The sequence below is a fragment of the Aegilops tauschii genome, chromosome 7 (genome assembly GCF_002575655.3).
Source record: "Aegilops tauschii subsp. strangulata cultivar AL8/78 chromosome 7, Aet v6.0, whole genome shotgun sequence".
Taxonomy (NCBI): Eukaryota; Viridiplantae; Streptophyta; class Magnoliopsida; order Poales; family Poaceae; genus Aegilops; species Aegilops tauschii.
The window spans coordinates 277,070,958-277,142,773 of record NC_053041.3 but is presented as its reverse complement, the minus strand read 5'-3'; the positions used below and the strand labels follow the sequence as shown (position 1 = coordinate 277,142,773).

General features: G+C 47.3%; 2 protein-coding genes and 1 long non-coding RNA gene across 3 annotated transcripts; 2 read left to right on the top strand and 1 right to left on the bottom strand.

The window, feature by feature from the left end:
* The first annotated feature begins 38,082 nt into the window (after positions 1 to 38,082).
* On the top strand, positions 38,083 to 46,985 carry LOC109765557 (peptidyl-prolyl cis-trans isomerase CYP18-2). Its single transcript, XM_020324340.3, has 6 exons — positions 38,083 to 38,366; positions 38,464 to 38,559; positions 38,666 to 38,727; positions 39,060 to 39,193; positions 46,437 to 46,521; positions 46,759 to 46,985. The coding sequence occupies exons 1-6, from the start codon at positions 38,295 to 38,297 to the stop codon at positions 46,802 to 46,804; spliced, it is 495 nt and encodes a 164-aa protein (XP_020179929.1). The 5' UTR covers positions 38,083 to 38,294; the 3' UTR covers positions 46,805 to 46,985.
* Positions 46,986 to 50,757: 3,772 nt separating this feature from the next.
* On the bottom strand, positions 50,758 to 54,046 carry LOC109765556 (uncharacterized). Its single transcript, XM_020324339.4, has 3 exons — positions 53,807 to 54,046; positions 53,597 to 53,689; positions 50,758 to 50,988 (listed from the first exon to the last, which is right to left on the bottom strand). Exons 1-3 carry the CDS (start codon positions 53,951 to 53,953, stop codon positions 50,968 to 50,970), a joined length of 261 nt encoding a protein of 86 aa, XP_020179928.1. The 5' UTR covers positions 53,954 to 54,046; the 3' UTR covers positions 50,758 to 50,967.
* A 207-nt stretch (positions 54,047 to 54,253) lies between these two features.
* LOC120968342 (uncharacterized) lies at positions 54,254 to 55,675 on the top strand. The gene is made up of 2 exons (XR_005762766.3): positions 54,254 to 54,928; positions 55,019 to 55,675. It is a non-coding gene; the product is annotated as an uncharacterized lncRNA (long non-coding RNA).
* Positions 55,676 to 71,816: the final 16,141 nt, after the last annotated feature.

Genomic DNA, 71,816 nt, shown 5'->3' with positions numbered 1-71,816 from the left:
GACAGCCTGGGTCTTCAATTCTTCATTTTCATTTTCTTCAGCACTAGTGGCTGGAATTTCTTCATGGACAGACGGTGTGGCATGTGGTTCATCAGATCCCATTTGAACTGTAGTTACTGGGGACTGAGGAATTTGTTGCAATGGTGTGAAGAGTGGAGAGTTGGGGTGCTGACTTTCCCAAAAGTCATCATTTAGCACGAGTGTGGTACAACCAATGTCCACATCTTCATCTTCCATTTCTTCAACGCCGGCCTCTTCAGCAGTAAACTGAGGCATAGGCGAGGAAACAGCTGGAGTTGAAGGGATTTCATCCACTTCAATTTCTTCATCCATCTGCTCTGATGTAGCAGCAGAAGGATTTTCTTCATCAGATCTGCTAGGGATCACATATTCTTCATCAAAAGGGACGATTTCCTTTGATGGCATGGTGGAAACAGGAACAACATCAATTGGATTTTCAAATGAGCTGGTCAATTTCTTCATCTTCTTCGGAGCTGAAGAATCTGATGAAGCTGATGATTTCCTTTTCTTCACTGCGGCATGTTCTGCAGCCTTGGTCTTCTTCACATCTAATGCAGATGGAAGGATCGAAGTTGGGGTAGGCGCAGGAGGAGTAGAGGAATGAGGTTGATTTTCTTCAGGCACAACTGATGCAGTTGCCCTGACCTCTTCATTTTCTTCAGGCGCACCACTAGTGGATGCCCTGGCAATTTCATCAGCGGCTGGAATGCAGTCATCAGCCCTGGAACTCACATTTTCTTCAGCAGCCTGAATGTCATCAGCGGTGCTGGCATGTTCTTCAGTCGGCTGAGCAGATGCTTCAGCCTGAGGAATTTCTTTTTGCGATGGAGCTGCAACATTTGGAGTGAATTTTTTAGTCAGTTTTACAAACCTGACCTTGGCTCCTTGCCAATCAGCATAGTAAGCATTGAAATCATCGCCGAGGACTTTGATTTCAGACTGGATCTTCACAAGTTCATCAGTTGTCATAGAGACAATGTTGTTCTTCAGGAATTTCTCCTTCCTGTACTGCGCTTTCTTGATCTGCCTGGCCTTCTCATACTTCCATTTTTCTTCTTGGATGAAGGCAGTCAGCATATGACTTTGGCCAGGAGTCAACTTGAAATCAGGCATAGGAGTGTTTGGGTCCTTGTGCCAGAGGTCAATGTAGTCGAGGATCAACTTTGGATCCAAAAGCAGTGGCACATTTGTGCCCTTGGCTCTAGCGGCCCTGACTTGCCTATCTCTGATGATTTCTGCAAATTCATCATCATCAGCTTTGTCTTCTTCAGACGGCACTTGGAAGGCGACCTGCTTCTTGTGAGGACTTGGGCGAGAACCTCGTCCAGCAGTGGCCTTTGTCTTCAGCAGAGAGGGTCCCATTGAAGAATTTGGTGCAGCTAAGGAACTAGCAGAAGCTCCTGAGGCAATAGAGATGCCTGTAGTCCTTTGGCACGTGGCAAGATGCACAGGTGCTGAGGACTTGGTCAGAGCAGTTGAGGACTTTGGAGGAGGAGCTGAGGACTTTGGAGCGGGAGCATTATGAGGAGTTGGCCGTGAGGGCTTTGAGGATTCTGGCCGTCAGGGCATTGCTGAGGAACTTGGCCTTGAGGGCATTGAAGGTGAAGCACTTGACTTGTGCGCAGGCTTCTTTGCCATGGATTTCTTCGGCTTGACAGAGGCCTCAGCGGCAGCAGTAGCAGCAGAGTCTTCATTGAATTTCCTCACTGCTTCTCTGGCTTGTCTAGCCACCTTGGCCTGGCGCTTGGCCCATTCATCAGGATAATCCTCACCACGCTTGAGGCTGGTGGGATCAGCTATTTGGCCAGGTGCCAATGGAGGTCTTGGGCATGGAGGATTGAGTGCGAATTTCTTCATGTATTTGGGAGTAACATATCTGTACTCCCTCCACTCTCTTGCCCATCTCCTCTCTACCCTCTGGATGCGCACCTTGCGCTGATTCTTGTCCTCCTTACCAAACTTGGCCTCATCAGGAGTGCAATAGTCTTTGTATGTCATCTGGGATCTCAATGGCAGTATTGATTTCAGGCCTCTTTCCTCCTTTCCGTGGCTTCTTACCGTCAGCCATTTTCTTCAGTTGAGGAATTTGAACAATTGAATTCTCTGAAGATGTATGCAACTTTTCTTCGAGGAACGCTGCAAATGAGTTAAGTTGATGAGAACCTAGTGATTCAGCAGCGTACATGAGTACCTGTGAATAGAGTATAGTTGTGAGGAATTTGGAGAGGTCATATGCGTTCTCAGAAGGTTTTGTAAAAAGAACAAGTTTGAGGAATTTGACCAGATGAGTCTTGAAGAATTTCACTAAGCGTTCTTTGTCTTAGGTTCTAGAGTTGTACAGATCAGAAATCCACACAATTGAGGAATCTTGAAGAAAAATATAGCTTCGAGAAATGTATCAAGATCAGATGACATGTGAGGTGTTTAGTGTGTGAAGAATTTGAAGAATAAACACCTTTGAGGATTTTGTAGAAATCATTTGAATCATAGAGGGCAGTAAAAGTAACTTTTAATTACCCTGAACGAAGAACACGACGAACTATGAGGTAGAGATGAGAAGTTCGTCTGTGCAGATCTTCCACGCCCTAACTCGGCAGAGGAAGACAGCTACGGCGGTGGCGGAGGGAAGATTTACACGGCCGGCGCGAGTACGGCGGCGACGAGGTCGAGGCAGTGAAGCTCTTCTTCACCGGCGACGATGAAGTAGCGGCAGCGCTAGGGTTTGAGAAGCTCTAGCTGGAGAGAGGTCGAGCGGAGTAAAGGAAGTGAGGAAGGAGAGGGGGTATTTATAGCCACGGTGAAAAACTGTTCGCCCGAAGATTTTGGACGAACGTGCCCCTGACCCTTCTCATTCGCTTGACATGTGTCACCCACGTACTGAGAAGTGGAGATCGTGTGCGATCGTGGGTGAATTGATAAGTATTTCGTGGGATGCGGAACGGTTTGAGCGGCAAAACGAAAATTTTGGATAAGATAAGTTTTAATGTTCCGTTCGCAAGTTCTTCAGCTGACAAGGACACAGTGAAGATTTTGAACGAGTTTCAAATAGAACGCACATGAAGAATTTGTGAATAGATTGGATTGAGTTTAGCATAGAGGGGGAAGGGTCCGATTACATTCACTTAGCAAAAAAAGCAACCTAAAGAATTAGCCATAAGTGAATGTTGTAGAGGACATAAACTCATATATATATATATATATATATATATATATATATATATATATATATATATATATATATATATATATATATATATAGCCATTGAAGAAAAACGACGGAAACAGTGAAGACAATGCAAAGTTGAAGAAAATGAACAACTAAGGAATTTCAAACTGAGGAAAAACTCAAATTGAAGATTTTCAACTTTGGTGGTGGCGTGACCCACCGTATAAGAATGATGATTTCAGACACCGCGTACAATTGTCGTAGGGTTCTGAGAATCAAATTCTTCGTTAATTTCTTCACACTTAGAGTGTTATTCTTCATTGATTGAAGAAAAATGTTTCTTCATGTGTTGCACATCTAAGTCATCAATTTTGCATAAGTGTTAGGATGAGTGTCCTTTTCAAAGAACATTTATGCAAAATTGCCAAATCTCTTCTCATCCAAGGGCTTTGTGAAGATATCGGCTAGCTGTTCTTCAGTCTTCACATGCTCAATAGAAATGTCGCCCTTCAACACATGATCGTGAAGAAAATGATGACGAATCTAAATGTGCTTTGTCTTCGAGTGCTAAACTGGGTTGTGAGCAATCTTGATGGCACTCTCATTGTCACAGAAGAGAGGCACATTCTTCACGTTGACGCCGTAGTCCTTGAGAGTTTGCTTCATCCACAGCAATTGAGCACAACAAGAACCAGCAGCAATGTACTCAGCTTCAGCAGTAGACAGTGATACGCAGTTCTGTTTCTTCGAGGACCAACAGACCAAAGATCTTCCGAGGAAATGGCATGTGCCAGATGTTGACTTGCGGTCCACACGATCACCAGCATAGTCAGAGTCAGAATATCCAATGAGATCAAAAGTCGAGCCCTTGGGGTACCATAATCCAAGTGTTGGTGTGTGAGCTAGATATCGAAGAATATGCTTCACAGCCTTATGGTGTGATTCCTTCGGTGTAGCTTGAAATCGGGCACACATGCAAACACTAAGCATAATATCTGGCCTAGATGCATATAAATACAATAAAGAACCAATCATGGAGCGGTATACCTTATGATCGAAGTCAATACCATTTTCATCAGTGCACAGATGGCCATTTGTGGGCATAGGAATTTTGACGCCTTTGCAATCTTGCATGCCGAATTTCCTCAGGACATCCTTGAGGTATTTCTCCTGAGATATGACTATGCCATTGCGTTGTTGACGAATTTGAAGACCTAAGAAGAATTTCAACTCTCCCATCGTAGACATTTGATATTCTTCACTCATCATATAGGAAAATTCATCACTATAATGTTGGTCAGTACAGCCAAAGATAATATCATCAACATATATTTGGCACACAAACAGTTCACCATCATAAGATTTAGTGAAAAGAGTAGGGTCGAGTGAAAGAACATGCGGTGCCCCCATGTTTGGTTTTGGTAATTGATGACAATCTCTATGGACTAATGGTTGCCTTGAGTTATATTTGAAGGGTTTGTCCATAGGCTTTTCTTGGAATACGTGTGTTGGCTTCAAGGAGAGTTTGTGTCGACCAAGGTGCTATTCAAGGAATTACCTTAAGATTGGTCTTGTGAGAGGTTGATCAAGACTAATTCAAAGAGTGAATCAAGTTGATCAACACACAAAGCGTAGAAGATGTACCGAGAGGGATCAAGCGATCCCATGGTATGGTAAGCATTGTCAATTACGCTTTGCGTACTAACCCATGGTCTTCGTGAGAGTTCTTTGTGGGGTTAGGTTGCGGTGTGCAAGTTCAAGTGAAGCATCACGAAGAGATCAAATGCTTGAAGCTTGCCGTCCATTGTGGTGACAATGGACTTGTGAAGATGTGCGGAAGAGTGGCTCACCCATAGTGGAGTATGGGGGAGCAATCAACTAGTCTTCATCGAGCCAACGCAATCAAGAAAGGTGGTCCAACTTGAGGGAGTCAAGATCGTCATCATCTAGCTCAAGTGGACCATGTGCAAGGCAAAGGTTTGCCCTTGATAGGTTTTCTATTTTACCGGTCTCATGATGGTAGTTGGGAGACCGAGTTATAGGATCGATTGCCGTACTATCAACGGGGGCCCTCGATGAGTAGCTTGATCGTATCATTCGTAGAGAGCTCAAACCATTGCATCCTTGCATCATCTTTCTTGGTTCTTGTTTGCTTCTCTTTGTGAGATTTGGAGTTTATGTTCATCTTGATGACAAGCTCGAGTTCATCGAAAACGGAGTTCACTCATGCATCTTCTATGATGTTTTCGATGTTGGAGGCTATGTCGGTTCTTCTCTGTTTTGATGCTACTCGTCTTCCTCTATCCAACAAGCTTGAGTTTGCTCAATTCGGAGCTCATTTGCAGAAGTTTTGGCAGTTCTGGTTTTCCTTGGAGTACTTGTTTTCATGGAAGTGGCATAAGGATGGCGCCAGCGGTAGTACCGCTGGGCCGGAGCGGCAGTACCGCGTATCGCCACAAGCGGTAGTACCGCCCATGGCCATAAGCGGTAGTACGGCTCCGGTTCTGCGCTGGTACCGCCTCGACTCGAGACGTGGTTTTCTCGTGTCGGGTTCAGCGGCAGTAGGAGCGGTAGTACCGCTCATGTGCGGTAGTACCGCGGCTACCACCACCCCTAGTGCCGCTCAATGGTCCTCCTCCCTGTTGCTTCTCCCTGTGCTCGTGGTAGGCGCTGTGCGCGGTCCCAGCGGTAGTACCTCTGGGCCAAGCGGCAGCACTGCTGCGGCCAATGGTAGTACCGCTGGTTCCAGCGGTAGTGCCGCTCATATGGCTCTGCCTCGCCCTCTGTTTTGCTCCGCTCTCTGTGTTCTACCGCCCGGGCGGTAGTACCGCTCCCCTGAGCGGTAGTACCACTCGTGCGCGGACTGAGCACTTAACGGTTGGATTCGGGAGCCCCTATAAAAGGGGGTCTTCTTCCCCATTCAATCTTATCCTTTGAGCTCGTGTTCTTCCCCCATTGTTGACCTTCTTCGAGCTTGCTAACTCTCAATCCCTCCATGGATTCTTGCTAGTTTTTAAGGGAAAAGAGAGAGGACATCTAGATCCACATTTTCACCAATCACTTTCTCCTCTATGTGAGGGGAACCCCTTGGATCTAGATCTTGGAGTTCTTGGTGTTCTCCTTCTTGTTCTTCCTCTCATTTTCCTCCCTAGCATTAGTTGCTTCGGTGGGATTTGAGAGAGAAGGACTTGGGCACTCCGTGTGCCCTTGTCATTGCATTTGGTGCATCGGTTTGAGTTCTCCACGGTGATACGTGGAAGTTACAAGTTGAGAAGCTTATTACTCTTGGGTGCTTGGTACCCTTGAGCTTGTTCCTCTTGGGTGCTTGGACGCCCTAGACGGTTGGTGGTGTTCGGAGCTCAATCATTGTGGTGCAAAGCTCCGGGCAAGCGTCGGGGTCTCCAATTAGGTTGTGGAGATCGCCCCGAGCAATTTGACGGGTACCGATGACCGCCCCCAAGGGTTGCCAAAGTGTACGGGTTCGGTGACCGCTCCCAAGGGTTGCCATTTGTACGGGTTCGGTGGCCGCCCTCAAGGGTCCCTTAGTGGAATCACGGCATCTTGCATTGTGCGAGGGCGTGAGGAGATTACGGTGGCCCTAGTGGCTTCTTGGGGAGCATTGTGCCTCCACACCGCTCCAAACGGAGATTAGTATCCGCAAGGGTGTGAACTTCGGGATACATCGTCGTCTCCGCGTGCCTCGGTTATCTCTTACCCGAGCTCTTTACTTATGCACTTTACTTTGTGATAGCCATATTGTTTCTTGTCATATATCTTGCTATCACCTAGTAGTTTGTCTTGCTTAGCATAAGTTGTTGGTGCACATAGGTGAGCCTAGTTGTTGTAGGTTTTGTGCTTGACAAATTAACCGCTAGGTTTATTCCGCATTTGTTCAAGCCTAAACCGTAATTATTTTAAAGTGCCTATTCACCCCCCCCCCCTCTAGGCGACATCCTCGATCTTTCATCGAGTGGACCGGGTTTGAAGCCTTTCTTCATGAGGAATTCCTTCAAAGTATCATACCACGCCCGAGGGGCCTGCTTGAGGCCATAGAGGGCCTTATTGAGTCTGAAGACTTTGTCGGGATTCTTTGGATCTTCAAAACCTGGGGGTTGAGCAACATATACTTCTTCCTCAAGCTTACCATTGAGGAATGCACTTTTCACATCCATTTGATATAAAGTGATATCATGATGGTTAGCATAAGCAAGTAATATGCGAATAGCCTCAAGTCTAGCTACAGGTGCAAAAGTTTCATCGAAATCAATTCCTTCAACCTATGTGTAGCCTTGAGCTACAAGCCGTGCCTTATTCCTCACCACAAGGCCATTTTCATCTTGCTTGTTGCGGTAGATCCACTTTGTGCCAATGATATTGTGCTTGCGAGGATCTGGACATTTGACCAGTTCCCAGACGTTGTTGAGCTCGAACTGATGTAGTTCTTCTTGCATGGCCTGAATCCACTCAAGCTCCAGAAATGCTTCATCTATCTTAGTGGGCTCTGTAATAGAGACAAAAGCATAGTGCCCACAAAAGTTAGATAAATGTGAAGCTTTTGAGCGTGTGAGAGGACCTGGTGCTTCAATGTCATCGATGATCTTTTCAACTTGCACTTCTTTTGCAACGCGAGGATAAGCTGGTTGTCGTCGAGGAATTTGATCAGAATTTTCTTCAGCACCATTTTCTTCAGGTGCATTGGCTCGACGTTCTTCATGTTCTGGAATGAATTCTTCAGCAGATTCTTCAGTAGGAATGACATCCTCAGTTGCCTTGAACTTGGTAGAATCCTCAGGTGCTGGTTCATCTATCACAGAAGGTAGGTGCTCTCTTTGCGAGCCATTAGTTTCATCGAACCGCACATCTACAGTTTCAACAATCTTGTGAAGAACATTGTTGAAGACTCTGTAGGTGTGCGAGTCCTTTCCGTAACCAAGCATGAAACCTTCATGTGCTTTTGGTGCAAATTTAGCATTGTGATGAGGATCTCTAATCCAACATTTAGCACCGAAGACTTTGAAATAACTCACATTGGGTTTCTTGTCAGTGAGGAGTTCATAGGCAGTCTTCTTGAAGAATTTGTGAAGATATACCATGTTGATGATGTGGCACGCAGTATAAATTGCCTCAATCCAGAAGTGACGAGGCATTTTGTATTCATCGAGCATAGTGCGAGCCATTTCAACAAGAGTCCTGTTCTTGCGCTCCACGACGCCATTCTGCTGAGGAGTATAAGGAGCAGATAACTCATGAGTAATACCAAGTTCATCAAGATAGTCATCAAGACCAGAATTCTTGAACTCAGTTCCATTGTCACTTCTGATGTGCTTGATCTTCACACCAAAGTTGGTTGAGGCCCTCGAGGAAAATTGTTTGAAGACTTCCTGCACTTCATGTTTGTAAGTAACAATGTGTACCCATGTGTATCGAGAGTAATCATCAACAATAACAAAGCCATAGAGAGATGCATCATTTGTGACTGCAGAATAATGGTTAGGACCGAAGAGATCCATGTGAAGCAATTCAAATGGTCGAGTAGTGGTCATGATAGTCTTCGCTGGATGCTTAGCCTTTGTCATCTTCCCAGCTTCACAGGCTCCGCATAAGTGATCCTTGAGAAATTTGACATTCTCAATGCCAATGACATGCTTCTTCTTTGCAAGCGTGTGCAAATTCCTCATGCCTGCATGACCAAGTCGTCAATGCCATAGCCAGCCTTCTGAAGCTTTTGCAAGTAGGCACACGGCTGGTTGTGGTCCTGTAGAGAAATCAACAATATACAAGTCTTCTCTCCTAAAGCCTTCGAAGACTTTGGAATTGTCAGCTTCCATAACCACAACACAACGGTACTTGCCAAAGACAACAACCATATCAAGATCACAAAGCATTGAGACAAACATGAGGTTGTATCCTAAGGACTCGACAAGCATGACTTTGTCCATGTGTCGATCCTTTGTGATCTCAACCTTACCTAGACCCAATACCTGACTTTTGCCTTTGTCAGCGAAGATGATATGCTTCAGATGAGATGGAGATAAGGGAGCATCCATCAATAGATTCTTGTCACCAGTCATGTGATTTGTACATCCACTATCGAGGACCCACTCAGTGGCTTTGGGTTGATCATCCTGCAAATGAATTAGTGCAGCTTACGAACTCATATACTTCATCAGTGAAGAATATGACATCAATTCATCAGATCAATTTCATCAAGTAATAGAACAGATAAAGCAGTATGAGGACGTGAGAAATGAAAGTTCATTTCTTCATGATTAGCCTGCGTCCTTTCAGGCATTTTTCAGGTCTCCAGCAAATTCTTCAGACGTTTGAGCACGTCTGGAGACCTGACCCTACAAAAGAGATTAGTTCTTTTTCTTCACCACCCACATCTGAAGGGGTGGCAAAGAGTTCATCACTCTGCGAGCTCCATACGAGAAAGGTGGCATAGAAGCCAATCCATTTCGTTTCACATAAGAGGAGTTAGGATAAGCATATGAATAAGCAGAGAAATTCTTCGAGGACTTATGAACATAATGGTTAGAAGAATAATGCTCATATTCATAGCCCTTAGCTCTTCCCTGCGAGACAGAGCTGTTAGCACGATGATAATCATATGAGGACTTTGATCCTTTTGAGGAATTTGATCCATGTGAGGAATTTGGTCCGTATGAGGACTTGGATCCATATGAAGAATTTGGTCCATATGAAGAATTTGATCTGGGGTTCCTATTCTTCACAGGTGGTGTCATGAGGACATTCACCTGAAGACTTTCAAGGCACCTTTTGGGAACCCAGATTTTCTTCATAGGGGAACCGTTCCTGCAGTTAGTGCCAACATATCTAGCAAATAATTCACCATTCTGATTTTTGAACAGTTTATAGTTGGAGTCAAATGACTCATCAGAAGAATGAGAAGATTCACATGTAAAGCAAGATAGATTAGATGGATCAACTGGAGGTCCCTTTGCAGCAACCCATGAGGTTTTGGGGTACTGCTCGGGCTTCCAATATGTACCATCAGCATTGAGTTTCCTCTCAAAGGCAATACCCTCTTTCCTAGGGTTCCTGTTGAGGATCTGCTTTTTAAGCACATCACAAAGAGTCTGATGCACTTTGAGGCTTTTGCACATGCCTTTCATGTACAATTCCTTCAGCCCTGCATCGTCAGTGATACTAGCAATGTCCTCAGATGAGGAATTAGTGATAGCAGAGTCAGGTGAAGAATTTGTAACATTAGAAGCATTTGAACATTCTGGTGAAGAATTAGCAGATTCACGTTCAATGCATTTCAAACATGGAGGAACAAATTCTTCCTGGGCAGTGCTGATTTGTTGAGAAAGTAATGAATCGCGCTCCTTCTGAAGATCTTCATAACTCACTCTTAGCTTCTCAAGATTTTGCTTTCTTTGAAGAAATTCATAAGAAAGCTTCTCATGATCAGATAAGAGAGTGTTATGTTGATCTTGAAGGGTGTCATACTTAGTATGAAGTCTCTGAAGACTTTCAGCCAAAGCTTTTGACTGATCCATTTCTTCCCCCAACATATCATCGCTCCTATTTAGCATGTATTGAACTTTTTCCAAAGCTCTTTGTTGTTTAGTGGCAAGGGAAGCAAGTTTGACATAGCTGGGTCCAAATTCATCACCAGATTCATCATCACTAGACTCGGATAGGTAGCATTCAGTTACCTCAACACTTTTTGCCATAAGGCATGATGAAGAGGATGATGATTCTGGTTCGAATGTCATCGCTTTGAGAGATTCCTTGAAGTCCTCAAACCAAGGATCATGACGGGTTCGATGACCTTCATAGACCTCAGAGAGACGGTCCTAGATAAGCTTCGCATGATCGAGATGCATGATGTTCCTGAACTAATTTTGAGACAGACAGGAGCAGATGACGTCCTTCGCCGTGAGATTGAGAAGAGTGTACTTGCGAATGTCATCAGCTTCCGCCATCTTGCATAGATCGGTCAGACCAATCTCAGTGATGGTCCACAGCTCGCTGCTCATCGCCATGAGGCGCTTCTTCATCATGGCCTTCCACTTGGGATACTCGTGACCGTCAAAGATGGGGCATGATACAGTCTTCATTCATGTGGTCGACATAACTAAAACTCCAGGCGGTTAAACCAAAATCACACAGAACAAGGGAGTACCTCGCTCTGATACCAATTGAAAGTGCATTATATCGACTAGAGGGGGTGAATAGGAGATTTTTACGAATTCTTCACTGAGGAATTTGCCGGTGAGGAAATTCCATAGCGAAGAACTACTAGCAGCGGAATAAGTACTCAGAAGTAAACATAGCAGAACACAAGCATGGTCATCATGATGAAATGAAGACAACCACAGAGTACAGAAAGCGTAAACACATGATAGCACAGGATGAAGACAAACAGACTGAAGAAATTGAACTGAGGAAATAGAGAAAGTCTTCAGTCAAAGTCTTCAAACACAGATATGAACAAGCACACAACACAGTTATGAGGAAATGAAAGAGTTGAGGAAATATAACCGGTTGGCTTGGTGAAGACAATGATTTGGTAGACCAGTTCCAACTGCTGTCTCAGTTGTACATCTGGTTGGAGCGGCTAGGTATTTAAACCTGAGGACACACAGTCCTCGCCATATTCTCCTTGAACTAAGGTCACACAGACCACGTCCAATTACTCGTGGTAAGTCTTCAGGGGACTTCCGAACCTTCACAAACTCGGTCAGTCGGTGATCCACAATTCCTCTTGGACGCTCTAGACCATGACGCCTAACCGTCTGGAAGAAGCACAGTCTTCAAAGGTAACAAGCGTCGGATCCACGCAGGATCAATCTCTTCAGTGATGCTCAATTCCTATAACCCTGCATCGTTAGTGATACTAGCAATGTCCTCAGATGAGGAATTAGTGATAGCAGAGGTAGGTGAAGAATTTGTAACATTAGAAGCATTTGAACATTCTGGTGAAGAATTAGCAGATTCACGTTCAATGCATTTCAAACATGGAGGAACAAATTCTTCCTGAGCAGTGCTGATTTGTTGAGCAAGTAAGAATCGCGCTCCTTCCGAAGATCTTCATAACTCACTCTTAGCTTCTCAATATCTTGCTTTCTTTGAAGAAATTCATAAGAAAGCTTCTCATGATCAGATAAGAGAGTGTTATGTTGATCTTGAAGGGTGTCATACTTAGTATGAAGTCTCTGAAGAGTTTCAGCCAAAGCTTTTGACTGATCCATTTCTTCACCCAACATATCATCGCTCCTATTTAGCATGTATTGAACTTTTTCCAAAGCTCTTTGTTGTTTAGTGGCAAGGGAAGCAAGTTTGACATAGCTGGGTCCAATTTCATCACCAGATTCATCATCACTAGACTCGGATAGGTAGCATTCAGTTACCTCAGCACTTTTTGCCATAAGGCATGATGAAGAGGATGATGATTCTGGTTCGAATGTCATCGCTTTGAGAGATTCCTTGAAGTCCTCAAACCAAGGATCATGATGGTTCGATGACCTTCATAGACCTCAGAGAGACGGTCCCAAATAAGCTTCGCATGATCGAGATGCATGATGTTCCTGAACTGATTTTAAGACAGACAGGAGCAGATAACGTCCTTCGCCGTGAGATTGAGAAGAGTGTACTTGCGAATGTCATCAACTTCCGCCATCTTGCATAGATCGGTCAGACCAATCTCAGTGACGGTCCACAGCTCGCTGTTCATCGCCATGAGGTGCTTCTTCATCATGGCCTTCCACTTGGGATACTCGTGACCGTCAAAGATGGGGCATGACACAGTCTTCATATCTGTGGTCGACATAACTAAAACTCCAAGCGGTTAAACCAAAATCACATAGAAAAAGGGAGTACCTCGCTCTGATACCAATTGAAAGTGCGTTATATCGACTAGAGGGGGGTGAATAGGCGGTTTTTATGAATTCTTCACTGAGGAATTTTCCGGTGAGGAAATTCCTTAGCGAAGAACTACTAGCAGCGGAATAAGTACCCAAAAGTAAACATAGCAGAACACAAGCATGGTCATCATGATGAAATGAATACAAGCACAGAGTACAGAAAGCATAAACACAGGATAGCACAGGATGAAGACAAACAGACTGAAGAAATTGAACTGAGGAAATAGAGAAAGTCTTCAGTCAAAGTCTTCAAACACAGATATGAACAAGCACACAACACAGTTATGAGGAAATGAAAGAGTTGAGGAAATATAACCAGTTGGCTTGGTGAAGACAATGATTTGGTAGACCAGTTCCAACTGTTGTCTCAGTTGTACATCTGGTTGGAGCGGCTAGGTATTTAAACCTGAGGACACACAGTCCTCACCGTATTCTCCTTGAACTAAGGTCACACAGACCTCGTCCAATTACTCGTGCTAAGTCTTCAGGTGACTTCCGAACCTTCACAAACTCGGTCACTCGGCGATCCACAATTCCTCTTGGATGCTCTAGACCATGACACCTAACCGTCTGGAAGAAGCACAGTCTTCAAAGGTAACAAGCGTCGGATCCACGCAGGATCAATCTCTTCAGTGATGCTCAATTCCTTCAGCCCTGCATCGTTAGTGATACTAGCAATGTCCTCAGATGAGGAATTAGTGATAGCAGAGGTAGGTGAAGAATTTGTAACATTAGAAGCATTTGAACATTCTGGTGAAGAATTAGCATATTCACGTTCAATGCATTTCAAGCATGGAGGAACAAATTCTTCCTGAGCAGTGCTGATTTGTTGAGCAAGTAATGAATCGCGCTCCTTCTGAAGATCTTCATAACTCACTCTTAGCTTCTCAAGATCTTGCTTTCTTTGAAGAAATTCATAAGAAAGCTTCTCATGATCAGATAAGAGAGTGTTATGTTGATCTTGAAGGGTGTCATACTTAGTATGAAGTCTCTGAAGACTTTCAGCCAAAGCTTTTGACTGATCCATTTCTTCACCCAACATATCATCGCTCCTATTTAGCATGTATTGAACTTTTTTCAAAGCTCTTTGTTGTTTAGTGGCAAGGGAAGCAAGTTTGACATAGCTGGGTCCAAATTCATCACCAGATTCATCATCACTAGACTCGGATTGGTAGCATTCAGTTACCTCAGCACTTTTTGCCATAAGGCATGATGAAGAGGATGATGATTCTGGTTCGAATGTCATCGCTTTGAGAGATTCCTTGAAGTCCTCAAACCAAGGATCATGACGGGTTCGATGACCTTCATAGACCTCAAAGAGACGGTCCCAGATAAGCTTCGCATGATCGAGATGCATGATGTTCCTGAACTAATTTTGAGACAGAAAGGAGCAGATGACGTCCTTCGCCGTGAGATTGAGAAGAGTGTACTTGCGAATGTCATCAGCTTCCGCCATCTTGCATAGATCGGTCAGACCAATCTCAGTGATGGTCCACAGCTCGCTGTACATCGCCATGAGGCGCTTCTTCATCATGGCCTTCCACTTGGGATACTCGTGACCGTCAAAGATGGGGCATGACACAGTCTTCATTCCTGTGGTCGACATAACTAAAACTCCAGGCGGTTAAACCAAAATCACACAGAACAAGGGAGTACCTCGCTCTGATACCAATTGAAAGTGCGTTATATCGACTAGAGGGGGGTGAATAAGCGATTTTTATGAATTCTTCACTGAGGAATTTGCCGGTGAGGAAATTCCTTAGCGAAGAACTACTAGCAGCGGAATAAGTACTCAAAAGTAAACATAGCAGAACACAAGCATGGTCATCATGATGAAATGAAGACAAGCACAGAGTACAGAAAGCGTAAACACAGGATAGCACAGGATGAAGACAAACAGACTGAAGAAATTGAACTGAGGAAATAGAGAAAGTCTTCAGTCAAAGTCTTCAAACACATATATGAACAAGCACACAACACAGTTATGAGGAAATGAAAGAGTTGAGGAAATAGAACCAGTTGGCTTGGTGAAGACAATGATTTGGTAGACCAGTTCCAATTGCTGTCTCAGTTGTACATCTGGTTGGAGCGGCTAGGTATTTAAACCTGAGGACACACAGTCCTCACCGTATTCTCCTTGAACTAAGGTCACACAGACCTCGTCCAATTACTCGTGGTAAGTCTTCAGGTGACTTCTGAACCTTCACAAACTCGGTCACTCGGCGATCCACAATTCCTCTTGGATGCTCTAGACCATGACACCTAACTGTCTGGAAGAAGCACAGTCTACAAAGGTAACAAGTGTCGGATCCACGCAGGATCAATCTCTTCAGTGATGCTCAATTCCTTCAGCCATGCATCGTCAGCGATACTAGCAATGTCCTTAGATGAGGAATTAGTGATAGCAGAGGCAGGTGAAGAATTTGTAACATTAGAAGCATTTGAACATTCTGGTGAAGAATTAGCAGATTCACGTTCAATGCATTTCAAGCATGGATGAACAAATTCTTCCGGAGCAGTGCTGATTTGTTGAGCAAGTAATGAATCGCGCTCCTTCTGAAGATCTTCATAACTCACTCTTAGCTTCTCAAGATCTTGCTTTCTTTGAAGAAATTCATAAGAAAGCTTCTCATGATCAGATAAGAGAGTGTTATGTTGATCTTGAAGGGTGTCATACTTAGTATGAAGTCTCTGAAGACTTTCAGCCAAAGCTTTTGACTGATCCATTTCTTCACCCAACATATCATCGCTCCTATTTAGCATGTATTGAACTTTTTTCAAAGCTCTTTGTTGTTTAGTGGCAAGGGAAGCAAGTTTGACATAGCTGGGTCCAAATTCATCACCAGATTCATCATCACTAGACTCGGATTGGTAGCATTCAGTTACCTCAGCACTTTTTGCCATAAGGCATGATGAAGAGGATGATGATTCTGGTTCGAATGTCATCGCTTTGAGAGATTCCTTGAAGTCCTCAAACCAAGGATCATGACGGGTTCGATGACCTTCATAGACCTCAAAGAGACGGTCCCAGATAAGCTTCGCATGATCGAGATGCATGATGTTCCTGAACTAATTTTGAGACAGAAAGGAGCAGATGACGTCCTTCGCCGTGAGATTGAGAAGAGTGTACTTGCGAATGTCATCAGCTTCCGCCATCTTGCATAGATCGGTCAGACCAATCTCAGTGATGGTCCACAGCTCGCTGTACATCGCCATGAGGCGCTTCTTCATCATGGCCTTCCACTTGGGATACTCGTGACCGTCAAAGATGGGGCATGACACAGTCTTCATTCCTGTGGTCGACATAACTAAAACTCCAGGCGGTTAAACCAAAATCACACAGAACAAGGGAGTACCTCACTCTGATACCAATTGAAAGTGCGTTATATCGACTAGAGGGGGGTGAATAAGCGATTTTTATGAATTCTTCACTGAGGAATTTGCCGGTGAGGAAATTCCTTAGCGAAGAACTACTAGCAGCGGAATAAGTACTCAAAAGTAAACATAGCAGAACACAAGCATGGTCATCATGATGAAATGAAGACAAGCACAGAGTACAGAAAGCGTAAACACAGGATAGCACAGGATGAAGACAAACAGACTGAAGAAATTGAACTGAGGAAATAGAGAAAGTCTTCAGTCAAAGTCTTCAAACACATATATGAACAAGCACACAACACAGTTATGAGGAAATGAAAGAGTTGAGGAAATAGAACCAGTTGGCTTGGTGAAGACAATGATTTGGTAGACCAGTTCCAATTGCTGTCTCAGTTGTACATCTGGTTGGAGCGGCTAGGTATTTAAACCTGAGGACACACAGTCCTCACCGTATTCTCCTTGAACTAAGGTCACACAGACCTCGTCCAATTACTCGTGGTAAGTCTTCAGGTGACTTCTGAACCTTCACAAACTCGGTCACTCGGCGATCCACAATTCCTCTTGGATGCTCTAGACCATGACACCTAACTGTCTGGAAGAAGCACAGTCTACAAAGGTAACAAGTGTCGGATCCACGCAGGATCAATCTCTTCAGTGATGCTCAATTCCTTCAGCCATGCATCGTCAGCGATACTAGCAATGTCCTTAGATGAGGAATTAGTGATAGCAGAGGCAGGTGAAGAATTTGTAACATTAGAAGCATTTGAACATTCTGGTGAAGAATTAGCAGATTCACGTTCAATGCATTTCAAGCATGGATGAACAAATTCTTCCGGAGCAGTGCTGATTTGTTGAGCAAGTAATGAATCGCGCTCCTTCTGAAGATCTTCATAACTCACTCTTAGCTTCTCAAGATCTTGCTTTCTTTGAAGAAATTCATAAGAAAGCTTCTCATGATCAGATAAGAGAGTGTTATGTTGATCTTGAAGGGTGTCATACTTAGTATGAAGTCTCTGAAGACTTTCAGCCAAAGCTTTTGACTGATCCATTTCTTCACCCAACATATCATCGCTCCTATTTAGCATGTATTGAACTTTTTTCAAAGCTCTTTGTTGTTTAGTGGCAAGGGAAGCAAGTTTGACATAGCTGGGTCCAAATTCATCACCAGATTCATCATCACTAGACTCGGATTGGTAGCATTCAGTTACCTCAGCACTTTTTGCCATAAGGCATGATGAAGAGGATGATGATTCTGGTTCGAATGTCATCGCTTTGAGAGATTCCTTGAAGTCCTCAAACCAAGGATCATGACGGGTTCGATGACCTTCATAGACCTCAAAGAGACGGTCCCAGATAAGCTTCGCATGATCGAGATGCATGATGTTCCTGAACTAATTTTGAGACAGAAAGGAGCAGATGACGTCCTTCGCCGTGAGATTGAGAAGAGTGTACTTGCGAATGTCATCAGCTTCCGCCATCTTGCATAGATCGGTCAGACCAATCTCAGTGATGGTCCACAGCTCGCTGTACATCGCCATGAGGCGCTTCTTCATCATGGCCTTCCACTTGGGATACTCGTGACCGTCAAAGATGGGGCATGACACAGTCTTCATTCCTGTGGTCGACATAACTAAAACTCCAGGCGGTTAAACCAAAATCACACAGAACAAGGGAGTACCTCGCTCTGATACCAATTGAAAGTGCGTTATATCGACTAGAGGGGGGTGAATAAGCGATTTTTATGAATTCTTCACTGAGGAATTTGCCGGTGAGGAAATTCCTTAGCGAAGAACTACTAGCAGCGGAATAAGTACTCAAAAGTAAACATAGCAGAACACAAGCATGGTCATCATGATGAAATGAAGACAAGCACAGAGTACAGAAAGCGTAAACACAGGATAGCACAGGATGAAGACAAACAGACTGAAGAAATTGAACTGAGGAAATAGAGAAAGTCTTCAGTCAAAGTCTTCAAACACATATATGAACAAGCACACAACACAGTTATGAGGAAATGAAAGAGTTGAGGAAATAGAACCAGTTGGCTTGGTGAAGACAATGATTTGGTAGACCAGTTCCAATTGCTGTCTCAGTTGTACATCTGGTTGGAGCGGCTAGGTATTTAAACCTGAGGACACACAGTCCTCACCGTATTCTCCTTGAACTAAGGTCACACAGACCTCGTCCAATTACTCGTGGTAAGTCTTCAGGTGACTTCTGAACCTTCACAAACTCGGTCACTCGGCGATCCACAATTCCTCTTGGATGCTCTAGACCATGACACCTAACTGTCTGGAAGAAGCACAGTCTACAAAGGTAACAAGTGTCGGATCCACGCAGGATCAATCTCTTCAGTGATGCTCAATTCCTTCAGCCATGCATCGTCAGCGATACTAGCAATGTCCTTAGATGAGGAATTAGTGATAGCAGAGGCAGGTGAAGAATTTGTAACATTAGAAGCATTTGAACATTCTGGTGAAGAATTAGCAGATTCACGTTCAATGCATTTCAAACATGGATGAACAAATTCTTCCGGAGCAGTGCTGATTTGTTGAGCAAGTAATGAATCGCGCTCCTTCTGAAGATCTTCATAACTCACTCTTAGCTTCTCAAGATCTTGCTTTCTTTGAAGAAATTCATAAGAAAGCTTCTCATGATCAGATAAGAGAGTGTTATGTTGATCTTGAAGGGTGTCATACTTAGTATGAAGTCTCTGAAGACTTTCAGCCAAAGCTTTTGACTGATCCATTTCATCACCCAACATATCATCGCTCCTATTTAGCATGTATTGAACTTTTTTCAAAGCTCTTTGTTGTTTAGTGGCAAGGGAAGCAAGTTTGACATAGCTGGGTCCAAATTCATCACCAGATTCATCATCACTAGACTCGGATAGGTAGCATTCAGTTACCTCAGCACTTTTTGCCATAAGGCATGATGAAGAGGATGATTATTCTGGTTCGAATGTCATCGCTTTGAGAGATTCCTTGAAGTCCTCAAACCAAGGATCATGACGGGTTCGATGACCTTCATAGACCTCAGAGAGACGGTCCCAGATAAGCTTCGCATGATGGAGATGCATGATGTTCCTGAACTGATTTTGAGACAGACAGGAGCAGATGACGTCCTTCGCCGTGATATTGAGAAGAGTGTACTTGCGAATGTCATCAGCTTCCGCCATCTTGCATAGATCGGTCAGACCAATCTCAGTGATGGTCCACAGCTCGTTGTTCATCGCCATGAGGCGCTTCTTCATCATGGCATTCCACTTGGGATACTCGTGACCGTCAAAGATGGAGCATGACACAGTCTTCATTCCTGTGGTCGACATAACAAAAACTCCAGGCAGTTAAACCAAAATCACACAGAACGAGGTGTAAGGGCATTTTTATCCCTAAGATGTTTTGGTGATTGATGACAATGCTTTTGCGGACTAATCGTGTGCAGTGAGTTTTTCAGAGATTCATCCTTTGGCACGAGACGATTCCCTCCCCTCGGAGTTTGAAGCGAAGACGGTGTAGTCCTTTCTAATTAGTTTGGTGGACTAGTTTCGTAGGGATCACCGTACTATCAAGAGCAGGTCCGCTTTGGAAAGGCTAGGGTGGAATCATCACGTACACTTCCTTTGCATACCGTCCGAGCCTTTACGCTTCGATGATGAGCTCGTTCCCCTCTCTCAGTGTGCCCTCTCTGGTCCCAGCGGTAGTACCGCGGGCCGGAGCGGTAGTACCGCTTGGGTGCTACAAGTGGCAGTACCGCTCCACAGCGGTAGTACCGCTGTAGCCCCCAGCCGTAGTACCGCTGCGGCTTCGTGCTAGTACCGTCTCGATTCGAGGGGTCTTTTTCCGTGTCGGGTTTTACGGTACTAGCCGCGGCAGTGGGGGCGGCAGTACCGCTCGTGTGCGGTAGTGCCGCTCTGGGCCCAGCGGCGGTACCACGAGGGGGAGCGGTAGTACCGCTGATAGGGCCAAGCGGTAGTACCGCTCTCTGCGGGGCTGAAGTGGGGGTAACGGTTGGATTGCTCCCCCACTATAAAAGGGGGTCTTCTTCCCCAAAGTTGACCTACCTCTTCCCCCAAAAGCTCCATTGTTGCTCCAAGCTCCATTTTCGCCCGATCTCTCTCCCTAGCCAATCAAACTTGTTGATTTGCTCGAGATTGGTTGAGAAGGCCCCGATCTACACTTCCACCAAGAGAAATTTGGTTCCCCCCCCCCACTAATCCCTAGCGGATCTTGTTACTCTTGGGTGTGTGAGCACCCTAGACAGTTGAGGTCACCGTGGAGCCATAGTCCATTGTGGTGAAGCTTTGTGGTGTTGTTGGGAGCCTCCAATTAAGTTGTGGATATTGCCCCAACCTTGTTTGTAAAGGTTCGGTCGCCGCCTTCAAGGGCACCAATAGTGGAATCACGGCATCTCGCATTGTGTGAGGACGTGAGGAGAATACGGTGGCCCTAGTGGCTTCTTGGGGAGCATTGTGCCTCCACACCGCTCTAACGGAAACGTACTTCCCCTCAAAAGGAAGGAACTTCGGTAACACATCCTTGTCTCCACCGGCTCCACTCTTGGTTATCTCTTACCTTTACTTGTACACGCTTATATTGTGTTGTATCCCTTTCTTGCTTGTGCGCTTGTTGCTGTTGCATCATATAGGTTGCTCACCTAGTTGCATATCTAGACAACCTACTTTGATCCAAAGTTTAAATTGGTAAAGAAAAGCTAAAAATTGTTAGTTGCCTATTCACCCCCCTAGTCAACTATATCGATCCTTTCAATTGGTATTAGAGCCTCGTCTCTTTATTAAGGACTTTACCGTCCGAAGAGTATGGTTGACGTCGTAGACGGTGTGGAGGAGCACTCCGGTGTGAATCCGGTCTCGTCTACGGGAGATGGGGGAACCGCGGTCTCTCGTGAGGAATTCAATGTGGCGTTGGACACATTGAAAACCTCCATGACGACCGAGGTCGAAAGCATGTTTAATAAATTCTTAGAAGGGCTTAAACTTTCCACCGCACCGTTGAAAGTGGGTGATCCCGCTAACAAGGTGACGGATGCTACCTCCGACAAGGGGGGAGCTACTAGTGAGAAAGCTCCTTCTTCTAGTGGTAAAAATGGGATCGGCATCTTTGCCCATGTGGAACCTCCACCTGTCTATGGTGGACCGCTCCCTTCCACTCATTTGAATCATGCCGGCCCGGCCCCTAAGATTGAGAAGAATGTAGATTTTGATTCTTGGGTCTATCGTTTTAAGCGTCATTTAAATCATGTGAACACTAACCTTTGGAGAATCATTGAAGAAGGTTTTTATCCGCATGACCGAAGTAACTTCACTCCTAGAGAAGTTGTGGATCATCAATTCAATGAGAATGCTCTCTTCATCATCCAAGAAGCAATCCCACCCGAAGATCTTCCTCATCTCTGGCCCTACACCGTGGCCAAAGATGCTTGGCTCCAAGTTGTTTCCCTCTATCGGGGAAGCGCAAGCATTCAACGCTCCAACTATGAAGTGGTGCAAGATGAAGCCGATGAGTTTGCAATGAAAGAAGATGAAGAACCTCGTGAGCTTTTTCGGAGAGTAACCAAACTCGCGGTCTCTCTCCGAGATCATGGAAGTAAAGACACGGATGACAATTGGATCAAGCGCAAATTCCTCAAGGCAATGATGCCCTACCACAAAGCCATGTCCTCCGTCATTCGTCAAAGGCCGGACTTCCACACCTTGTCCTCAAGTGAAGTGTTGGATGAGTTCGTTGCTATGAGCATCTTGGACAAGACCGCCGACAATGCGGTTCTTCGCTCTCGAGTAAAGAAGCCCAACCTTGATCTAAAGGCCAAGGTTAGTATGGAGGAAGAGGATGAAGAGGAAGAAGAGGAGGGCAACCTCGAAGATACGAAGTATGCCTATCATGAACACATGGCTCTTGCTTCAAGGCAATTTTGGAGCAAGAAGAACTCAAGGCCAAACTTCAACAAGAACAATTCAAGTGGCGCAAAGGGCAAGCAACGGGTGAGGACTTGCTTCAATTGTGGCAATGTGAGCCACTTTGTTGCGGAGTGCCCTTACGAGAAGAGGGAAGACAATGGTGGCAAGCTCATCCGAAAGGACAAGGCCAAATCGTTCCCCAACAAGAGCAACTTCACCAAGAAGACTCATCCCAAGGCATTAGTCGTACAAGAAGAGTACAACGAGGATGATGACGATGATGAAGATGGTGAGTCGGTTGTCATGGCCTCTGTGGCCATTGCGATGACTCCACGGATGTCTCTCTTCGACTCACCCAATGAGAACATCGCCGCCAAGTGCCTCATGGCTAAAGCCACCAACAAGGTAACCCCCAACATCAAAACTACCATCATTAATCATCCTTCTTCGACGGGTAGCATTGATGAACATGAGGGGACAAATGTGGAGGAAAATGAGTTTGAGACCTTTATGGGTAAACTCAAGGGTAAATCCAAGAAGCACTTCGTTGCTCTCTTGGAACAACTTGGTGAAGCCAATGACATGATCGAGGCTCACGAAGACACCATCTCTAAGATGGAAGGGCATAGTCGTGACTATGCCGATGAGATTTCAGATCTTTCCAATGCTCTTGACGAAGAGCGTGGTCTTCGTTTGGCTCTTGAGGAGTCATACAACGATGATCATGCTAAGTTAAAGAAAGATCTCGATCATGCTCTTGTTGTGTCTCGTGTGCTAAACTCCAAGAAGGCAAAGCTTGGGGTTGATCTTGCTAGACTCAAAGAGGAGTTTGACATTCTTGACAAGGCTCACAAAGTCTTGAAGGGTGTTCATGCTAGCCTCAAGGAGTCTCATGATCAACTCCAAGTGAAGCTAACTAAGGAGAAAGCCACCTTTCCTCATATGGTGTTAGTTGATGATGCAAGTGCTACTAATCCTTGTTGTGAGCATGTGCATCTTGTTGAGGATAATGCTAAGTTGAAGGAGCAGCTTAAGAAAGGCCTTGTGTCATGCATACAAGGTGAGAAGAACCTCAACGACCTTTTGAGCAATCAAAAGGAAGTTGTGGCCAAGGAGGGGATTGGGTTTGCACCCAAGCCCAAGAACAAGAAGAAGAATGACAAGACCAAACGACCTCCTCCTCTCAAGCAAACTTTTGTGAAGGAGGGAGAGGGTGCTTCCAAGGAGAAGAAGAACAATGCGAAGGGCGGCGGTGTCAAGAAGGGCAATGCCACCCCTTCCAACAAAGCCGACGACTTTAATCCTTCTTATGTGCTATGTCGTGCTAGTGATGGGCATGTTTATGCCAAATTTGTTGGTTCTCCTCATGAGTATATTGAATGGTCTATTTGGGTTCCTAAGACCCTTGTTACTAACATCAAAGGACCCATTAAAAAATGGGTACCTAAAACCAAGCATTGATCTCTTGTAGGTGTTTGCTTCCGGTGAGGGATCATGGTTGCTCGATAGTGGAGCTACAAATCATATGACCGGAAGCAAGGACTTGGTGGTGGACGTGCACAAGATTCCATCTATGCCCACCAATGTCGAGTGGGGTGATGCCTCGTCTTCTAAGGTATTGGGACTCGGCAAAGTTGTCATTTCTCATGATCTCACGATCGAGAAGGTCATGCTAGTTGAGTCCCTTGCATACAATTTACTTTCCGTTCGTTAACTTGCTATCATGGGCTTTGCCACTTTCTTTGATATTGATACCGTGGCCCTCTTGTGGAGCAAGACTCTTAAAGTAGCCTTTGTTGGGCATGTCGAAAACGGTCTCTATGTGATTAACTTTTCGAAGCGACCCACTAGGACCGCGACATGCCTAATGGCTAAAGTTGACGTGGGATGGCTTTGGCATCGCCGGTTAGCCCATGTCAATATGAGATCTTTGCAAAGTCTTCTCAAGGGGGACCATGTCCGTGGACTAACAAATGTTAGTTTTGCTAAAGATCATGCTTGCAGTGCTTGTATCGAAGGAAAGCTACATGAGACGGCTCACCCTCCCACAACTATCATTTACTCGAAAAGGCCTTTGGAGCTCCTTCATTTGGATCTCTTTGGGCCTCCATCCTTTGATAGTCTGGGGGGTAGGAAGTATTGCTTGGTGATTGTGGATGACTATTCAAGATACACTTGGGTGTAATTCTTCAAGAGGAAGAGCGAGACCCAACAAACCGTAATTGACTTTGCGAATGAAGCCCAACGTCAACACAATACAAAGATCTCGACAATAAGGAGTGACAACGGCACCGAGTTCAAGAACTACACCTTGGATGAGTTCCTTAGTGATGAAGGGATCAAGCATCAATATTCCGCACCTTACACCCCTCAACAAAATGGTGTTGCGGAGAGGAAGAACCGGACGTTGATGGATGCGGCAAGGACCATGATGGCAGAGTTCAAGTCTTCATACAACTTTTGGGCCAAAGCCATCAACACTGCGTGTCATGCTTCAAATCGGCTCTATCTCCGCAAAGGCTTGAACAAGACTCCATATGAGATACTCACCGGTAACAAGCCCAACCTCAAGTACTTTCGGGTGTTCGGGTGTAAGTGTTTCATTCTCAAGAAAGGTGTTCATTTGTCTAAATTTGAGGCTAGAGCTCATGAGGGCATATTTGTTGGTTATGCTACAAACTCCCATGCTTACCGTGTTCTCAATAAGTCCACTGGACTTATTGAGGAGACGTGTAACGTGGAGTTTGATGAGAATAACAGCTCCCAAGTGGAGCAAAGTGGTACTTGTGATGTAGGTGATGAAATTCCTCCCCAAGCTATAAGAAGAATGGGTGTTGGTTATATCCTACCCATTGAGGAACCCCTTGTGGCCGAAGGAGAAGGACAATGCTCCACTCAAGTGGAGCCATCATCAACCCAAGACCCACACGCTTCCGAAGAACAAAGTGAAGGCCCTCAACCCCATGAACAAGATCGAGGGCAAGATCAACCTCAAGACGGTGGTGATCCACCAAATGATGCCCAAGGTCGAGTTCTCCCCCTCGAGCATGTTCAAGATCACGAGCAAGCTCTAGATCAAGAACAAGCTCAAGACGACGCTCAAGATGATCAAGTAACCCCTCCTCGTTTCACTTCCGAGGAGGAATTGGAGCGTCGTGCAGCTAAGATCGCTTCCAAGCTCTCCACCAAAGGTCATCTCATGGAGAATGTGGTTGGAAGCCTAAGAAAGGGGGTAAGCACTCGTAGACAATTAGCAAACTATTGTGAACATCATGCGTTTGTTTCTTGTGTCGAACCCCAAAAGGTGTATGAAGTGCTCGAGGACCCGGATTGGCTCAATGCCATGCATGAAGGACTCAACAACTTCGAGCATAACCAAGTGTGGAAATTAGTGCCAAGGCCAACCGGGAACCATAATGTCATTGGAACCAAGTGGATATTCAAGAACAAGCAAGATGCTCATGGGATCATTGTTCGCAACAAGGCTCGTTTAGTGGCACAAGGCTACTCCCAAGTCGAGGGTATCGACTACGGTGAAACCTTTGCTCCCGCGCCTTGAATCTATTCGTTTGTTGATTGTTTATGCTTCTCATCATAATTTCACATTGCAACAAATGGATGTGAAGAGTGCTTTTCTTAATGGTCCCATAAATGAGTTGGTGTATGTCAAACAACCCCCCGGGTTCGAAGATCCCTATTTCCCCGATCATGTGTATCAACTCCATAAGGCGCTCTATGGCCTTAAACAAGCCCCACGTGCGTGGTATGAGCATCTTACGGAGTTGTTACAAGATCGTGGATTCGAAATTCGGAAAATCGACCCCACTCTTTTTACTAAGAAGGTCAAAGGGGAGTTGTTTGTATGCCAACTATATGTTGATGATATTATTTTTGGTTCCCCTAACAAAGCTTTCAATGAAGAATTTGCCGCTCTCATGACCTCAAAGTTCAAGATGTCTATGATGGGAGAGTTGAAGTTCTTTCTCGGGTTCGAAATCAAACAAAGAAGAGAAGGAATCTTCATCAACCAAGCCAAATACACTCAAGACATGCTAAAGAGATTCAAGCTAAGTGATGTCAAGCCAGCTTCCACTCCAATGCCCACCAAGTGCCAACTTGACATCGATCCCAATGGTAAAGTGGTGGATCTAAAGGTATATCGCTCCATGATTGGATCCTTGCTTTACCTTTGTGCATCTAGACCGGATATCATGTTGAGTGTGGGAATTTGTGCACGGTTTCAAGCCGCACCTAAGGAAAGCCACTTTGTGGCGGTCAAGCGAATCTTTCAATATTTGGCTCATACCCCAAACTTTGGCTTATGGTACCCAAGAGGAGCAAACTTCAAGCTTGTAGGTTATTCGGACTCCGATTGGGCGGGAGACAAAGTGGATAGGAAGTCCACTTCCGGAGGGTGCCAATTTCTTGGTTGCTCTTTGGTAAGTTGGTCTTCTAAAAAGCAAAGTTATGTGTCTCTCTCGTCCACGGAAGCGGAGTATGTGGCGGTCGGGAGTTGTTGTGCACAACTCTTATGGATGAGGCAAACTTTAAAGGATTACGGTGTCATTTTTGACAAAGTGCCTCTTTGGTGTGACAATGAAAGTGCCATCAAGATTTCTCTCAACCCGGTGCAACACTTCAAGACGAAGCATATTGAGATTCGGTATCACTTCATCCGGGATCATATTAGGCGAGGGGAGATCGAGCTCAACTATGTCAACACTCATGATAACCTTGCAGATATTTTCACGAAGCCATTGGATGAAGCAAGATTTCGCGAGTTAAGGCATGAGCTAAATATCATTGATTCGAGCAATGTGGTTTGAACCTTTGCACACCCCTCACATTCATCATGCATTCTTGTCTAGGTGTAGGCATGGACATAGGGGGAGTGTTGTTCTCTAAATGAACTCTTCCTCCCCCCATAATGCATAAACTAATCTCGCTCTTTCACATTAGCCATTTTTATGGTACTTGTGCTTCAAAGACGAGTTTTGGTCATGGGCCCAAGGATAATTCTTCGCGGTGCCATACCAATTGACTCAAACATAGGTGGCCTCGGCCACCGCCCCTTTCTTGAAGGGGTGTGTCTTCTGACCTCTTGCTAGTGTTCTTTGGGTGTCTCTTGGTTTTCTCTTCTTGCCATCGTTTTCTTTTCTTTTGTGCCGTGCTTGTTGAGTCTAGTTTTGAGTTGCGCTGGGCGGTACTACCGCTGTTGCTGCGCGGTACTACCGCTTAGGTGCATAAGCGGTACTACCGCCCATCACCGCGGTACTACCGCTGAGGGGCGGGACCAGGGGGTTAAGTCATGGGCTGGGGTGGTTTCCTCCCCCCATACCCATTTGCTTCGTCCCCTCGTTCTTCTTCATCTCTCCAGCGCCATCTCACCGCGGGAGGGCTCCGGCGGCCCTCCATCTCCGGACCGTTTCTCTCCTTTTCCCTCGGTGGAGTCGATCCCCACCTCGTCCTCTTGCCATGGATGCCGGTATTGCCCCCGTTCCTCTTCTCTTCTTGTCTAGTTTTCAGATCTCATGTTTTAGGGGCAATAGTGGTTGCATCTCCAGATTTTTGGCCAAATCTAGGCTTGAGTAGGTTGGAGAAGGCAACTAGACTCTCTGGATTGATGTTTGGTAGGTTTATTTTTGAATTTGGCATCCCCGGTAGTGCCGGATCTGTCCACGGCGGTAGGGATCCTCCATGCCCCGTCTCGGGCGGTACTACCGCTTCTCCTGCGCGGTACTACCGCTGGAGCGGTACTGCCGATGTGCAGGCGCGGTACTACCGCCGGATGCCCAGTTCCATCATTCCCTACCACATGTTGATCCATGTTTGTTGTGTTTATTTGGTTTTGATCGTTCCTTCTGGTTGTTTCGTGTGTCCGTGTGTTTGGTTCCAGGTGATGAACATCCTGAGCAGCAAGTCCGCCGTGTCAACCCCGGGCGTTCAACGTCAAAGCGGTACCGCTCATCTGAGTCTGCAGGTGGTTCTTCCAGTGCTCCACCGCCGCCAGTGGGTGCTTCCTCAAGTGCTAATCCTCATCTCAAGAAGAAGACTGCCAACAGGCCGAAGTCAAGTGGCAAGAAGGTGACTGAGATGACTGCCAAGGAATTCTAGGACAGGCGTCGCCGCAACCCATATGAGGAAGACCAAGAATCCACCCTTGTCAATCGCCCGTTCTGGAACCGGTTTCAGTATGCCACCTACTTTGAGGTGATAAAGGCTAAGAAGAACCTCTTTGTCAATGTTCATTCCATCAACACGGATGCTATGGAGAAGGACCCGGAGTACTTTGGTGATGCCCTTCAGATGTGCTCTCAGTTGAACATTCTCAGGATCATGCAGTTCAACAAGGACTTTGATGCAGATTTGGTGGCTCAATTCTATGCCACTGTCCACCTAGGAACTGATGAAGACAGGACTCTGACTTGGATGACTAATGGGAAGTTGCTAGTTGTCAAGTGGAAGGCCTTCATGGAGTTGCTTGACGTGGAAGATCAAGGGCTCGAGACTCCAGTCGGGTTCCGTCCTCATTGCAATGTTACCTCCACTCACAAGCAAGCCCTCTGGTCCTACATTACTCTAAAGATCAACCCTGAGACCAAGAAGGAAACCCATGAGCTGTCTGCCTTTCTGGACATCCTTCACCGTATCTTCCGCGAGACTCTCTTCCCTCGTATCGGGAATCTGGACATGGTTCACTCCTATCTCGTGGACATGCTTCTCTTCTGCCAGCGTGAGAAGGAAGCAAACACTGGCGAGTCCCTGGACATCTCTCATGTTATGTGGTCTGAACTTCTATCTGCTGTTTCTGAGCGCAAGTGCCTGATTTATGCTCCGTTTATCATGTTGCTCATTGAGAAGGCCTGGAGACGTACCTATCCCGAGGAATTGCTGGAAACTGGAGAGTTGGTTTCTCATGAGATCAAGCGTCTGAGGAAGAAGGACAATTGGGGCACCTCCGTTCCTAAATCTGGGGTTCCTTCTTCTGCTGCTGCCATGGAGACCGAGGGCGAGGCTGATACTGGTGTTGACCATGACTATGTGCCTTCTGAGGCAGAGCCCTCTTGTGCAAAGAAGCTCAAGCTCAAGATGAAGAAGTTGTTCTACATGGAGTCTCACAGTCAGTACATGACACATGTGGCTGAGAAGAATGCCAGGGGACGCCACAAGGAGCTTATGCGTCAGTTAGGTGCGACAGTCACCAGCGGCTCTGAGGGTCACATCACTGAGGAGGAGGAGTGGATCCAGCAGTACTGTCTGTGGACCGATTCAGATGCCGAGCAGTTTCCGACCGAGGATGGCGGTGCAGACGATCACGCGGAGTACTGATGTTCGAGATCCTCAGCATGCTCTCACCTGGAGCCGTAGGAGCGCTCTTTGCCCCTTTTGGTGTCTCGATGCCAAAGGGGGAGAGAGTTTAGTGATTTGCGTCGTTGTGTTGCGAGTGTGTCTTTGTGCGTTCGTTGTGTTTGCTTCCATTTGCTTTGTTTGGTTTTGTGTTCCGTGAGACCTAAGTTCCAGACATATGGTATGAGACATATGCTACCTTATCCTTATCATATCTTTATCTATGTCTCTTGTCATTTAGTATCTCATGAGTAGCATGCTTACGATGTCATATATCCTGCTCTCATGTATCACGCTTAGGTTGTTGGTCCCTAAAATACAGGGGAGTGTTGATCCTAGTATGTGTGCCGTGCAGTCCAAAGCACTTATCTTGATGGCACACAACTAGGGGGAGCCCGTCTATATTTTAGAGATTTGGGGTCTGCTTATGTCCTTTGTCTTTTCCCGTTTGTGCAAATCTCGTATTGTCATCAATCCACCAAAAAGGGGGAGATTGTAAGGGCATTTTTATCCCTAAGATGTTTTGGTGATTGATGACAATGCTTTTGCGGACTAATCGTGTGCAGTGAGTTTTTCAGAGATTCATCCTTTGGCACGAGACGATTCCCTCCCCTCGGAGTTTGAAGCGAAGACGGTGTAGTCCTTTCTAATTAGTTTGGTGGACTAGTTTCGTAGGGATCACCGTACTATCAAGAGGAGGTCCGCTTTGGAAAGGCTAGGGTGGAATCATCACGTACACTTCCTTTGCACACCCTCCGAGCCTTTCCGCTTCGATGATGAGCTCGTTCCCCTCTCTCAGTGTGCCCTCTCTGGTCCCAGCGGTAGTACCGCTTGGGTGCTACAAGCGGCAGTACCGCTCCACAGCGGTAGTACCGCTGTAGCCCCTAGCCGTAGTACCGCTGCGGCTTCGTGCTAGTACCGCCTCGATTCGAGGGGTCTTTTTCCGTGTCGGGTTTTACGGTACTAGCCGCGGCAGTGGGGGCGGCAGTACCGCTCGTGTGCGGTAGTACCGCTCTGGGCCCAGCGGCAGTACCGCGAGGGGGAGCGGTAGTACCGCTGATAGGGCCAAGCGGTAGTACCGCTGGCCAAGCGGTAGTACCGCTCTCTGCGGGGCTGAAGTGGGGGTAACGGTTGGATTGCTCCCCCCACTATAAAAGGGGGTCTTCTTCCCCAAAGTTGACCTACCTCTTCCCCCAAAAGCTCCATTGTTGCTCCAAGCTCCATTTTCGCCCGATCTCTCTCCCTAGCCAATCAAACTTGTTGATTTGCTCGGGATTGGTTGAGAAGGCCCCGATCTACACTTCCACCAAGAGAAATTTGGTTCCCCCCCACTAATCCCTAGTGGATCTTGTTACTCTTGGGTGTGTGAGCACCCTAGACGGTTGAGGTCACCGCGGAGCCATAGTCCATTGTGGTGAAGCTTCGTGGTGTTGTTGGGAGCCTCCAATTAAGTTGTGGAGATTGCCCCAACCTTGTTTGTAAAGGTTCGGTCGCCGCCCTCAAGGGCACCAATAGTGGAATCACGGCATCTCGCATTGTGTGAGGGCGTGAGGAGAATACGGTGACCCTAGTGGCTTCTTGGGGAGCATTGTGCCTCCACACCGCTCTAACGGAGACGTACTTCCCCTCAAAAGGAAGGAACTTCGGTAAGACATCCTTGTCTCCACCGGCTCCACTCTTGGTTATCTCTTACCTTTACTTGTGCACGCTTATATTGTGTTGTATCCCTTTCTTGCTTGTGCGCTTGTTGCTGTTGCATCATATAGGTTGCTCACCTAGTTGCATATCTAGACAACCTACTTTGATGCAAAGTTTAAATTGGTAAAGAAAAGCTAAAAATTGTTAGTTGCCTATTCACCCCCCCTCTAGTCAACTATATCGATCCTTTCACAAGGGAGTACCTCGCTCTGATACCAATTGAAAGTGCGTTATATCGACTAGAGGGGGGGTGAATAGGCGATTTTTATGAATTCTTCACTGAGGAATTTGCCGGTGAGGAAATTCCTTAGCGAAGAACTACTAGCAGCGGAATAAGTACTCAAAAGTAAACATAGCAGAACACAAGCATGGTCATCATGATAAAATGAAGACAAGCACAGAGTATAGAAAGCGTAAACACAGGATAGCACAGGATGAAGACAAACAGACTGAAGAAATTGAACTGAGGAAATAGAGAAAGTCTTCAGTCAAAGTCTTCAAACACAGATATAAACAAGCACACAACACATTTATGAGGAATGAAAGAGTTGAGGAAATAGAACCAGTTGGCTTGGTGAAGACAATGATTTGGTAGACCAGTTCCAACTGTTGTCTCAGTTGTACATTTTGTTGGAGCGGCTAGGTATTTAAACCTGAGGACACACAGTCCTCACCGTATTCTCCTTGAACTAAGGTCACACAGACCTCGTCCAATTACTCGTGGTAAGTCTTCAGGTGACTTCCGAACCTGCACAAACTCGGTCACTCGGCGATCCACAATTCCTCTTGGATGCCCTAGACCATGACGCCTAACCGTCTGGAAGAAGTACAGTCTTCAAAGGTAACAAGCGTTGGATCCACGCAGGATCAATCTCTTCAGTGATGCTCAATCACTTTGGGTTTGTAGGTGTTTGGGTTTGGGTTTTCCTCACTCGATGATTTTCAGTCAAAGTCCTCGGAGGATGGGATGCTCTCAAATGACAAGTGTCGGTTTCTCTCGGAGCAGCCAACCAGCTAGTAGTTGTAGGGGGCGGCTATTTATAGCCTAGGGAGCAGCCCGACATGATAAGACATAAATGCCCTTCAATGATATGACCGTTAGGTGGATAAGATATTTTGGGACAGCTGGCGCGTAACACAGTAACGGTCAGAAATTTGAAGCTCAAATTCCTCAGGGCTATCATGTTCCTCACTGTGTAGGCAATCCGCACTAGTGAATTCCTAACTCCTCAGTCAGAACAAAAATCCTCAGCGACCAGAAGAACTTCGTCTCTGTCACTGAAGAAATTTGACTGAACTGTATGAGATTTCCAATGGCTTCACTCGAAGGGATTGGTAGGTGTAGGATTTTGAGTTGAGCATCACATGGAAATTTTTCCTTAGTATTTCCTCGGCCCCCTTTAACAGTACGGTGTTTCCTATGACTCAAGAAAGAGAAAATGAAACTACGAAAACAAAAGTCTTCACGCTTCATGTTCCTCAAATGAATACCAAGTCTTCAAGGTCACACCAATTTCTTCACTTTCAAAGTCTTCAGAAAGTCTTCAGAAATCCAAAGTCTTCAGTCGAAGAACTTCATTTTTAGGGGTTGACTTTCTCTGTAAATATCAAACTCCTCATAGACTTATGGACCTTTGTACACTTATAAACACATTAGTCCCTTAACCTATAAGTCTTCAATACACCAAAATCACCAAGGGGCACTAGATGCACTTACAAGCGAAGAATTTATGCACGGTCTCAAAGAAAGACAAAGGAAGGCCTCTTGGGGCTAGTGCTACATCATGTAGACGTACATCTAGACGGGTTGTCTTTTTCATCCGACGACTACGTCTAGTATCATCCAACACCAGTATCCTATTCATCCGGCAAAAATATCAGGTGATATCCATCCAAGTTTATTTTCTGAACACATATTGTTTTCATCAAAGAACAATTACTTGGTCTTATAATATTTTTGCAGGACCATTATTCCTTACAAAAAGGTGTCGCAAAGGGGCGTGCACCAATATTATTTTTGCACTAAGCGCTTGTTCGTGCCGTGTTGCTGGACGGATACATGCATAAGTCGCCGCCCACAATACATCAACACACGCGACCGGCTCATCGTCCGCGCCCACGACCGCCTCGCCAGCGTCTGTGCCGTTTCCAATGCTGCGGCCGACTCTCTCGTCCGCGCCGGCTTACAACGCCACGGCCGACTCGCTCGTGATTAATTTCAGCTTAACCATGGTGATCATCAACTCCGCGGTGGATAATTACTGGCCTGGCATATCAGGTGAAATCCATCCATTATATTTTTACATTACATTTTTTTAAAGAGCAATTACTCTGGCTTGCAAGTTCTCCAATGCAAGACAAGTTGTCTACTGCAAAAAGGACTATTATATCACTGAGTTGTTAAATGACTCATACCGGTTTATATCACGGTCAAATATGGAGAATCTCAAGACAACTCCTCGAGTCGTCTTAAGACTCGGGGGCTACAATGACACGACTCAGCCAGTTCAAGAACCCTGGGTCATTGGAGGAAAAAATAACTCGGCTCCGGAGGCTACTGTCCTATTGGTGAAAATTTGAAGGCCGTCAGAAAATTTTCGGCTTAAAAAAGTGCCTGACAATCATAAAATTCCGGCTCAATAGAAGAATCCCGGGTTATCAGGAAAGATTCCAGTTCAAAATCCGGTTCAAGGGAAATCTATCTCCCACAAAGCTTTGAAAGCTCTTAATATCCGGTTTAAAATTCTGGCTCAAGAAGAATTTATCTCTCGCAAGGTTCGAGTTCTTAGAAAATTAAAGGTTGCCGAAGAGGACCTGCTGCCATGATGCGCGGTTCAAACATGGGTATCCTGCCTTATTGGCTTATACACCCTGTTACAAATTTCATGGGGGCTTCCTACTCACTGAGCATAGCTATGACTACCCTTTGATCCGGCTTATAGGCTGGGCTATAAAAATCACTTGGGGGCTTCCTGTTCAAACATAGGTGTATTCACCAAAGAGAACATAGCGTTACTACCCTCTTGACTGGCTTGGAACACCAGGTGTATTCACCAAAGTTTCCGGGTTATCTTGTTCAAACATAGGTGTATTCAACAAAGAGGACATAACCTTTTAATTGGCTTGGAATGCCAGGTGTATTCACCAAAAAATTCGGGTTATCCTGCCTTTGTATGTCTGCCACTCCGCCCAGGTAATCCTGGAATGACACAGTCAATCTTATAAAGACCCTGAACTTGTCAAAGTTAAAACAGCGATTGGTCATGTGAGGCCCGGCTTACAGGGTTTGAATGAAGGATTAACTCAGTGGTTGTGCGGCCCATGAAAGCACTTGAAATTTCGGCTTAGCGGCCTATGAAAGCCTTGTTTTTTACGATTTGTTATTTTCTCTGAACATTGCTTTGATTCATATCCTTGTTCCATATTAACATATGGTTTAAACCAATTCAGGCCATGTAGCCTTAATCTTTATGACTCATATTTGAGCATATTTGGGGTTTTGATAACCCGTCCTTATAGAGGGCGTTAAGTTGCCAGGATATCTTTGCCTTGGGCAATCAAAATCATGATATTGCATGCCTACGGGTCAATACCCGCGACGGATTATATTATTCAAATCTTGAATAGCCAACATGGCTAGATTTTTATTATGGTTATCAATAACCAGTATTATGATTGAGGTTTTCAAAGTCGCTTTAGCGGAATGGCTATTATTTTATCAATGGATATGATTTATTCTACAATGGAAGGAATAGTCTCGAGTCGCTGCAGGCTTACGACCCGGCACTTGGGGGCCACATTATTCAAGTTGAGATTACATCAAATATGCAAGTCCCATGTCACTGCCAGCATGCACCATGGCACTTGGGGGCTAATGCAAAGTCGTTTTTACTTGCCTTATTGAAGACCCGACTCATCACATCATAATGAGCTGGCCCTTGGGGGCTACCAATTGCTCCTGTAAAAAATTCAAGGTACACAAGTTAAATCCATTATATTGAAGGGTCCATTGCTCAGTTGGTAAAGCACAAGGCTCTTAACCTTGTGGACATGGGTTCAAGCCCTGCGATGAAGGCTACATCATATGATGTTATTTTCAATGATCATATCTGCAAAGTCCCTGCTCATTATTGCATAATGACCCGGCCCTTGGGGGCTACACTGCTTGAAGTTTTTATGAGCTTAAGGCAATTACAAGTCCCAGGTTGCTGCAAGCATGACAACCCGACACTTGGGGGCTACAAGTGATATGCATATAAGGGAGGTACATTTTCAAGCTTGATGTTAGCAACAATTACGACCCGGTGCCATCAATATTTACAAACCGGCAATTTTGGCAATGTTAAAACCGGCAAGTTCTACATCTTCAAGCCGGCTGAAAATCAGATGAGTATTTCAAGACCAATATTTTTTGTTAAGCATTGGGAGCTAAATCAAATGAATTATTCTTCACAATATTTTTCTGTGAGAAAGAAATGTCAGCAAATTGATTATGAGGTTGGCCTATTGATCCGGACTTTTCAGAAGAAGGAAATGACAAGGACTTAAAGATGATCAGGATCAGTTTAACATGGATAAATCCAAATTAAACTGGGGGCTAATGTCGGGGATATACCCCGTGGTATGACCCGGCCGGAGTTATGACCCAGCTGGGACTTGGTATTTCATTGGTAAACCGCCCGAGGACTGACGATTCACTGATGACCCGGCTGAGCCTGGTGACCCATTGGTAAGCCGGCAGACAGTGGTAAGCCGGCAGATAGTGGTAAGCCGGTAGACAGTTGTAAGCCGGCACACAGTGGTAAGCCAACAGACAGTTGTAAGCCGACAAACAGTGGTAAAAAGCCAGCAGACAGTTGTAAACCGGCAGACAATGGTAAGCCAGCAGGCAGTTGTAAGCCGGCAGACAGTGGTAAGCCAGCGGACAGTTGTAAGCCGGCAGACAGTGGTAAGTCGGCAGACAGTTGTAAGCCGACAGACAGTTATAACCCGGCAGACAGAGTCGCCTGGGGTTAATAAGCCCGAGACGTTAAGAAGCCCAAGACGTTAAGAAGCCCATTGAGAGAAGCCCGTGAAGAGAAGTCAGAGTAGTTTAAGTCTTAATCCGACTAGGACTCTACATGTAACCCGCCCCTTCAACTTATATAAGGAGGGGCTGGGCACCCCAAGGAAGAAATAATCTGGAAGGCTAGACACAACTAGAGGAGAGCCGGTTTATGCGGCGACTCCCTCGTGAGCATAACGAGACGTAGCCACAAACAAAATGTAGGGTTATTACCGGATGATGTTTCCCGGGGCCCAAGCTGTCTAAATCCTTGTCTTGTGTGTTATCCGCCTCGCGTCCCTCATCCCGATCAACCCCTCGCAAGCTATCCCATAGATGCGTTCGCCTCACGACAAGTCCTCACACTAGGACATCTGCCGTGACAAATCCACGACAATATGTATCATATTTTTCGTCCCTGGGAATCCAATTATGAGCCCAAATTCTCGCAAACTCACCATCTCTCATCCTTCTAATCAAACCTCGGCCAAGAACATCTCTTCCTTCAAGCACCGAGCGTCAAATTTGAGGGGTGGTTGCCCAGCTCTGCTGAAAGAATAGTGCCAGATGGAAATTAAATAGCTTTAAGCATTTTCTGTCAACAAAAGACCAGGAAACTGAAGTATGCGCTGTGACTGCCTAGCCAAGAGAGCTAAGTTGAACAACTTGAAATTTTTGAAACCCAATTCTCCCATATAGTTCGGTTGTGTCATATCTTCCCAAGAAACTGTGCTGGTTTACGTTGTCCTGCTTTACTTCCCCGCCAGAGTTGCCAGATTACTTTATTAGCAGTGGCGGAGCATGACAAACAATCAAGAGGGGGGGGGGCAAATTTCAAAATGAAAGCAAAATACATATGAAAACAGGCGCGACTCACATGAAATTACGGGCCAATCGAATACATTTTGCTTCTTGATTCCTTTGGCAGGTCCATGCATATGTGGCACAAAGTACTTGGGCTGATGGCCGTGCGGCGGGTGGAAGCCCAAGCCAAGAAGGAAAATAAGGGAATTGGGCGGACGACTTAGAAATTAAATCGCCATAGATGGAGACACGTCACAGAGAGATGACGTTGAATTATAGGAAAAATAAGAGACGCACGTCCCAATATGGTACAGTATGTTTTAGCTTATCACACGAGTTGTTGCTGAAGGTTTTTGTCTAGAGAGCTTTACATACGTGAAGTTTCACGTATACAAAAGTCAATCAAGCTAGCTATGCGTGTACTCTAATTCAATCAAATACATGATAAGCTCGGCCACTGGACCAGAACGATTTGTATACATTGTTGAAAAGTTTACACTTTGGAAGGAGGGCCAGAGCCCGGAATTGTCCCCAGGAGGCTCTCCCTCTGTTTATTAGGGTGCTCACACAAACCTCTTGGCAATTTAAAACATGACTTAAAGAAAACTGACATCGCTTGTGCCATTGATTTGACCAATACCTCTTTAGCTGACGAGAATTTTTCCTGAATCCATCCTTTTTACTTTGCTCTATAGTTTTTCTATAATAGGTTTTTCTTTTGACAATTTTTTTAAAATAATAGGTTTACTAGAAGAAGAAGAGGAAGAAGAAGAAGCAGCAGCAGCAGCCTCGTATTGGGCCGAGGCTTCGAGTTTTTCCCCTTTTGCAACGAACGCCTTTTTAGTTGGGCTCTTGAAGCTTTGCGGTCTCTGGGGTTTTCTGTGTTGCCTGTTGGTAGGCCGGACCCAGTACTTGTTCTCCATCGTGCCGCCAGTCCACTCGCCGCCGCCGTCCCCCTCTCGCTCCCTCTCCCTTTGTCGCGCCGCCGCCACCGTCTCTTGTCTCGCCTGTCGCCACCTCAAGATGTGGGGCGGCGACGACGGAGGGACTCCGGAGGTCACCCTGGAGACCTCCATGGGATCCTTCACCGTCGAGGTACAGGAAGCCGGAAATTTCTCCTCCCTTCTTCTTCTTCGTGTTGCTGGTGCTGACAGTTGGGTCGATTTTGTTGCTACGTGCTCCAACCCGGCAGATGTACCACAAGCACGCGCCCAAGACCTGCAGGAACTTCGTCGAGCTCGCGCGCCGCAAATACTACGACAACGTCGTCTTCCACCGCATCATCAAGGTCCGTAGTCACTTTCTCTCCATGCTCCCTTCTCGTCTGGCACGCAGGTTCTCTACGCCTGCTCCGTTGGGCGAGCGGTGTTCCTTATCCGGTGGTGTTGATGCAGGATTTCATCGTGCAAGGTGGGGATCCTAGTGGAACAGGCAGGGGCGGCGAATCCATCTACGGGTGAGTTACCAAATCCATTCCATCTTAAATAGCTTTGTCTTTCTTCTCGGGTCGAGGTTATTCAAGTGTCACTCTAGGCTAGAGGAAGCTCGTTAATGCTGTTTACCGTTTAATCTTGATAAGTGTTAAGGCCGTGTTACAAATTAGCAATTGTGTAGCAATATCTGCGTCGCTGTTATATATAGCATTGTTTTCGGCCTGCCGGAGTTTGTTGCTTGGCAAGAAGCTAAATATGTGTATTGTTCATCAGCCATAGGTTGGCAGTGTGAGGGTTGGTTCGTTGATGTTTGGATCCTAAGGTTGGTATATGGACATTGTTGCTGCCTTTGCAGAGCAAAATTTGAGGACGAGATAAGGCCAGAGCTGAAGCACACCGGGGCTGGGATTCTATCAATGGCAAATGCTGGTCCGAATACAAACGGAAGCCAGTTCTTCATCACTCTTGCACCTTGTCAATCACTGGATGGTGAGACTAGCATTTCAAAACTCCGCCCTATGTTGTTGTTCTTGCCTGTTTGCTTTATTGGACCAGGGTTTGGGTTTTCCCCATGCCCCTTGAATTCGTTCCACACACATGGATTCGTCGATAGCTTTTTTCTGGTTCACCTGGAAACTTGGCAATGATAAGTGCCACTCGTCAGGTGCGTGGCACTCCGGCCCTGACGTTTTCCAATGGCAATTCCAGTCACACAAGGATGGCAAATTCCAGTGACACACGGCAAGTTTCTGTTAAAAATAAACCGAAGCACGAAAGTTGCCATGCTTGCCAACTAAAGTTGCCATCCTCACGTAACTAAACTTGCCATAAAAAATGTTCGGAGTTGCCATGTGCTTGTACCTGATGTTCGACAATTGTCAGGGTCCTTTATTTAACAGATTGATTAATTGGATGTCCTAATGATTACAGAGAAGTGGAACTAAGATGGCTTGATATTTAAGAGCATTTTGGAGAATTACTTTATTCTTCAAGCTTAATGCATATCGTCCTTGAAATATGGGACCAACATAGCCATGTTTTCCTCATCACTGCCAATCCTAGGAAATTTTACTAGCCAGGATCGGAAATATGAAATATGGTCACATCTGAATTGGACATCATAGATTGTGCCACCTTACCGTTTTTCTTCTTCCTTGTGGGATTTTTTTTTGGTGAATATGCTTAGCAGCGTATCATTTCATTGATAGAAGGGAAAGAGAGATGTTAGTACAGGTTACATCCTCGCAGACGTACACTAGCAGGCGTCTGGGAGGATGCGGTGAGCAGGGGGAGGAGGATGCTCAGCCTCATTACAGATGATCGGGTTACAGGAATAATAGCGGCTAATCCCTTGGCGCCAGCTTAGCCCAAAGGCGAGCGTCATCCTGGATGGAAATCACGAGATCATCGGTGGAGGGGTGAAGGCCGTCGAAGATGACGACGTTGCGGTGCTTCCAGATGGCCCAAGCGGTCAGAGTGACGATGGAGTTGAGCCCTTTGCGCAGGCCGCTCAGCGAGGTGTCGGCTGCGAGTGCCCACCAAGCGAAGAAGGTCGTCGTGTTGTCCATGGGCGGGGTGGTGAGCCGGCACCAAGAAAGAATTTCGTGCCAGGTGATCCTAGCGAACACACATCCAGATAAGAGGTGGTCGATGGATTCCGTCTCCTGATGGCAAAGGATGCAGGCAGGGTCTTGGGTGAGGCCGTGGCGTGCGCGGCGCTCGGCCGTCCAGCATCGGTCCAGGGAAGCAAGCCAGAGGAAGATCTTGTTGTTGATGGGGGCCCAGCTCTTCCAAAGTAGCTTCCAACAAGGCGGGGTAGTGGATCCGTGGAAGAGGGCTTGGTAGCAAGACTTGGCTGAATATATACCATTTGCCGTCCATCTCCAAGATATCCGGTCGGGCGTGGGGGTGAGGGTTACGCCTTGAAGCTTACGCCAAAGATTGACGTACTCGAGGACCTCCGGGAGCCCTAGCGTGCCGTGGATGTCGCGAATCCAGGCCTGCTGCTCGAGGCCCTTGTAGACCAGGGTGCGCCGCCTGCGCCGGCTCGGCACGAGGGAGAGGAGGCCGGGGGCAAAGTCGGAGATGGCCTGCCCGTCGAGCCAGTGATCGCTCCAAAAAAGGCAGGTCCTCCCGTCACCCAAGTGCCAGGATGTGGATGCACGGAAGAAGCGGCACGTCACATCGTCAATTGGGAGCTGAAGGTGGTGCCATGGGCGCGAGGGGTCGGTGGCCTTGAGCCAAAGCCAGCGGCAGCGCAAGGAAATGCCGGTGAGATGCAAGTCGCGCACGCCCAGTCCACCGAACTCAAGAGGTCGACAGACTCGCGGCCAGCTAACAAGACAGCTGCCGGATCTGGCGTCGCGTCGGCCGTGCCAGAGGAAGTCGCGAATGATCTGCGTGATCTTCTTGAGGATAGTCGGGTTGGTGGCAATGGCCATGAGGATGTGCACAGGCATGGCGGAGAGCACGTGGCGCACCAGAGCAAGACGCTAGCCGCAGGTCAGGAGCGCGGCTTTCTAGGTGGCCAACTTCCTCGTGAGTTTGTCCATGAGTGGCAGCAAGGACGAGGAGGGTGTCTTGCGCACGGACAACGAGAGGCCTAGGTACACCAAGGGGAAGGTGGTGACCGCACACGCGAGCGTGGAGTCGATGGCCGTGGTCACCTCCTCGTCGCAGCGGATGGGTGTGGCCGAGCACTTCAGAAAATTTGTGCGGAGGCCCGAGGCGTCGCTGAAGACCCGGAGCAGCTCACGGATGGTGGCGAGCTCGGTGGTGGTCGGGTGGCAAAAGACAACCACATCGTCGGCGTACAGGGAGATACTGGAAGCGGCGTGACGGATGGTCAGCCGTTGAAGCATTCCCGCGCGGACCGCGTGCTGGAGGAGAGAGTTCAGGGTGTCGACCACGATCGCGAAGAGGAGCGGGGAGATGGGGTTGCCTTGGCGGAGACTGCATGCATGATCCACGGGGGGGCCAGGGTTGCCGTTGATGAGGACTCGCGTGGACGCGGTGGAGACTAGGATGCACACCCATTCGCACCAGCGATGCCCGAAGCCAAGGTGCTGGAGTACTTGAAGAGAAAAGGCTATGAAACCGTGTCGAAAGCCTTCGCAATGTCGAGCTTGAGGAGGATTCGCAGGGCCTTGAGGTTATGGAGCAGGCGCGCCGTTTGTTGGATGAGAAGGAAGTTGTCGTGCACGCTCCGGCCGGCGATGAAGGCGCTTTGGTTGGCGGGAACAATCTGACTCATCCTCGGTGCCAGGCGAAGGAAAGGACCTTGGCGAAGAGCTTGGCGATGATATGAATCAAGCTGATCGGCCTGTAGTCGGAGAGCGCGGACGCGTCCGGTTCCTTGGGGATTAGAACGAGCAATGCCTCATTGAGCTTCTGGAAGCCCATGCCATTCATCGCGTATAGTTTGTCGAAGGCTTCACAGATGTCGGCCTTGATCGTGGTCCAGCATGCGCTCAGGAATTCCGCCGTGAACCCGTCCGGTCCTGGTGCTTTGCCCGTGGGTAGCTGCTTCACGGCATTCCAAATCTCATCTTCCGTGAACGGGTGCTCTAGGTCAAGAAGATCAAAGTGGCGAGGGTCGATGCCATCGAGGTCGAGGGAGTGCTCCCTGTGGGTGGAGGAGCCCAGAATGGAGCTGAAATGCTCGAAAGCTGCTTTAGCCCTGTCTACCTCGTCGGCAAGGACTTGCGTGCCCACCCGGATGCCGGCCATATAGTTCTTTTGCGCGCGGTGGGCGGCCTGTATCTTGAGGAATGCGGCGTTGGTGTCACCCTCACGGAGCCAGTTAAGGCGCACACGCTACCGGAGAATAGAGTGCTCAAGGGAGGCGAGACCGAGGTAAGCTCGCTTGAGCTCACGGCGCAACCAGCCCTCAGCCGACGCTAGGGGCCGACAATCTTGGGCAACGTCCAGGCGATAGATGAGCTCGCGCGTGATCTGCAGCTGCAGGGAGATGTTGCCGGTAGTGCGCGCGCCCCAACTCTGGAGACGACGTGCAGTGGCCTTGAGCCTGGCGTATATGCGCCGGAACGGGTCGGGGTCAGGTGGCACAACGTTCCAGGCCTCGTGCACCATGTCGTGGAAGCCAGTGAGCTTAGGCCAGAATCTCTCGAAGTGGAAGCGGCGCTTGCTCGTGCCGCAGGGCGCACAGTCGATGAGCAAGGGGCAGTGGTCGGAAGTAGCCGTAGACATGCATCGAAGAAGGTGTTGTGGGTTGATGGTCTCCCAAGACGGTGTGCAGAGCACAGGATCGTTGCGCACCAGGGTTGGGTTATTTTGCTCGTTAGATCACGTGTATCTCCTCTCGTGAAGATAGATGTCGCGAAGGGCGTGTTCAGCAATGAACCGACGAAAACGGCTCATGGTGCGATGATTGAGATTGCCGTTGTTTTTGTCCGCGCAAGAAGTGATCATATTGAAATCGCCGCCGAGGAGCCAAGGGCCAGCAATGATATCGCGCAGGTCGTGGAGCTCGGCCATGAAGGCCAGCTTATCATCAACACCTTGCGGTCCGTAAACTCTCGTGAGCCACCATGGGGTTGCATCGGCGGTGAGGGAGACGGTGGCAGAGACGTGGAACGCTCCCACAATGGGGTTGGCTAGGGCGACACGGTCGCTACGCCAAGCCAAAAGGGTCCCCCCTCGCGTACCCGAGGCAGGCAAGAAGTAGAAGTCCGAGAAGGAGGGACCCGAGGTCTCAATCACAGTCGACAACGAGACCAAACTCATCTTAGTTTCCGAGAGACACACGATACAAGGATCGGTAGGAGCGATGGCGGAGCGGACGGTGGTGCGCTTAGCACCACTATTGAGCCCGCGCACGTTCCAGAAAATAATCTTGAGGCTATGATCCATGGGAGGGATGGGGGGGGGTCGGAGAGGGAGATGCGAGAAGCACATCAGACCTCGACCAAGCGAGGAGCAGCCGGGACGACGCCGTCGAGCAGCCCGGGAGGGACAGTCCACACGTAGAAAACGGCGAATGCAAGGACAATATCACCGGCGAGAGGCCTGGCGAAGAGCTTGTTGTAGCGGGCAAGTGCCTCCTCCGAGATGGGCTCATCATCGCCAAGTAGCCCGAGGCGCCGAAGGAGAACGCGCTTCGCCTTTGTCTCCGAATCCAGGCCACGATCACCCTTGGCCAGACGTCTGCTGCGTCGTGGCGTAAAGTTGGGCGGCACGGCTCCACGTTTGCGACGCGCGGAGGGAGTCTTAAGAACGGGGGAGGGGCACGTTCTGATAGAGTTGATGTAGCTTAGGACCTCAGCGGGAACCGGGCAGGATGCATGGCCGTTGGAGCTGAAGATCGGCGTCTGGGCGTGTGCCTGCATGGCCTCGGGAGGGGGCGCGCAATCAGCAGCTGCGCGTGGGCCAGCTGCATGCGGAGGGGACGTAGCCATGCAGATCGTGGGTGAGGCGGTGGGGCCCGCCGCATGCATCGGGAGTGGGGAGGCGTCGCGCGTTGGTTGGGAAGCGGGGTCCGCCTGCAATGTCGGAAGGATACGGACGACAGCCCGGCAACCAGGGTGGGGCGCGGGATCCGAGGCGTTGATCCGCTCAGGCGTGGCATCAGGTGGCAGCTCAGAGCCGAGGCCCGCCGAATCGTCCGTGGCAGAAGTTGGGTTGCCGCCAGTCGAGGACTGGCGACACACGCGGGTGGGATCACGCGGTGGCGACGCGGGTGGGGCCTCGATCCGGAGAAGCTGGTTGGTGGCGGGAGGATTCGAGGCGGGCCGGGGCGGGGAACGAGGATTGGGACCCGAATAGTTGTCGGCGGTTGGACCGGGGCGACAGGTGGCGCACCGAGGAAGGCCAGCGTTTGAACAGGGAGCGCGCCAGGGGCTTGGCCTGTAGGGCAGGCGTCCTTGACAGCCTTGGACGAACTGGGGGCCCATGGTTGACGGTGCCAACGGCAGGATGGGGCCCCAGCACGCCTTGCCACCCACGAAACGGAGGGGGCCCAGCATTATGGCGGTGCTGATGCCGGCCGGGCGGCGGTCGGTGGCAGGCGGCGGGAAGTTGTGCCGACGAGGCCAGGCCTCCGGGAGAGGGGGGAGGGCGCGGGGCCATCGTCGCCGCTCTGCCCGGCGGGCGGAGGCGGAGGTGGAGGGGCGGGGAAGCGGTAGTCATCGGCATGGCGCACGTGAATAGACATTGGGAAACGCAGCATCTGCACAGCAAAGCGGTCGACCAGGTCCGGGTTAGCACCGGCGAGGTCGTTGGGCTCGGCCAGAAGGAGCTCGGAAGTCCGTGGAATCGCGTCGAGGTTGGTAGTCCAGGCCGTCAGCTGGAAGACCAACATGTCACTGCCGTCCAGCGTCTCGGGAGCAAGCCGGTCAACCAGGCAGAACGGGGCAAGGAGCTGCATGGCAGAGGAGATGTCCCAGCCATGTTTCGGGATGCCGGTGATCTCGATGTCGTCGGAGATGCGGAGGGAGACCGGCTTGGCCCCGGCGAGGCGACTCCAGGGGTGGATGATCAGTCGGAACTTGGCGGCGCGGATGGGTCTCGCGGCCACGAGAGCACGGGTGGCGGCATCCCGGAAGCGAAGGAGGAACTCGTCGTCGCGGCGACGGTGGACGGAGAAGGCCGCCGGCGCGAGCTGGAAGCGCTCGCACAGCTCGCGAGCCACGTGCCAGAGACCCCAGAACAGTTCCCGGCGACGATGGCAATCAGGGCAAGGCCCAGAGCGCGCTCAGCCTCCTCCAACCGAGCGGTGCGGGGGAGGTAGCAGACGGCGCCTGCCGGCTGCAGGGCGGGGTGGCCCGACAAGGAAGTGGGCGCGGCCAGCGCGCAGGTGCCGGCGGAGCTGCGGGGTGAGGAGGTGGCCGAAGGAGGTGGCGAGGGAGTGACCGCGGCGGAGGAGGTGGTGGTGGCGGCGATGGAGACCGAGGACGAACCCAACCCTGGCCCGGAGAATGTGGGTGGGGATGGGCCCGGAACACTCGAAGCCAAAGATCCGGCAGAACGGGGGGACGACGGGCGCGTGCGCTTGGCCGCCGACGTGCCCTCCGAAGAGGACGAGCGGGGGGCCGTGCAGAACCTCGCGATGTGGCCGAAAAAGCGACAGCGCACGTCCTTCCGGCACTCAGAGGCAGCGCGGGCACTCCCCGGGGCGCGGGGAGGAAGGGGGGCTGCGGACGTGCCCGCCATGGTCGTCGCGCCGGCGGCGGCGCAGACCACGAGGGCGCGGGCGACGACAGCTGCCCGCGACCTCCCAACCACCATCATCAGGGGCGGCGTCCCCAGTCTCGTGCACAACCCGATGCACCTCGGAGCGAGGTCCGGGACGCACGGCGGGCGGCGAGAGCTGGGGAGCAGGGTGGGAGGAGAGGCCGGAGGCGAGCAGAGGGCGAGGCGGTAGGAGCGAGGCCGGTGGTCGGACTCCGCAGAGGACGGGCTGGATTCCATCCAGGGGCGTTCGCGGGGCCTGCCGCCCGCAGCCGGGGAAGGAGGGGAAGGCCATGGGGTGGGCGACGGCGCCGGAGTAGCGGCCGGCGCGACGGGGAGGTGGGCGACGGCAGCCGGAGTGGCCGCCGGCGGATCTGGGGCTGGGGCGCGGGGGCTAGGAGCGGGCTAGCGAGGTCTTCCCCCCACTATGACTAGCCTAAGCCACCGTGGCCAGATCCTCCCTTGTGGGAATTGTCCATGTTGAGCTTTGCATCATCACATTGTTCTTGCATGCCAATGAACTAGCGTAATTTTAATGTTCCAGGTAAGCACACAATTTTTGGGAGAGTATGCAGAGGAATGGAAATTGTTAAGCGCCTTGGAAGTATTCAGACCGACAAAAATGATAGGTAACACTTCAACTATATCCATATGTTTATATGACCACACCAGGCAGCGAACCCCATGCACACTAAGGCTTGCTGTATATCTATCTATTATTTTGTGTAGATGCAAAGGCACATGATCTCTCATCTCAATTCATGTATGGTGTCCAGTATTAACCATGGGATCGAGATTTGTAAGTTTCCATGGAAACCAATGTTGTTGAATTGTTGGATCTAACTCGGATTTATTACTTTGTCCAGGCCCATTCATGAAGTGAAAATTCTGCGGACTGTTGTTAAAGATTGAAGCACGGCTGTTGTCATGAAACTCTTAATCTTTGGTTGTAGCTGTTTCACATGAGCATGTATTCCCAGTTTGACTGGGAGGTCTTGTAATGTCAACTTGTACTTTGGTGTTCCTTTTTTTAACGATGAATCTTGCTTGCATATGATCATTTGACGAGTACCAAAAAAAAGATGATTAGTTATCTTTGCTGTGCATCGTGCGATATTATACTTTGCTAAACCATTCCTCCACGGCAGGTTAAGCCGACACTGTTTTACATGGGAAACGACAGATTTTCTTTTTTTGAAACGACAGATTTTACTAGTACCATTTGTCAGTTCCCTTATCTGAAGAAATGGAGCTCCCTGTTTCCGCGTTTTGGATGGTTTTCGAGCCGTTGATTGGTTATCCTGCGGCTCTCCAATCACAATAACAGTTAGACGGCATGATGCCCTCTCGCTCGTTGATTGTTGATTATTCATCGGACAGCCTGGAGAAGCTGCCGCGTCGTTGTTCACTTTCCGGCACCTTCTCTCTGTTCGCTTTTCACCCGCTCATCCGCTCTCCATTTCGGGTTATGCTTATGTAAATTGGGTTGTAAACCCTAGCTTATTGTTGATTATTGCCCTTCCAACAAGAACCCTGGTTGAATTTATCCCGGTCATCTGTCTTCTATAGAATTCAGTTTAAATTTAGAGAAAGTATGGGTCCATGCCTGAAAATTGTGATCAGAGTCAGTCGAACTTCTGAGGTGGCGTGAATCTGGAGTGTTGTGGGGTATGGGATCTCTCGTAAAATCCCTCCTCGAGCTCGGATTCTGGCGGTGGCGTGGTTGTTGGTGGCGCCCGGAGTGGCACTCATCAGATTGCTTTTATCATAGTTCTTGCTTATCCTTCGATTGCTTGCAGGAATTAGACCTTCATGGTTAGGTTTATCATGCTCTGACGTGGTCAATAACCTTCAATAGATTGTTTTACAAAAATTGATGGCTACGTTTCATCGAAAGATCAGGACACCCGTTGGAAGCCAGGTATATTTGTGCAGTCCAAATCTGAGTCCACAAAGTGGGGGAGACTTAGTCTCTAGAACAATGACGTGAGAGGTGACGATGATCTAAGTTGATGTTGCTTCCAAAAGAAAAGTAGAGGGGAGCAACTTCTCCACAGATGAGGATAACGTATTAGTCATGGTATGGGAAGTGTGAGCATTGATCCAGTACCAAGGACCGATCAAAGCATGAAGACCTACTAGAAGTGCTTTAGATCACTATCATCACAATTAACATGTATATGTCATTTGTATGCTAGTTTAAACAGAAATTTAAAAAATATATAGGGGAAAATGTATAGGGAACTACTAAAGCACCTCACCTACAAACATCCCCTAAATGATATGTGCACCCATATAACTATTTTTAGCAGACTTGTTGGAGATGCTCTAAAGTCATATACATGTTGATAAAACGAATTTCTCTTATGTATTGCATATATATCTATACCAGTATAAAAAGACTCAAAGGAGTAGATCCAATTAATCTCGACCATCAAATCATGTTAATTCAAAGTCTGACAGGACCTATATTACTTTAATGATGAGTGCTCGACATGTTTAGCATGTAATTAGTATCATACCAAATATGAACATCTATTCTAATCATATAATTAATTCGTAATTGATATCCTCTCTAATATAGTCATGCAATTAATGCATAACTGATGTCCTGGCTAATATAAACGTGCCTAATATTAATGTGCATTGCACGTACACATTTACTAGTGTCATCAAGAAAGACAACAAAACATATTATATAAGAAATTATCTCTTAGATGCAAACCGTCCTCTCTTCCAACTCAACAATTATCCTACATGACGCTGGTTTTTGGTTCCCAACCCTAGCCGCCATCACTTCCCTACACGCCTCTGCCTCGGCCCCCTTTCTCTTTCTTGTCTGGTGGCCTCGTCAGCGGCAAGAGGACTAGGGACCCGTCTGTACATCTCTTTTTTTGTCTTAGGTTTCTGGTTCTCCTATGACATCGAAGAGGTGGTAGCGGCAATGGCGTGTGGAAATAAGGTATATACAGTCTCTCCCTACCTCGACGACGTCCGATCCGGCGCCAACGAAGGACCTGTACGAGTTTGTGTCCCTAGATCTTTTGGTTTCTTCAAATTATGATAGTTTGTGTGTCTTTCAAGGAGAGTTATTGCTGTCTATTGGTGTGGCAACTTCGACATCTTCTTCTGTGTTATTGTGTGGCTTCGCTCGGTTTCCCAACCCTCTGAACTGGTGGCAATGGATTGCAAGTCTGTTTAGCGTGGGGTGATGCTCTAGCCAATGTTGCTTCAACTTTTTTTTCAAAAAGATCAGATTTATTACAGAGATTCACTGGAAGTACAAAACACCTCAAACATAATAAAAATTACATCGAGGTCCATGGATCATCGAACGACCATTGCCGCCGCCAGAATGAGCCGCCGACGCGCCGCTGTCGGCTCTCCCATACCGGAGCCGCCTGACCTTGTCGACAACAGCCAGGAAGTCTTCGTACACGTGCCCCTAAGGACCAGTGTCCAGACCTGCAGTCGTTGCTGTTGAATCCTTGAATCGATTTGAAGAAATTGATACCAAATATCGCCGCTGCGTACACACGGCGAGAAATCCTAACCTCGCCGTCCCGAGGAGCTAGCAGGAATCTACGCCGGAGCTCCGTCTAGTCCGTCCTAGCGGAAGAACATGAGGAGGATCAGAGCCCGGAATACCGACTCGAAGAAGAAGCGCCACCATCCATCCAAACACCGCCCCTGCGAGAACTAAAACCCTACCTATCTACTAGCCGGTGACGAGGCACCAAAAATCCCCTCCCCGCCACCGCCCGATTGGTAGGAGGAGGGGAGGCGAATTCACGGGTTCACCAGCGGAGATCGAGGAAAGGAAGGCTTTCCCTAGTCGCCTATAGAGAGGGGAAAGAAAAGCAATCTCACGTTGTATCTTCTTTAATGCTTCAACGACTTATATATCTTGTCTCAAGGGATGTTGTGCGTGGGATGATGCTCTAGCTGATGTTAGTTAAATGATTTATAGATCTCGTCTGTGAGTGGCTACTGCGGTATTCAAAGCTTGATATGACGAGAGTGTTTGCAGGTGTCGCCTTACTTTATTGTTCTCTTGTGGGCGTTGTACAATCGGAGGAAGAATATGCTTTTCAATGTAATTCTTGTTTTTATTGGTTGTTCTACGTCTAGTTTATCCATTGTACTGACTTTTTGCTTTCCTCGATATTAATCGGATTTAAGATGCCTTTGGCTGTTTTTATTAAAAAAATATCATACATAACATTGCTAAAATAACGGCATTGCACATGTCTTACGTAGGCCGCTGCTTGCATATTTTCGTCCAAGGATGCTTCGAACACGTCACTTGCTTCCTTGCAAGGCTAATTGGTTTGATGCTAAATGTTAGCATGTCATAGCCACTTGCTTGCTTGCAAGGCTAATTAGTTTGATGCCAAAAGTTGGCATGTCAAATTTTGGCAAGGCTAATTAGTTTGATGTCAAAAGTTGACATGTCAAAATTTGGCAACTGTCAAAGCCACTTGCTTCTCTACAAGACTAATTAGTTTGATGCCAAAAGTTGGCATGTCAAATTTTGGTAACTGTCAAATGTTGACTAGAGATTGGTTGCATACCAATTTTCGCCGTCAATCTCACAAAAGATTGCCAAATATTGGCAACTTCTGATTTTACCAATTATTGGCTTGCCAATGTTGACAATAAATGTTTGACCAAGGATGCTTCGAACACGCCATTTGCAAAGAGATCAACCCTAAACCGTCAAGATTCAGAACCAACGATAGCATGTCTCTCCAAACATATATGGGCTGGCAGTGCAATCTGCATTCTGCAAGACGAAAGAAAAACGAGAACCATGTGGTGGTGACCCATACCATACAACCAAATGCGCAAAAGGGCGACAAATATTTGGTCCAGCAACGATACAAGTTCCCAGTTATCAATGTTTATGGTCCCTGGATTATATCCTGAACAAGCGCGGCAAACCGAAAACAAAGCAAAGCTAGCGCTATCAACGTTTTACAGAATTTATTCTTCCATCTCTGGACATCTATAAACACAAATGTCCCCCAGATGCATCCAAGATGGGGTCACCTTCAGGCAGGCGAAGATCGCTCCTAGTTAGTTCCCTCGGCCTTCTGTCAAGATGAAGAGATGTGTTAGTAACAGCGCAGACTAATGTTGCAGTGATAAGAGTGCAAAAGGCAGCGCAAATCGCATCTATATAAAGGGCAGCAATTACTTAGAAACTGGTAAACTACATAACTCTACAAGAAGCATGGCATGCCCATAAATCAAGGGAAAATCTGAGCATTTAGCTTTTCTTACATCAAAAGGGCCAAAGCCCTGCTCCATTTCATTGAAATGAAACATCATATAGTAAGTGGTCGTCAAAATCTGCCAAACAATGCTCCACATTTGGAGAAATCCATACATTATGCTAAAAGGGTTTTTGCGACATAAATCAGATTCTAGAACACGATTAAGAACTTGTTTCGGCAAATGACGTGAACCTTTCCCAAACAAACACAATTGGATTGCCTTTTCTTTTCAGAATTATGTAAATAGATGGATATTAAGAATCAATATTACCTGAATTCCAGGAAAAAGGAAGATTTCATGGTATTTCAAACACATTGATGTTGATGAATTGATTAGAAAAGGTTTCTCGGAAAAATTTGTGTTGCTTTCGTCAGATTATAGTGTGCACGGTAAACCATTCCCAAATAAACACAATTGGACTGTTTCTCCTTTTCCAGGATTATGTAAATAGATGGACATTAAGAACTAATATTTTCTGATTATAGCGGGAAGAAAAGACTTCACAGTATTTCAAACACATCGATGTATTGATTAGAAATAGTTTTACTCAGAAAAATTAGAGAGTGTTGCTTTCATCAGATTATAGTGTGTACGACGGTGTATCAACATGTACTTAGCCAAATCATATCTCAGCTGAACTCAAAACAGATAATCATCAGTGCTTCACTTGAGCACACAATGTCTTTCAGCTCAAACACTTCATTTACCTTTCCATCTCCTCTATCACAAAGTTAATCATTAAACAAGCCGTTCCCATGATGCAACCATCTTCGCAGGTAACACATGATCAAAACATTCGCATGCCCTCCATAACAAAACTTGGCAGAAGGTATTCTTGCCAAAAGCTGGTAACATCCCTACACACTTTTCTCAGGGATGGAGGAGTTCCCAACCTTCTAGCAACATCGACTTGGCATCTACCATTCAGACAGCAAGTGGTTTGACACTTGGCAGTTGTAATACTACAGAATTGCAATAACTTCAAATAACCCACGCAGCTGCAGTTACCCCAAATGCAGGGGCGAACGCACGTACAGGGTCGTGGGGGCGAATGCCCCCACTCGATTTTTTGGGCCACTTGTACCAGGGCTTCACATATGTGGTTTGCCCCCGCTCGGCCCAGGATATTTGCCCCCACTAGCCTGGCTACTTCTTTACTATTCTGTTATGTAAAGCCCAGCCCAGCTTCTCTTGTGTGGGAAAAAAGCAGCAGCGGAGGAGCCCATCTTAGAGAGATTGAAAGAACACACGAGGCAATGCATACCAGCAGGCTCAAGTCGCTAGAAACGCACGCGTTCGTCAAAAAGAAAAGAAACCGTATCGTTCGTCCTTCGCATGGCTTCTCGCACGACCGCCGAAACGAAACCGCCGCCACCGCCCCCGGCTGCGCCTACAGCCCGCCGGCCGCCTCTCCAACTATCGGCCTCGATCCGCTGTTCTGCACGTACCGAGTCGCCGGCCGCCCGGCCGAGTTACCGTCCCTAAGGAGAAAAACTGAAAAAGATGCGCGCCACTCATCAAGCCCTAGGTTCAGTTCTAATCTTTCCCTTCTAATTTTGAAAGTATTAGTCTATTCTGATTCCATGTTTAAAAGGTAGTACAAGTTGGTAATTAGGTTGATTCAATCTAGCTCCATATAACAATTTTGTATGAATAAGTTAACCACTCCTCAAACCCTAGGTTCAGTTCTGCTGGGAGTAGAATAAAACATATAGACTATAGTAATATTCTGACTTGTACGTCAATTTATGTATCATTTAACTATTTGACATTGCCAGGAAAGCTAATGGAGAAATATTTTGCCAAAGCCACAACGGGTGGTATGCCTGAAATAGCTGATTTGGACAAGCTAATGTTGGATATTATTCCTAATGAGGTGATAGTTAAACGCTTTCATGCGGAAAATCATCGTGGGATGAAACGGAAGGAGGTAATATGCTCAAGCTTTTATTTTAATCTATCAATTTTTACATTCTCTCTATGTTTAAAAATGATTTTTTTTTCATGCAGCTTGAAGGCTAGAAATGAGGGACATAGCAACAAAAAGGAACGACATATCCATATTTCTCAAGTTATTCTGTCATAAATGGTTAGTTTACTTTTATTTTGGCACTGAACATGTCATAGTTATGTGTGTGATGACATTATCTTATAAGAAATAATATGATTTTGCTTCTTCGATACTATAAGTATGCTCATGTGGTTGGTGCTTTAAACTATCTACCGATTAATTCATATACATGTTTCTAGAAAAAAAATTGTATACCTTTTTGCCCCCTCTCATTTTTTGTCCTGGCTCCGCCCCTGCCCAAATGTATGGGTAGCAGAAAATGCACACGTAGTACTCTTTTTATTTATGTTAGTATTCCTAAGCCATTGAGAGTCTACGCACTAAACTGTAACCTAGAGGGCAGTGTCGTATACCTTGCCGTCGGCGCCGGACTTAGCCTTGTCGGCCGCATCCTTCTCCTGTTCGAGCTTTTTCTTGAGCTTCTCCCGCCTCTCCCTCTCCATCTTCTGCTCCCCGCCGCAAAATCAAAACGAAACACCACCGTGTTACAGATGAGTATCAGATCGGATGACGAAGGATTAAGGGCATGGGTTAAATAGGGCTTTGGGTGGGATGCGACCGACCTGGATGTAGACGTTCTCCTTGGCGCGCTCCTCCTCGCTGAGCACGCGCCCCTTCCCGTCACTCAGAAGGCGCCGGGTCCCGCTGGCGACCACCGCCGGGGACCGGAGGCGCGCGGGGAGGGAGGTCAGCGCGCATCTCATCGCCATTTTGGTCGCACTCTCTCGAGCTCTCGCGAATCTGTCGGGTCTTTGGGCCTTCGGGGTATCTCGGTGTTGGGTGGGGTTGTTCGTGTATATAAATAAGAGAGTAAAATGCATCGGTGGTTATTGAATTTGTCGTACGCCACTTTGGTCACTGTACTTAAAAATGCGGTCAATACGATCACTAAATACGAGTTACGGTGATCATATGATCACTGTCTCTTTGTATAGCTTCATATTTTACTGAGTTGACCGGTCAAACAGTTTGAATGATGCCTTGCCAGCTCTTTTTTTTCTCTACGGATGCAGACCCTACTTGTCTGTGAGTTAAAGAAAGAAATCTCTACTATCTAAAAGAAACGCAAGGTTCCGTTTCCCACCTTACGTCGCTCGTTTCGTCCATCCTCCCTGCGGGTGCACTCGCGATTGGTTTTATCACATCCTTCCTCACGTCGGTTTTGCATTGAAGACCTTCCTAAAACAACCACGCTGATTGATTCCCCTTAACCTTATCCCACCTCTGATATAGCCGCCGCCACAGTCTCCCCCATCTCGCGAACGACTCCCCGTTCATGATCTCTCGCCAGCGACGCCCTAACGTCACCGTAGCGCATGACACAGGGATTCGTCGCTGCCGCCCGCAGCTAATTTGCCCCTGGCGTCGAGGAGGGGGTCAGCAAGAGCTCATGTCCTCCCGGTGCTGCCGCCGCTGGGCTCGTCTCGTCAGGAGGACACGGTGTCGATGCCGCCGCCGGCGACGCCTCGTTCTTCTTGAGGTCAATCATGAGGGACTCCTGATTTTTGAACATGTGTGTTTCTTCTTGTGTTGCAGCCTGCAGGTCGTGCAGGTCGGGTATGCTGCAGCCTGCGAGATCCGAGGCGTGACGACATCGGTGATTATGTTCACCGTGGCCCAAGGTTAAGCCAGATCTGTGACGGAGGCATGGCGCAGGAAACCTACGCCGCATGGAGGCTACGGAGGTGCGTTGCCGCCGGAGACGTCTTGGCGTCATCTCCGATGAGTCCCCTTCTGATGTTTCTATATTTGGTGTTGGCTCTCCCTTCAATCAGATCCGTGGGAAGCTATTGCTACCGCTTTCAGTGGCGTAGCGGATGGCCGCTTTCAGTAACGCCTCGCAGATGTTGCTCCAAAGAAGAATGGAGAAGTTAACCAAAGTTAACCAATATTCAGTACTTTTTTTTGCGAATAGTACTAATAACATTACCTGCAAGTGCAAGCAAGGTGAACCACCGGTGCTTTGGCAAAAGAAAAGCAACACGATGCCAAAAGATTGTAGAATTACCATTGCATCACCCATCTTCTGAAACATACATGTCCCCTGTATCCTGCACTCCATTCCGTTCCTGTGAGTTTCTTTTGTTCTGAAACATACATGTTCTCTGTGACTTTTCTTGCAGATCCGCTGATGATATGCTTGGGCGCCAGATCTTCATGAATTGGTCAGTGATTGTATGAATATGAATTTGTAGTCTGACTAAGTTCTTGTTGCTCAATTATATGTGACCATGTTGCAACTGTATTTGCATGTGACGTTGGTTTGGCCAATAGACTTTTTTTTTAGATTCCCTGCTGGACCTTTTGGTAGTGTATTTAATTTTGATTGTGATGGAGTGGGACTTAAACTTCAAAGTATATTTGCATGTTAGTGTACCAAAATCTTAACTGACATTTTATATATAATGAGCAAAGAAACCTATGATCTCAAACATGCCACTGGTACAACCCATACTAAACTTGATTTGTTCTCTCAATATGGAGTGTTAATCTTCTCCTCTATATGGGCTTGGACGACACAAGCATGGCAAGTCTGGTTGGTGGAGGAGGAGGAAAATAAGAATGATTTAATAGTAAGAAAGGGAAGATAATGCTGCTTGAGATGTGCATGGGGATTCTGAATATATATGTTTGATACTTTCCCCTCATGACAGAGATTAGCTGAGGTTTGTGGTGTCCTCATAATATGCGGGGTTCCGTTATTCTATTATTTCACCCTAGGCCCCCGGTGCAACGCACGGGCAATTACCTAGTAGAGGCAAAATAAAATAGTGACATAGTGTGGAATCAAACCCCAAACATAGCGCTAGGATGTCAGCAAGCTAGCCCGCTGTGCTCATCTCTTCTTATGTCTAAACTGGGGAAAGGCATCCTGCTGTAACATTATGCATTCACGTGACAACCATGACACGTCGTTTGTTGCTTGCTGTGCATGCATGCTATGCTTGAGCTTGTATGGGTATGTGCATATTTGTGATTGTGTGCGTATGCATATGTTGTACGTGCTTGTGATATCTGCGTATTATTACCATCCAATCAATACATAATTCATTCTTCAGTCCAATTACTCTGATGCACCTCTCAACTCTCAAGCTCTTCTCATTTACCCTATTAGTCTGTTAATCAAGCTGCACGTTCCGGCTGCTAGGCGCTAATATTTCTTCAGTTTCGTCACAGATTAAGAGAGCATGTAGCGTGAGCCTCCAGCCTTGTTCACATGCATGGCCTCGTTTCTATTTCTTAAATATAGCTAGCTCGCCGCTATGTAACCGTTGGTGGGATGGCACGAAACCAAGGTAGACAGGGCTGCTTAGTATACAATTGGAAAGTACCTGTTGAATGGCGCAGCCGTCAATTCGATGATGAGGTACACTAGGATGTTTCTGCTGACTTGAAACAATCTCAGTATAAGAGAAAAAATACCACAGAACTTGAACGTAGCGGCAAAAAATATTCTCTCTAACACTTCGTGTGTGTTGCATCTACACAACGTTTTCATGCATATCTTTAGTTTAAAATTGCTAAAATTCAGCTGAATTTCTTTTTTGCTAAAATTGCCGCATACTGTGTGTGCACTGTGTGCATGCACGCTAATGTACAATAAGGAATCGTGACGGTTGTTATAAGTGTACACTGTTTGGGTTTCGAATCCCCACCGCGTCACTATTTTATTTTGCCTGTGTCGGTACAGAAAAAAAATGAGTTGAGGAGGCATCATTCAAACTGTTTGACTAGTCAACTCAACAAAATACGAAGATATACGATGTGATAGTGACCGTATAATCATCACAACTCGTATTTAGTGACCGTATTGACCGTATTTTTTAGTACAGTGACCAAGGTGAACGTACACGACAAGTCCAGTGACCACCAATGCATTTTACTCTAAATAAGAGCAACTCAAATGCGGCCACCCATTTTGTCCGCTGGCGTCCGTTTGGATGGGCGCGGACACAAAAGACGGCCCAACGCGCCGACCCAAACGGACGCGCGTCCGCTTTTCGTCCGCGGGCGACCCATTCCCGGCCCATTTTGAGCCGGATTTGCGTCGACGCGGACACGAGACGGACGCGCGTGCGCTCGCCTTCTCCTTTCCCGAGCCCGTTAGTCGGTGGCACATTGGCCTCCCGCATCCAACAGCAACCCTCGCCCGCCTCCTTCGTCGCCGATGCTGACGCCCATTTTTGCTGACGACTCTGCCATCTACCGGCGCCTCTACATCCGCCCAGCAACGTCGCCAACTCCCACGTCGCCCGCCACCGCCGTCTTGCCGCCAGGGAGCCGACTGCTTCCCACCCCCGCTCCCCCCACCACACAGCCGCCCGCGACCAGGAAGCCGCCTCGCCGCCCCGGCCAGATCATCACCGGCACGCTCGTCTGACACCGGCCCACTCGTGGGACACCGGCAGGGCAGCTAGCTGGTCCGTGCGCGCCGCGACTCCCTTCGTCAGCCGTCTCCTTCGTCGACGCCCGCAAGCTGTTCGACAGTTTGCCAAGGTACAAAATGGACTCCGCCGACGAGTTTTTTTTTTCACAATTTCCTTTGCGACTCCAATGATTCGTCGTTCGATGACGAGGAGGAGATATTGGCTGCCATGTTGGTCCATCACCACCTCAACAGCCAGCGCCCGTTGTTCCGTGGCTCCATTCCGGGCCACCTTCCGGCGTTGAATCGCAACCGAGAGAGCGGGCATTTCCTTCTTTGGAAGCACTACTTTGATACAACAAACCCATTGTTCAAACATCAAAAATTCCGCCGCCGTTTTCATATGAGTAGGCATCTTTTCAACCGTATTAGAGAGGGGTAGTCGGCTATGATGACTATTTCGAGTGCAAAGAGGATGCCGTTGGCAAGATTGGTTTCTCCTCTTATCAGAAATGCACTGCCGCCATCTGAATGCTTGCATACGGAGTGCCCGGTGATCTCATTGACGAGTACGTCCGTATGAGCGAGTCTACATGCCTTGAGTCCCTGTATAAGTTCTGCAAGGATGTTATTGTTGTGTTTGGCCCTGAGTACTTGAGAGAGTCGACTCCTGAAGATACAACCCGTTTGTTGGCGATGAATGCCAGCAGGGGCTTCCCAAGGATGCTTGGCAGCATAGACTGCATGCACCGGGAGTGGAAGAACTGCCCTTCTGCTTGGCAAGGGCAGTATAAGGGCCATCTCAGGGCTTGCACTGTCATACTAGAGGCTGTGGCGTCTCAAGATCTCTGGATATGGCACTCTTTCTTTGGCATGGCTCGATCACACAATGATATCAACGTGCTTCAGCGCTCGCTGCTGTTTGCTAGGCTTCCCGAAGGCAATAGCCCACCAGTGAACTTTACTAACAACGGCCACAACTACGACAATGGATACTACCTGGGTGACGATATCTATCCTCAGTGGACCACTATTGTCAAGATAATCCCCAACCCTGTCGGAGAGAAGAGGAAAAGATTTGCCCAAGAGCAAGAGAGTGCTAGGAAGTATGTCGAGCGTGCCTTTGGTGTTTTGCAATCTCGATGGGGCATCGTTCGGTATCCTGCTAATACCTGGAGCACGCAGAAACTGTAGGAGGTGATGAATGCTTGTGTGATCATGCACAATATAATCGTAGAAGACGAGCGCCCGGAACGTCTGTACGATCAAGGGTTTCAGTTTCAGGGTGAGAATGTTGTGCCTGAGCATGGAGGAGCGGCAACGAAACAGTTCACCCAATTTCATCATGACATGCGTGATTGGGAAACTCACGTGCAACTGCAAAATGATCTGGTTGAGTATATGTGGGCTCATGTTGGCAACCAATAGATGTATCTTCTTTTATTCGGCTTGCAAAACTATGTAAGACATTTTTATTTTTATTCGGCTTGTAAAATTATGCTATTTTTATTCGGTTCAAACTATGTTATTTGACTATATGTTTAAATGCAAATTCATCAATGCAAAATTGAGTTATTTGTTGAAATAGGGCGGCCAGCCGGCCACACCGGCACATATGGGTCGACGCGTTGGACGCGCTGCCAACCCATATCTAAAATAGGGCGGACGCCGGGCGGGCAGCCGATCCAAACGGACAAAAAACGGACGAAATCGCCGCTCGTTTGGGTCGCCCAATTAGAGTTGCTCTAATACTCCATTTGTTTCATTTTTGCGGGTGAATACTCCATTCGTTCTTAAACAGTAGTCTAGAGATTCAATGTCGACTACATATAGAGCAAAATGACTGTACACTCTAAAACACTATTAAGTCCTCGTCTCTCAACAGGTAAACATTAGAAAATTCCAAAATAAAGAACTAATTAAAAAGATTTTTTTATGTTCCTATGGTTGGATGGTTAGGGCATCTCCAACCCCCACCATCAAACCGCCACATACGTCTGGACCGTGCGATCCGTACGTGTTTTGTGATTCAACGCGGATCTGTATCGGTCGATAGACCGGTCCACACACTTTTTCCCGCAAATTGGAAGCAAAGTTGGAGGGTTTTGCCGGAGCTCGGACAATAGCCATGTAGGACTCCGACACCCGGCCCACTAAAATCACCCCCCTTGGTCCCATTCTTTCTCAATCCGCCCCTTCTCCCCTTGCTTTGCATCCGCACCCTCCTCCTCCGACGCCGCCACACATGCATTGTCGGACATCCGCAACCAGCATCGACGCACCCGCTCGCCTTTTACTATGGCGCCATCCACCCAGGACCTGTCGTGGTTTTGTCACGATAGATGTCCTCGTGAAAGAACTAAGTCTGGAGGCCATCGCAACTAGGTGGTCGCTTGAACGAGGTTGATCGGGAAAGAAGGACATGAGTTTATCCAGGTTCATCCCCTCACGGTGGAGGTAAAGACCTACTTCATGCTTGATTGATATTGCTGGAGATCTCGATTACAAGGATGCAGATTCACTAACCTAGCTCTCGAGACATTGCAACTTAGTATTTTCATTCTAGGGGCTCCCCTTTATATAGCAGGCCGAGTCCCCAGATTTACAACAAAATCTGGGTCGTAGTAACAACCCGTATCCTACTCTAACTTCTTTTTGTCTCCCAAGTTGGGTGCTTCTGTATGAGCCTTCTTCTTAAGCCGGCCTACCTACTTCATTACGAGCCGACACCTAGCCAGGTCACCCCATGGGCCTTCAGCCCTTCTCCTGATTGTGCCTCCTTGACCCATAGAGCTGAATGACCCATAGTGCCTTCGGCCCTGAGCCGGGTCATATTCAGGGCCGACTCATGGTTAGGGGGAATATCCCCAACACGACCCGTCCATAGCCAGGTACACTCCGTCCCCCGTCGACGACGTCCATGGTGGACACCACGCCCGACAGGTGTTCCGTCAAATGCCATTGAGCTTATTTTTGAACGCCATGTCATTTTTTAGAGTACCAAAGATGTTGGGGTACTCGAGCATGGAGCATGAGTTGTTGTGCGATGCGTGGTTGGCCGTATCCGCGGATTTCATAGGTAGGAGTGGGATTTCATAGGTAGGAGTGGAAGGGGGCTCTTCTGACAGCGAGTGGATGATTTGTTTCACACACGAAAGCACATTGCACCCTACAACATGCACATCATCCAACAACATAATGTGAAGTCGTTATCGTATCGATGGTAGGCCATCCAGACCACCATCACCAAGTTTTGTGATGCGGTTTCTCGGCTGGAGGCAAGGTGGCCATTGCATGACAGCGGAGGAGGTCATAAGTTTTCCTTCTTCTTGCTCAACCTGTTGATTGAATCATTCATTCACTTGATGTTGCTCTACACATTATGTAGCCCGTATGCGCTACCATAATGTACCATAGAATAGAGGGGCAACCATTTAAGTACATACACTGGTCGATGACGTTGAAGGGGCAGTATGTGTGGGACGATAAGATCCGTTCATGAAAACTTTTTGAACATCCGGTTAATCTCGTTGAATTTGAACTATTGTTGTACTAGACTTATTTTCATGCTATGATGATTTGTGCTATTTTCTATCCGAACTTTGATGAATTCCATCGTGTTTGATGAATTTCATCCGGTTTGTTGAAACTGGCTTAAAATGTATGCGGGTAGCGTTGGATGGCCGGCTCCCGCATCCATGTCCGCGGACTAGCCCCCTGTCCGCAGACGGATGTAGGGAAAAATTTGCAGGTAGCGTTGGAGATGCTATTAGGAGGACAGTGATATCCCTAGTCCATCAGAGTTCAAATTTTAGACTTAACATTGGTGCTCACATTTTTCTGATGTTTCCATCGACTACGCGTCTGTGTGCATGCGTATATTCATAAGGGTTAGTGTATGCGCGTATGTATGAGTGTCAGCATCATACTCTATAAAAAAGCATACAAGAACATAATAAAAAGGACACATCTTAACATGTAATTATGCATAAAAAAGCCCACTCAATTATCACTCGGTCGGTTGCACGCATGCCATCTAATGAAGGTAGATCCTATGACCACGCATCGCTCGCGTGTCCCAACATATCACTTTCCTTTGTCTTCTTCTCCCCTTGTTTCTCATCCGCGCAACCTCTATGCTCTCTGATACGTCCATTTTGCATCATGTTTTTCTACTATTATTTATAGTGTTTATGGTCATTATTTCACTTTATGATGCAATTCTAATGCCTTTTCTATCTTAATTTGTAAGATCTATATGGAGAAGGAAATTGCTCGCATCTGAAATTCTGGACCTAAAAGAGCTACAAGGGAGATAGCTATTCTACGGATCTCCAAATGACCTGAAACTTCATGGAGGTTTTTTATTGAATATATAAAAAAAATATTGGAATGAAGAACTACCATAGGGGCCCCCCTGATGTCTTGTGGGGCCCACAAACGTCCTCCGGTGCCCTCCTTCTGCTATATGAAGCCATTTTCTCTAGAAAAAAAATAGAAGAAGACTTTCAAGATGAAGCTGTTGGGAATCGTAGCATAATTTAAAATTTTCCTACGCTCACCAAGATGCATCTATGGATTATACTAGCAACGAGGGGAAAGGAGTGCATCTACATACCCTTGTAGATCGCGAGCGGAAGCGTTCCAATGAACGTGGATGACGGAGTCGTACTCGCCGTGATCCAAATCACCGATGACCGAGTGCCGAACGGACGGCACCTCCGCGTTCAACACACGTACGGTGCAGCGACGTCTCCTCCTTCTTGATCCAGCAAGGGGGAAGGAGAGGTTGATGGAGATCCAGCAGCACGACGGCGTGGTGGTGGATGTAGCGGGTCTCGGCAGGGCTTTGCCAAGCTTCTGCGAGAGAGAGAGAGAGGTGTTGCAGGGAGGAGGGAGGCGCCCAAGGCTGTGTCTTGCTGCCCTCCCTCCCCCCCACTATTTATAGGACCCCTGGGGGGGGCCAGCCCTTGGGAGATCAGACCTCCAAGGGGGGCGGCGGCCAAGTGGGGGGGAAGGGGTGCCTTGCCCCCCAAGGCAAGGGGGAAGCTGCCCCCTAGCTAGGCGCAGGGTGGGAGGCCCAAGGGGGGCGCCCCAGCCCACTAAGGGCTGGTTCCCTTCCACTTTCAGCCCACGGGGCCCTCCGAGATAGGTGGGCCCACCCGGTGGACCCCCGGGACCCTTCCGGTGGTCCCGGTACAATACCGGTAACCCCAGAAACTTTCCCGGTGGCCGAAACTTGACTTCCTATATATAATTCTTCACCTCCGGACCATTCCGGAACCTCTCGTGATGTCCGGGATCTCATCCGGGACTCCGAACAACTTTCGGGTTTCCGCATACATATATCTCTACAACCCTAGCGTCACCGGACCTTAAGTGTGTAGACCCTACGGGTTCGGGAGACATGCAGACATGGCCGAGACGCCTCTCCGGTCAATAACCAACAGCGGGATCTGGATACCCATGTTGGCTCCCACATGTTCCACGATGATCTCATCGGATGAACCACGGTGTCGAGGATTCAATCAATCCGTATGCAATTCCCTTTGTCAATCGGTATGTTACTTGCCCGAGATTCGATCGTCGGTATCCCAATACCTTGTTCAATCTCGTTACCGGCAAGTCTCTTTACTCGTACCGCAATGCATGATCCCGTGACTAACGCCTTAGTCACATTGAGCTCATTATGATGATGCATTACCGAGTGGGCCCAGAGATACCTCTCCGTCACACGGAGTGACAAATCCCAGTCTCGATCCGTGCCAACCCAACAGACACTTTCGGAGATACCCGTAATGCACCTTTATAGTCACCCAGTTACGTTGTGATGTTTGGCACACCCAAAGCACTCCTACGGTATCTGGGAGTTGCACGATCTCATGGTCTAAGGAAAAGATACTTGACATTGGAAAAGCTCTAGCAAACGAAACTACACGATCTTTTATGCTATGCTTAGGATTGGGTCTTGTCCATCACATCATTCTCCTAATGATGTGATCCCGTTATCAATGACATCCAATGTCCATAGTCAGGAAACCATGACTATCTGTTGATCAACGAGCTAGTCAATTAGAGGCTTACTAGGGACACGTTGTGGTCTATGTATTCACATATGTATTACGATTTCCGGACAATACAATTATAGCATGAATAATAGACTATTATCATGAACAAAGAAATATAATAATAACTATTTATTATTGCCTCTAGGGCATATTTCCAAGAGTCTCCCACTTGCACTAGAGTCAATAATCTAGTTACATTGTGATGAATCGAACACCCATTGCGTCCTAGTGTTGATCATGTTTTGCCCTAGGGAGAGGTTTAGTCAATGGATCTGCTACATTCAGGTCCGTATGTACTTTACAAATATCTATGTCTCCATTTTGAACACTTTCACGAATGGAGTTGAAGCGACGCTTGATATGCCTGGTCTTCCTGTGAAACCTGGGCTCCTTCGCAAGGGCAATAGCTCTAGTGTTGTCACAGAAGAGAGTCATCGGGCCCGACGCATTGGGAATCACCCCTAGGTCGGTAATGAACTCCTTCATCCAGACTGCTTCCTGTGTTGCCTCCGAGGCTGCCATGTACTCCGCTTCACATGTAGATCCCGCCACGACGCTTTGCTTGCAACTGCACCAGCTTACTGCTCCTCCATTCAATATATACACGTATCCGGTCTGTGACTTCGAGTCATCCAGATCTGTGTCGAAGCTAGCGTCGACGTAACCCTTTACGACGAGCTCTTCGTCACCTCCATAAACGAGAAACATATCCTTAGTCCTCTTCAGGTACTTCAGGATATTCTTGACCGCTGTCCAGTGTTCCTTGCCGGGATTACTTTGGTACCTTCCTACCAAACTTACGGCAAGGTTTACATCAGGTCTGGTACACAGCATGGCATACATAATAGACCCTATGGCCGAGGCATAGGGGATGACACTCATCTCTTCTATATCTTCTGCCGTGGTCGGGCATTGAGCTGTGCTCAATTGCACACCTTGCAATACAGGCAAGAACCCCTTCTTGGAGTGATCCATATTGAACTTCTTCAATATCTTGTCAAGGTATGTACTCTGTGAAAGACCAATGAGGCGTCTTGATCTATCTCTATAGATCTTGATGCCTAATATATAAGCAGCTTCTCCAAGGTCCTTCATTGAAAAACACTTATTCAAGTAGGCCTTTATACTTTCCAAGAATTCTATATCATTTCCCATCAATAGTATGTCATCCACATATAATATGAGAAATGCTACAGAGCTCCCACTCACTTTCTTGTAAACACAGGCTTCTCCATAAGTCTGTGTAAACCCAAACGCTTTGATCATCTCATCAAAGCGAATGTTCCAACTCCGAGATGCTTGCACCAGCCCATAGATTGAGCGCTGGAGCTTGCCTACTTTGTTAGCATTCTTAGGATCGACAAAACCTTCCGGCTGCATCATATACAACTCTTCCTTAAGGAAGCCGTTAAGGAATGCCGTTTTGACGTCCATCTGCCATATCTCATAATCATAGTATGCGGCAATTGCTAACATGATTCGGACGGACTTCAGCTTCGCTACGGGTGAGAAAGTCTCATCGTAGTCAACCCCTTGAACTTGTCGATAACCCTTAGCGACAAGTCGAGCTTTGTAGATGGTCACATTACCATCTGCGTCCGTCTTCTTCTTAAAGATCCATTTGTTTTCTATGGCTCGCCGCTCATCGGGCAAGTCAGTCAAAGTCCATACTTTGTTTTCATACATGGATTCTATCTCGGATTTCATGGCTTCTAGCCATTTGTCGGAATCCGGGCCCGCCATCGCTTCTTCATAGTTCGAAGGTTCACCGTTGTCTAACAACATGATTTCCAGGACAGGGTTGCCGTACCACTCTGGTGCGGAACGTGTCCTTGTGGACCTACGAAGTTCAGTAACTTGATCTGAAGTTTCATGATCATCATCATTAACTTCCTCTCCAGTCGGTGTAGGCACCACAGGAACAATTTCCCGCGCTGCGCTACTTTCCGGTTCAGAAGGGGTGACTATCACCTCATCAAGTTCCACTTTCCTCCCACTCAATTCTTTCGAGAGAAACTCCTTCTCTAGAAAGGACCCGTTCTTGGCAACGAAGATCTTGCCTTCGGATCTGAGGTAGAAGGTATACCCAATAGTTTCCTTAGGGTATCCTATGAAGACCCATTTTTCCGACTTGGGTTCGAGCTTTTCAGGTTGAAGTTTCTTGACATAAGCATCACATCCCCAAACTTTTAGAAACGACAGCTTAGGTTTCTTCCCAAACCATAATTCATACGGTGTCGTCTCAACGGATTTCGACGGAGCCCTATTTAAAGTGAATGCGGCAGTCTCTAAAGCATAGCCCCAAAATGAGAGCGGTAAATCGGTAAGAGACATCATAGATCGCACCATATCCAATAGAGTGCGATTACGACGTTCGGACACACCATTTCTCTGAGGTGTTCCAGGCGGCGTGAGTTGTGAAACTATTCCACATTTCCTTAAGTGTGTACCAAATTCGTGACTTAAATATTCTCCACCACGATCTGATCGTAAGAATTTTATTTTTCTGTCACGTTGATTCTCAACTTCACTCTGAAATTCCTTGAACTTTTCAAAGGTTTCAGACTTGTGCTTCATTAAGTAGACATACCCATATCTACTTAAATCATCAGTGAGAGTGAGAACATAACGATATCCTCCGCGAGCCTCAACACTCATTGGACCACACACATCGGTATGTATGATTTCCAATAAGTTGGTTGCTCGCTCCATTGTTCCGGAGAACGGAGTCTTGGTCATCTTACCCATGAGGCATGGTTCGCACGTGTCAAATGATTCGTAATCAAGAGACTCCAAAAGTCCATCTGCATGGAGCTTCTTCATGCGCTTGACACCAATGTGACCAAGGCGGCAGTGCCACAAGTATGTGGGACTATCGTTATCAACTTTACATCTTTTGGTATTCACACTATGAACATGTGTAACATCACGTTCGAGATTCATCAAAAATAAACCATTGACCAGCGGGGCATGACCATAAAACATATCTCTCAAATAAATAGAACAACCATTATTCTCGGATTTAAATGAGTAGCCATCTCGAATTAAACGAGATCCAGATACAATGTTCATGCTCAAAGCTGGCACTAAATAACAATTATTGAGGTTTATAACTAATCCCGTGGGTAGATGCAGAGGTAGCGTGCCGACGGCGATCACATCGACCTTGGAACCATTCCCGACGCGCATCGTCACCTCGTCCTTCGCCAGTCTCCGTTTATTCCGTAGTTCCTGTTTTGAGTTACAAATATGAGCAACCGCACCGGTATCAAATACCCAGGAGCTACTACGAGTACTGGTAAGGTACACATCAATTACATGTATATCACATATACCTTTGGTGTTGCCGGCCTTCTTCTTGTCCGCTAAGTATTTGGGGCAGTTCCGCTTCCAGTGACCACTTCCCTTGCAATAAAAGCACTCAGTCTCGGGTTTGGGTCCATTCTTTGACTTCTTCCCGGTAACTGGTTTACCGGGCGCGGCAACTCCCTTGCCGTCCTTCTTGAAGTTCTTCTTACCCTTGCCCTTCTTGAACTTAGTGGTTTTATTCACCATCAACACTTGATGTTCTTTTCTGATCTCTACCTCAGCTGATTTCAGCATTGAATATACCTCAGGAATGGTCTTTTCCATCCCCTGCATATTGAAGTTCATCACAAAGCTCTTGTAGCTTGGTGGAAGCGACTGGAGGATTCTGTCAATGACCGCGTCATCCGGGAGATTGACTCCCAGCTGAGACAAGCGGTTATGCAACCCAGACATTCTAAGTATGTGCTCACTAACAAAACTGTTCTCCTCCATTTACAGCTGAAGAACTTGTCGGAGACATCATATCTCTCAACCCGGGCATGAGCTTGAAAAACCAGTTTCAGCTCCTCGAACATCTCGTATGCTCCATGTTTCTCAAAACGCTTTTGGAGACCCGGTTCTAAGCTGTAAAGCATGCCGCACTGAACGAGGGAGTAATCATCAGCACGTGATTGCCAAGCGTTCATAACGTCTTGGTTCTCTGGGATTGGTGCTTCACCTAGCGGTGCTTCCAAGACATAATCTTTCTTGGCTACTATGAGGATGATCCTCAGGTTCCGGACCCAGTCCGTATAGTTGCTGCCATCATCTTTCAGCTTGGTTTTCTCTAGGAACGCGTTGAAATTGAGGACAACGTTGGCCATTAGATCTACAAGACATAGTGTAAAGATTTTAGACTAAGTTCATGATAATTAAGTTCATCTAATCAAATTATTTAATGAACTCCCACTCAGATAGACATCCCTCTCGTCATCTAAGTGAAACATGATCCGAGTTTAACTAGGCCGTGTCCGATCATCACGTGAGACGGACTAGTCAAGATCGGTGAACATCTCCATGTTGATCGTATCTTCTATACGACTCATGCTCGACCTTTCGATCCTTCGTGTTCCGAGGCCATGTCTGTACATGCTAGGCTCATCAAGTCAACCTAAGTGTATTGCGTGTGTTCCGAGGCCATGTCTGTACATGCTAGGCTCGTCAACACCCGTTGTATCGAACGTTAGAATCTATCACACCCGATCATCACGTGGTGCTTCGAAACAACGAACCTTCGCAACGGTGCACAGTTAGGGTGAACACTTTCTTGAAATTATTATAAGGGATCATCTTACTTACTACCGTCGTTCTAAGCAAATAAGATGCAAAAACATGATAAACATCACATGCAATCAAATAGTGACATGATATGGCCAATATCATTATGCTCCTTTGATCTCCATCTTCGGGGCACCATGATCATCTTCGTCACCGGCATGACACCATGATCTCCATCATCATGATCTCCATCATTGTGTCTTCATGAAGTTGTCACGCCAACGATTACTTCTACTTCTATGGCTAACGCGTTTAGCAACAAAGTAAAGTAATTTACATGGCGTTATTCAATGACACGCAGGTCATGCAAAATAATAAAGACAACTTCTATGGCTCCTGCCGGTTGTCATACTCATCGACATGCAAGTCGTGATTCCTATTACAAGAATATGATCAATCTCATACATCACATATATCATTCATCACATCTTCTGGCCATATCACATCACATAGCACTTGCTGCAAAAACAAGTTAGACGTCCTCTAATTGTTGTTGCAAGTTTTTACGTGGTTTGTAGGTTTCTAGCAAGAACGTTTTCTTACCTACGTATGACCACAACGTGATTTGCCAATTTCTATTTACCCTTCATAAGGACCCTTTTCATCGAATCCGTTCCGACTAAAGTAGGAGAGACAGACACCCGCTAGCCACCTTATGCAACTAGTGCATGTCAGTCGGTGGAACCTGTCTCACGTAAGCGTACGTGTAAGGTCGGTCCGGGCCGCTTCATCCTACAATGCCGCCGAAACAAGAAACGACTAGTAGCGGCAAGAAGAATTGGCAAACTCAACGCCCACAACTGCTTTGTGTTCTACTCGTGCATAGTAACTACGCATAGGCCTGGCTCATGATGCCACTGTTGGGAATCATAGCATAATTTAAAATTTTCCTACGCTCACCAAGATGCATCTATGGATTATACTAGCAACGAGGGGAAAGGAGTGCATCTACATACCCTTGTAGATCGCGAGCGGAAGCGTTCCAATGAACGTGGATGACGGAGTCGTACTCGCCGTGATCCAAATCACCGATGACCGAGTGCCGAACGGACGGCACCTCCGCGTTCAACACACGTACGGTGCAGCGACGTCTCCTCCTTCTTGATCCAGCAAGGGGGAAGGAGAGGCTGATGGAGATCCAGCAGCACGACGGCGTGGTGGTGGATGTAGCGGGTCTCGGCAGGGCTTTGCCAAGCTTCTGCGAGAGAGAGAGGTGTTGCAGGGGAGGAGGGAGGCGCCCAAGGCTGTGTCTTGCTGCCCTCCCTCCCCCCACTATTTATAGGACCCCTGGGGGGCCAGCCCTTGGGAGATCAGATCTCCAAGGGGGGCGGCGGCCAAGCGGGGGGGGGGGGGGAAGGGGTGCCTTGCCCCCCAAGGCAAGGGGGAAGCTCCCCCCTAGGGTTCCCAACCCTAGGCGCAGGGGGGGAGGCCCAAGGGGGGCGCCCCAGCCCACTAAGGGCTGGTTCCCTTCCACTTTCAGCCCACGGGGCCCTCCGGGATAGGTGGCCCCACCCGGTGGACCCCCGGGACCCTTCCGGTGGTCCCGGTACAATACCGGTAATCCCCGAAACTTTCCCGGTGGCCGAAACTTGACTTCCTATATATAATTCTTCACCTCCGGACCATTCCGGAACCTCTCGTGACGTCCGGGATCTCATCCGGGACTCCGAACAACTTTCGGGTTTCCGCATACATATATCTCTACAACCCTAGCGTCACCGGACCTTAAGTGTGTAGACCCTACGGGTTCGGGAGACATGCAGACATGGCCGAGACGCCTCTCCGGTCAATAACCAACAGCGGGATCTGGATACCCATGTTGGCTCCCACATGTTCCACGATGATCTCATCGGATGAACCACGGTGTCGAGGATTCAATCAATCCGTATGCAATTCCCTTTGTCAATCGGTATGTTACTTGCCCGAGATTCGATCGTCGGTATCCCAATACCTTGTTCAATCTCGTTACCGGCAAGTCTCTTTACTCGTACCGCAATGCATGATCCCGTGACTAACGCCTTAGTCACATTGAGTTCATTATGATGATGCATTACCGAGTGGGCCCAGAGATACCTCTCCGTCACACGGAGTGACAAATCCCAGTCTCGATCCGTGCCAACCCAACAGACACTTTCGGAGATACCCGTAATGCACCTTTATAGTCACCCAGTTACGTTGTGATGTTTGGCACACCCAAAGCACTCCTACGGTATCCGGGAGTTGCACGATCTCATGGTCTAAGGAAAAGATACTTGACATTGGAAAAGCTCTAGCAAACGAAACTACACGATATTTTATGCTATGCTTAGGATTGGGTCTTGTCCATCACATCATTCTCCTAATGATGTGATCCCGTTATCAATGACATCCAATGTCCATAGTCAGGAAACCATGACTATCTGTTGATCAACGAGCTAGTCAATTAGAGGCTTACTAGGGACACGTTGTGGTCTATGTATTCACATATGTATTACGATTTCCGGACAATACAATTATAGCATGAATAATAGACTATTATCATGAACAAAGAAATATAATAATAACTATTTATTATTGCCTCTAGGGCATATTTCCAACAGAAGCGCTGCCATCTCGAGGCGGAACCTGTGCAAGAGCACTTTTCCTTTCCGGTGGAGCGATTCCGCCGGGAATACCTCCCTCTAGGAGGGGGAAATCAAAGGAACGTTCCTCTCATCATGGGAGGACCAATCTTCATCAACATCTTCACCAACACCATCTCATCTCGAACCCTAGTTCATCTTTTTGTATTCAATCTTCGTCTCAAAACCTTAGATTGGTACCTGTGGATTGCTAGTAGTGTTGATTACATCTTGTAGTTGATGCTAGTCGGTTTATTTGGTGGAAGATTATACATTCAGATCCTTAATCGCATACAATACTCCTCTGATGTTGAACATGAATATGATTTGTGAGTGGTTACCGTTGTTATTGATGACATGAGGGAAGTCTTATTATAAGTAATCATGCGAAGTTGGTATTCGTTCAATATTTTGATGATGTGTATGTTGTTCTTCCTCTAGTGGTGTTGTGTGAACGTCGACTACATGACACTTCACCATGTTTGGGTCTAGGGGAAGGCATTGGGGAGTATAAGTAGAAGATGGGTTGCGAGAGTCATAGACGCTTAAACCCTAGTTTATGCGTTATTCCATAAGGGGCTGATTTGGATCCATATGTTTCATGCTATGGTTAGATTTATCTTAATTCTTATTTCTTACCTGCGGATGCTTGCGAGAGGGGGTAATCATAAGTGGGTTGCTTGTTCAAGTAAGAACAACACCCTAGCACTGGTCCACCCACATATCAAATTATCAAAGTAGTGAACGCGGATCAACTAAACATGATGAACGCGACTAAAAGAGGATTCCCATGTGTCCTCGAGAATGCTTTACTCATTATAAGAAGTACTTTCGGCTTGTCCTTTGCTATAAAAAGGATTGAGCCACCTTGTTGCACTCTTGTTACTATTGTTACTTGCTACTTTTTATGAAT

Coding starts and splice junctions, on each gene's coding strand:
- LOC109765557 (XM_020324340.3), top strand. CDS start 38,295: ATGTGGGGCGGCGACGACGGAGGGACTCCGGAGGTCACCCTGGAGACC. Junction 38,560..38,665: donor TCTTCCACCGCATCATCAAG/GTCCGTAGTCAC, acceptor GTGTTGATGCAG/GATTTCATCGTGCAAGGTGG. Junction 46,522..46,758: donor CAGACCGACAAAAATGATAG/GTAACACTTCAA, acceptor TACTTTGTCCAG/GCCCATTCATGAAGTGAAAA.
- LOC109765556 (XM_020324339.4), bottom strand. CDS start 53,953: ATGGCGATGAGATGCGCGCTGACCTCCCTCCCCGCGCGCCTCCGGTCC. Junction 53,690..53,806: donor AGGAGAACGTCTACATCCAG/GTCGGTCGCATC, acceptor GGCGGGGAGCAG/AAGATGGAGAGGGAGAGGCG. Junction 50,989..53,596: donor AGTCCGGCGCCGACGGCAAG/GTATACGACACT, acceptor TCATCTTGACAG/AAGGCCGAGGGAACTAACTA.